This window comes from Hoplias malabaricus, chromosome 14 (assembly GCF_029633855.1).
Source record: "Hoplias malabaricus isolate fHopMal1 chromosome 14, fHopMal1.hap1, whole genome shotgun sequence".
Lineage (NCBI taxonomy): Eukaryota > Metazoa > Chordata > Actinopteri > Characiformes > Erythrinidae > Hoplias > Hoplias malabaricus.
The window spans coordinates 7,806,594-7,876,055 of record NC_089813.1 but is presented as its reverse complement, the minus strand read 5'-3'; the positions used below and the strand labels follow the sequence as shown (position 1 = coordinate 7,876,055).

The 69,462-nt window shown below is 40.3% G+C and overlaps 3 protein-coding genes and 1 long non-coding RNA gene across 4 annotated transcripts; 1 reads left to right on the top strand and 3 right to left on the bottom strand.

The window, feature by feature from the left end:
* Nucleotides 1–8,845: 8,845 nt before the first annotated feature.
* nkx3-1 (NK3 homeobox 1) lies at nt 8,846–11,299 on the bottom strand. Its single transcript, XM_066644416.1, has 2 exons — nt 10,901–11,299; nt 8,846–10,216 (listed from the first exon to the last, which is right to left on the bottom strand). Exons 1-2 carry the CDS (start codon nt 11,118–11,120, stop codon nt 9,801–9,803), a joined length of 636 nt encoding a protein of 211 aa, XP_066500513.1. The 5' UTR covers nt 11,121–11,299; the 3' UTR covers nt 8,846–9,800.
* A 12,403-nt stretch (nt 11,300–23,702) lies between these two features.
* nkx2.7 (NK2 transcription factor related 7) lies at nt 23,703–29,654 on the bottom strand. The gene is made up of 3 exons (XM_066644835.1): nt 29,174–29,654; nt 24,807–25,114; nt 23,703–24,325 (listed from the first exon to the last, which is right to left on the bottom strand). Exons 1-3 carry the CDS (start codon nt 29,535–29,537, stop codon nt 23,945–23,947), a joined length of 1,053 nt encoding a protein of 350 aa, XP_066500932.1. The 5' UTR covers nt 29,538–29,654; the 3' UTR covers nt 23,703–23,944.
* Nucleotides 29,655–33,739: 4,085 nt separating this feature from the next.
* LOC136666630 (uncharacterized) lies at nt 33,740–40,311 on the top strand. Its single transcript, XR_010795401.1, has 4 exons — nt 33,740–34,075; nt 36,009–36,124; nt 38,723–38,780; nt 39,003–40,311. It is a non-coding gene; the product is annotated as an uncharacterized lncRNA (long non-coding RNA).
* Nucleotides 40,312–48,757: 8,446 nt separating this feature from the next.
* Nucleotides 48,758–58,272, bottom strand: stc1 (stanniocalcin 1). Its single transcript, XM_066644938.1, has 4 exons — nt 57,929–58,272; nt 51,611–51,753; nt 50,960–51,171; nt 48,758–49,563 (listed from the first exon to the last, which is right to left on the bottom strand). Exons 1-4 carry the CDS (start codon nt 58,044–58,046, stop codon nt 49,281–49,283), a joined length of 756 nt encoding a protein of 251 aa, XP_066501035.1. The 5' UTR covers nt 58,047–58,272; the 3' UTR covers nt 48,758–49,280.
* Between the last annotated feature and the right edge of the window lie 11,190 nt (nt 58,273–69,462).

The window sequence follows — 69,462 nt, the reverse complement described above, 5'->3', positions numbered from 1 at the left end:
CTCCACTGAGAGGTTCAGTCAGGGTACACGCTCACACACACACACACACACACACACACACACACGTGCCCTGTGTTTAACATTGTACAAGTTTACAGCCTTCGTCGGCACGCTGCTGTAACAGAGCTAGAATTCCTCTGTCCCTCATCAAAGAGACGAGAAGGTGAAAAATGAAGCTTTAAAAATGCGCTTGCTCCCAGCCCATGTGGGCACTCTCAGACTCCATTGTGTTCAGCCACTCTAGCAAACAATGAGCACGTTGGTGGGGAGAGGAAAAATGCTCTGATAAAGTATGGCTTTCATAGTTCTCTAAAGAGCATGCCCTGGCTTATTCCGAGGAAGTCTACCGTGGAAATGTATCACCATCAAGAGTCTGTCCTAACAGCAACGACTGAATGATTAATCAGTCACTAGTAGGAGCTGCTTCTTTTATTTTTAAAGTGAGGTGCTTTATTATTAAGAAGGTATATTCATAGTAGGGCTCTTATGTGGCCCACAGTTCACACCCACACTCTCATTACTAGGTGGTATATTTGTTATATTTTGACCCCACGCTCATCTTCTGTGGTAAATTTCTTCCAAAATGAAGGATATTCATTTGTAGTTTGTTTACAGTGAAATATACTGCTTTCCTGGAAAGGGTTAACAACCATGCTGCAGCATTACTGTGAGGATCTGATGACATTCAGCCACAAGAACTTTGCTGAGGTCAGGGACTGATTTCGGAGGATGTGTCTGAATCACAAACACCACTCCAACTAATCCCATGGGTATTGGATTGTGGTGAGTACAGAGAACACGGTTCCACAGCTCCACAGACTAAACACACATATCACTCGCTCTGTGTAGCTCATAGTATTTAACTCCTAGTAGCTTACACAATACAATTTGCCCAATTCAAAGCATGTCCTAATACACTTTCCTTGTTGTGTCTGTGTCACGATTCTGGGGAACTGCTCTTCTCTCTGGTTTGTTTACGTTCAGAAGCTGTCTTTTAAAGGGCGGTGGGGCGACTGTTGCCTGTACGTTGCTGAAGTTTAATTGGTACGTTTTTATTCACTGTTTGAGTTACCATAGAAACTCATTTGTCTAGTTTTGTTTCGCTTTCTGTCTGCGTTTACTTTCACGCCGTTAGCTGTCTCCCAAAATTAGAGTCTGTTCCACCTTAAGTAATCTGGAATAGCAAAAGGTAGTCAATATTATCCACATATGGAGCAGGAATAAAGCCATATCCTCATCTCTTTTATGATTTTTAACACTTGGAGGTCTCTCTGCGGTCTAAAGACCTCCAAATGTCGTGAGCAGAGAGAGAGAGAGAAAAAGCCTTCTACACCGGATGTAGACATTTTGTTTTTTTATTGCTATTTTTTTTACCAGTTTTCTGACATTAAGGCTTTGTAAAAAAACATCTGAGATGGTAAGGAAACGTCTGAATACTATAAAAGGTGTTTTTACATTAGAATTGTGCATGTCAAAAGGTTTTTATTAGTAGCATTTGTGCTAACAGGCCACAGGACAAGTTTTATAGGATGAAGGCTTATTTGGAAGCACACATCAGAATCTTTTTGTCATTTTTAAATATTCTGACTAATGCCCTGTGAGTGAATTTCTCACTAATGGTTTAGTCTTTTTATATCAAAACGACAGACTGCACCTAAAAACAAGTTGAGGTTGTGGTGGTGATGAGGTTTTAAACCGGAAATGCTCACCTGTTAATAGCTGTAACGTAGAGGGTGAACTCAGTGCATTGTGAGTAGGAGTGTGTTGTTTGACTGAATGTCGCTGGCAGTGTGTCGACAGTCAGGGTGTGATATCTGATTAAAAACATCAGAAAGAATGAGGCCTCACCTCATCGAAGACTGGAACTCGACAGAAGAGTACTTTCTCCTAGACGAATTCAGAAGAGATATTTTATTATTCACTTGAGGAAACTCATTCGTTCATTTTCTATAACTTCATCCAGTTCAGGGTCACAGTGGGTCCAGAGCTTACCCAGAATCACTAGGGGCAAGGCAGGAACACTGTCTATGACAAGTCATCACACACTCACACTCACAAATGTGGACCATTCCACGCAGTCCATCCACCTCTCAACATGTGTTTTTTTGGACTGTGGCAAATGAGAGCACCAGGAGGAATCCCATACAGATACAGGGAAAACACCGCAAACTCTTCACAACCTCAGAACCCGGAAGCTGCGTGACAGTGACATTAACTGCTGTGCCAATGTGCTGCCCACACACACACACACACACACTTACGTTGTGTAATTTTTCAGAGGTACACTAACGTCAGTGACACACCCAGAGTGGCAGGTAGCCAGGCAATCAAAGTGCCCAGAAAACAGTTTAAGGTTGTCTTTTATTAATGAGGTTTTTCAGGTACTTTACGGTACGCTCATTGACGACCCAGATGTAGATTTTAGCATTTTTATCATTTAGCAAGTTTAGCCTTTTTTAAAATGTAAAAACCTGTGTGTGCTTCTACTTCTGTTCATCACTTTCATAACCACCACATAACTTACATACCATCACTGATGGAACAGAACCGCATATCAAAAAACAAACAAACAAAAAAAACGTCTCAACTTGGAATTTAATGTAATAAAATGTACTTCCTCTATGTTATTTAACACATTTTTTTGGTCTGTCAAAAAGTCATTGTGGCATTTTGACATGGTGTTAAAAATAAATAAATAAATAAAATATTGTTCCATTTTTTTTAAATTTTCAAATTATGCTAACAATAGAAGCATTACACTTTTGTTTCAGGAGCGATGACATTTTCTTGAGTAACCAGTTACATACCAGCAGTTGAAGGGGTTAAATATTCAAGTAACCTCAATAAATCTGTTCTCATACATGAACGAGGCCAGTGATGTTAAAGTAGAATCCCTTGTTCAGCTCAGGGACTGATATCTTTTAACTGATTTTCGCTCCTGGTGACACCCTTCATTTGTCCAATTCTAGGGCTTGACCAGCTCCACCGGCTCGTCCTGTTGACCTCTGTACAGTCTTATCAGTGTGTTTATAGGATTCTGTCTTCATCCTTTAGTCTGAACATGCATACTGTCTCTCATACCAGTGTTGCCACAATTTTCTCACACACAATCTTACACACATGCCTGGAATTTAGCACCAGATCCGTCTGAGAGCTTTTAAGCATGAGCAGGTACTGAATAGTACACTGTGAGAGCATGTAGTGATATAAAACACACTATCTACTCATTAAAACTGCAACTTAAGACAGAAATCATAATAGACCGAGATGTGTGCACCTTATAAGCATTGTGTGGGAGTAATATTTGGGCAACGGAAGAACCATTGTAAGATACTCACCTGGAAATTTAGAGCTAGGAGAGGAGCTCTTGTGCCAACTAAAGAGAAGCAGCCTCAATAAATGATGCTACCACCACCATACTTCACAGATATGGAGTTCCTTATTTGATAAACCATGTTTGTTGTGTTAAACAAAACATTTTGTCTCAGGAGAGGGTTTGAGGTGACTTTAAGGTAGGGTGACCAGGACGACTGGACGACTACTGACGTGCAGACTGACCAATTAAATGTTTACAGAGAAGGTTATCGACCAATAACGGTAGCTCTACAGTCAGACCGTCCAATCAGAAGATTTTAGGCTACTTCACCACGCCCCCTTCTCACTCAAGTGAACCAATCGGAGTAGGGGAGGGCGGGACTAGTTTGTGAACGAAACTTCTCGAAGTTCTATGTAAGGTCTAGAAAAACAAAATCCCAGACGTTTGTGAAATTCAGACCGGACATTTTTTTACGTCTAAAAAAGAGGACATGTCCGGATAAAAGAGGACGTCTTGTCACCCTATTTAAGATTTCCATTTTTCATTATGCTTTATGGAGTATTGTTGTTTTATGTAAGGAATGGCCTGTACATGCCAGAAGTTCCTCCATCTTTTTAATGCTGTTCTAGGGCTCTTTGATAAGTTCTTGTCTTGCCGTTAACTTTGAAGGATTCTCCTGACCTTGGAGAGGTGTCAAACATTTGCTCAAATACCAACTGAGCAGTTAATTTAGGTTTAAATAGTTAATAAAATACACACAATCCAAAATAAAAGATGTCATTGATTTTACTCTGTTTGCGGATTTTTACAACATAGACACAGAGATCCTCAGTCCAAAACATGAGTGCACTCCAAACAAGATAACTCACCAATTCATACTTGACGAGTTTTATCTTTGAAAGTAATTGTATCACAAATAGATGTCACTCAGAGCATGAACTCCTGGCTGTAACGGATGTTAGCACCCAAAACAAAAGAAGATCCTAATTCCCACTCAGGAGGGACTGCTCTCCCTTACAAGACTCCTGTCACTCTCTAGATAAGGAGTGTATGTAAACCTGCACTAGACAGAATGGGAGGTGAACCCTGTTTATCAGGGGTTTCTTCTCTTATAATCCTTTAATGATGGAGCCAAAGTGGCTGGGACGCCATGGTAGTGAAACCTGAAAGTCCTAATCCTGTTTACACCTAAACTCAGGGCTCTAGCAACTGGCTATATCACTGAGAAATAGAGAAATTTCAGTGAAACGAACAAAGCTAATTCAGGGCTAACACACACGGGCTAGTGTGTATTGCTAGTTCAGTGGTCTGACGCTAGCTGATCTTTAGCTGATGGTGGTTTGTTTTTACATTTTAAAATGTGGATCTCAGATTGTCTCAATTCAAAAGAGAAAAATATGTTTAAATGAAGTGAGTAGGCATACAATAGGGCTAAGTCCAGTGGGACAACACTGACTGCTAGTTATATTTATCTGATGTAGCTAACGTTCATCAATAATGGGGGAATTTGGCAGTTTGGGTTCCATTTGCCACTGGTCAATCCTGATTAAAAGCACTAACTAACTTTTCTAATCTTTAAACTTTGTTTTCTGAAGGGTTGCTCATTAGCCATTAACATTCAAAATAAAAGCCCTGTAAAATAATATTTTATAAGTATACTCTTCACTTTCCCAGGAGAAACGTGCAAGAAGTAACTTTTAAAAACATATAATTTAGAAAAAACATAATTAAAACCTTGTATGTGCATTTAGTGCAGCTTTTAAGTCAACGTCAACTAAACAACTTGTACAGTTATGTTCCTTAAAAAAGGTGTTGGTTTCACAGCAGCAATTATCATATCATCGCTGTCCAAGCAAAATAGCAACTTTACAGTAGAAGGAAAAACCCTTAAGTTTCAATGGAAGTAAATGTAAAAATATTTTATTTCAAATAATTTTGGAGCATTTCTATTGGTCCATTCTTCATAAAATGTTCACACAGTGTGAAGGGCAGCTGCTGTGTTCAAATAATGTAGCAAATTAAAAATTTATAGAAATGGAGATACATGTTTTTGATTGCCATGATAAAAAAAATATGATTTTTGCCTGTTGATATTGGAAGTGTCTTATTTGAACATAGTATTTTTTCTGTAATATATATATATATATATATATGGAATAGATTTTCATGAAAAGCTGTATTGGTGGTGCAGCAGGTAGTGTCACAGTCACACAGCTCCAGGGACCTGGAGGTTGTGGGTTCGAATCCCGCTCCGGGTGACTGTCTGAGTTTAGTGTGTTCTCCCTGTGTCTGCGCGGGTTTCCTCTGGGTACTCTGGTTTCCTCCCTCAGTCCAAAAACACACGTCCGTAAGTGTGAATGTGTGAGTGTGTGTTGCCCTGTGAAGGACTGGTGCCCCCTCCAGGGTGTATTCCCGCCTTGCTCCCAATGATTCCAGGTAGGCTCTCGACCCACCGTGACCCTGAAGTGGATAAGGGTTACAGATAATGAATGAATGAATGAATGAATGAAAAGCTGTATTATTTGCAGATTTAACTCATTGCTCACTAGCAGCTCAATACAGCCACCTTTCACACACAGAGCCAACAATGTCCTGGTTACTCTCTGACAACAGAGTCCTGAGGAAATTAATTTATTATCATCATTATTATTATTTTATTACATTACCTAAATATATCTATCTATCTTGATGTCCACATGGCTGGCAGAGTGACCAGTAGGGGGCCGACAGAATACACTAAATACACTGACAGATGGACAGGAAGCTGGAGTATAGAATGAGATCTATTTTGAAATCCACTCATTAAACTAATGAAACCCCTGTCTCATTATATCCTGGACATTATAGTTAAGTAATCATATGGATTTCAATGCAAACTCTAAAAGCTAGAACCCAACGTTTGTCATATGTTCAGCATTAATAGAAACGTCCAATAACACAGTAAATTATCAGAAAAGAAACTACCACGTAAACAAGATTATATCACCTCTGCACCCGTGTGATCTCATTAGAAACGGGTGTGGACTTAATTCATATCTCTGGCGTTCTTGTAGATCTTTTCATCTGCTTTATCTTCACATGTTTGCGTGAGAGAGGAATCTGGTCAGATGTAGACAGCTGGGTGTGAGGTCAGTTTTCTTAGTGCCCCCTCATTTCAACCAATCTGACATCTCACCTGCTTCACAGAGAGAGGATGTTTCATGCATATGCTCATATTTTCCTTCCTCCTTCATATACCACCACCATGAAGTGTTCATGTATTAAAAAAGCCCTTAATATACAAATGTAGGCCAACAGTTACTTTAAAATTACCTTCCCTCTTTTCTTGAAAAATGATAATGAATATTAGAAAATCTCTCTTCACTGAGATCATTCTTCAAATTTGGGGACAGGTGAAAATCCCACAGGGCTGAGTCTGGGCTGTAGGTTGGAGGACTAATGTCTTGGGTGTCCCACAAAACTAATGACTACAAAACCTATGAAGTCATTATCCTCTCTTAAAAACGAGCACTTCCTAGAACCAATATAAAATGACCTGCAGGGCATGTAATACATATATATTCTATAAACTGTTGTCAAATTGTACCATTGTAAATGAAAGCTTTACAAGTTAAAGAATTGCCAATATGCTGAGCTTCTCAGAAAAGGACAGACACACAGAAAAGCATTCCTGAGCTGTTCTGGAGCCGGGCCAAGTGAGTGGCATTCCAGCTTGGGCCCATCCCAAACACACACCACACATACACAAATATACACATACACACAGCCTCTACATCACTGCCCTCTGCTTATCTCCACAAACCAAAACAATGTCACGCCGCAGATTGCTGTTATTAAGTGGCATGACAGTGCTGAGATGGAAATTATGCGGCTGCCCTGGTCAGGCAGCTCTTCTCGGTCTTTGCAGCTCAGTCAAAACGGTTTCAAACCTTCAACCAGGTACAACTAAAGGCTAGACACGTTTGAATCTTGGTCAATGGCTCAAAGGGACAGAATACGCTGAAATTAGAAGTTACAGTTATGTCACAATAGCCGTTGCTATGGTGATATATTGGATATATTGAATGTTATAACGTTGTAATTCAAGTGATTCGCTGATTCAACGTCATACAAATAAACATGGCATTTGGCCGAAGCTCTACTCTGTAGCGATTTAAAGTTGTAATTGCTACTTTCCCGTTCGGAGTCTTGCCCAAGGACTCATTGACATTGGTGTAGCAATGCTACACTGGAGCAAATGCTTTTTTAAGCTTTTTAGCATCTATTCCCACATAGCACACTGTGTTTACAAATATTAGTGTAATATCAATTATGGTCAAATGAGCAAAAGCATATGAGCATAACAAAAGGCAAGCAATGATAGTTGGAACCAAGCTAAACCGCATTTCTAAGCTACATCTGCATACCACCCCCCCTCCACCCCCCCACACACACTTACTTTCCATTTAGTGTGTAAGCAGCACACATTGTTTACATACTCGGCTCCGGTTTACAGTCTAATCAATCAAACTCACACAGTCAAAACCAAATGGGACATGGTGGTGGTGTCATCTTGATTAATGGGAGCCAGCAAACGGTATATTTAGGAGACAATGCGGCCATTCAGACACAGGGTTGTGATGGGGCTTTTAGTGGGCACTTCCTTTGCCCATTCATATTAGTAGTTTGCTTACACTTAGACACATAGGAACACTTAAAGAGGTCCGGTTATGCTTGAACGGCCATTAAAGAAGCTGGACGAACGGGGAGCTGCTGCTGTGTTTTAAGAGAGATACAACGTAGTGAAAGGCCTGTTCTTGACTTCAGGTCACAGAACACAATCCAGAATAATGCTGATTATTCACAAATGTTATTCTTTTTGCTTTAGGCTTGATTTTTCACCAAGGCCTGAAATGGAAATAAGACTGCATCCACTTCCACGGACACTTTGACCTCACCGTGGCCGAGCCGGCTCAAAACCACGTCCTCAGAGCTGATAATGTCATCTTAGAGTCGCGTAAAGCAAGTTGTGTTTCCTGCAGCACCTTTATCTCTTAGACAATGTACCACCCTCAGTCCAGTCTGTTAAAGACATCATGATGTTGAATCCAACCGAAGTTGAACTGGATGATAGGGGCACTTGTGATTGCTATCTCTTGCAGAAATCTCAAACCTCAGTGTTTAGAAAGCCTGCATGCTTCACAAAAAAAGAGCCCATATCTGCTCTTATCAGCCTGTACAGATTGTGACTATTACAAGAGTTTAAGTACAGTACGAGCCTTTGTTGAACCAAGGATGAAGATGGGAAATGAAATGATTTACACTAATGTGAAAACATCCGCCTCAGTCAAGTATATTATGCCAGTTCTGAGAGGGGTATTTGGAGAGTGATGACATTTAAGACTGGTCAAGTGACGACAGAAACCAATAACAGAAATAAGGAAGCTGCAGCACAGCTGAAAAACCACAATTTAAACTAAATTCAGACAAGGCTAAAGGTTGAAGCACCACCACAAGCACCAAGGTTTAAGGCATTTATCTTACGCCAGCAGAGCTTTATTTATTGTTCATAACTTTTCGTTCAAGTCATAATTCAATAGAAAGTTAAATAAACCCTAGAATAATTGATACAAGTTGGATCACATGGGGTCTCCATACATGGGGAAAAAAAGATGCATCAAAATTAGTAAAACATAAATTTATTTAACAGTATACAAAGCTGTACAAGTTACAATAAATTCACAATAGACATCCAGACATCCAGTGTTCTTGCTAAAACAATGTTGGACCAAAATATTTTGGACCATCTGGGGATCTATGATAACTCAGGTTGGTCGGAGGCGACCAAACAAACAAAACTCAGCTACATTAACAGAATAAACATGAAAATAATAATAACCCTTGGACACACCTCAAGGCAAATGTACCTATTGCTGTTATAGTGCTAAGACGTTTAAAGGACATCAAAGAATCAAATCCCGACTGCCTACTCCAGGCCATCTTCAAGTACAAGTCTGGGGTTCCGAGGGCACTGCAATGATGCTATTAGCTGTAGCAATATGCATTGGGATTGTGCAAGGCCCCTGAGAGGTACATGTCTTGTGCAGTGCGGAAAATACCCTTTTCAATACAAGTAATGTTGTACTGTGCCTACCACAAAATTGTTCACATCACTGTTGATGATTTTAACATAAAACCCTGCCATCTCTCTCTTCCACACACACCGTCTAATACATTGTATTTGAATGGTGCTCGAGTTGAAAATAACACAAAAACATCAGGGACCTGATAATAACATTTCTTCATTCTTTTCAGCGGGTTAGTTGTTTATATATATTCAAATGCCATTTGTTCATCTGATGTTTACACTTGCAGTAGATTGTCTCAAGTATTTACGTTGCCTTGTATTCAGATTCTCCCTGAGGCTACTGGACACTGGCCCCACCGGCTCGCTCAGTAATCCGTCCCTGAAAGGCGCAACATTATCTCTTCCGTGTCTCTCCTGTCACCACACCGCTGGCCTCCACACTCCCAGTCCGTGTAAATCGTACACACACGGCTGGTACGAAGGGTAGGATTTGTAGACTGTGGCCAGAAGAGACGCTCTGAACAGGTCCTCCTCGGCCGTGCTGCTCATTTCCGGCTTGTGGAAGCAGTCTTTGCCGTATTCACTGGCCAGTTGTTTGCGTTTGGTCTTGTATCTGCGGTTCTGGAACCAGATCTTGACCTGTGTTTCCGTGAGGCGCAGAGCCGTGGCCAGATGAGCTCTTTCAGGTGCAGATAGGTACTTCTGACGACTGAACTTCTTCTCCAGCTCCAGTACCTGCAAGTGTGTGAAGGCGGCGCGGGAACGCTTCTGTTTGGTGATGATGTTACCCAAACTGCTATTGGGGCTGGTTTCTTGGGAACCGTCTGGTGAATCTTTTCATGAAAAAATAATAATAATTACATTAGGTTAAGGACTTTTAGAATGATCAAATCAAGTGCGAATTTGTTTTAAAATTAAAATCAATCCCATGCTTTTTGTTTAAATGTTTGTTTCTTGTCATTACATTTACAGTTATTTTCATACAATTTTAAATTCATTTCCAATTATAATTTATTAGAAAAATAAAATGTGCCATAATTATTCCCCCGTTTTCAAATTATCATTATATTCTTTATAAATATATTTTCTAAATAAACCGGCTGCTATTTTTTGGTAAGATTTAGTAAGATTCAATAAAAAGTATTTTATAATTTTTTTATAAAAATCCTGTAGAACAAAATAGAAAAATAAATTTTGAAAATAAATTGAAAATTAAATTGAAAGTAATGTTTTTCAATGCAGTTGTCGTTGTAGAATTTTAGATTTGCTTTGATTATTAACAATGTACTTGTTTTTCTTGCTATATAGACTTTATTATTCTCAAAATAACACCTTTGCCCTAAAACATTACGACTATTATTTCCTCCATGGCCTACTGAATTCATTCACGAAATACAAACATTATTCCTAATATTACGGCCTTATTTTGAAAATCTTTTTTAAAAGTCTTTTAAAAGCTGACGTAAATGTAACCGTTAATTTTTAAAAAACAACAGTAAAACGAGCGCGGTCTCTACCTGTCCGAGCTAATGTTGCCTCAGTGGCGGAGAGCAGGAGAGCGGGGTCCTCCTCCCCGCCGGTACTCCACTCTGTCTCGGCTTCGGGTGGATTACTTCCGCTGGAAGTGCCGCTCGTCTCTTCTCGCTTCTTCTCCTCTTTTTTCAAACACAGAATGTCTTCGATGAAGAAAGACGTTAACGGCTTGTTTGAGGTCTCCATCTCCGCGGCCGGACACATGCACTTCCTCCAGGTCAATACAATATACAGAGTAAAGTGACGCTGGTTTTAAGAGAATTATAACGTTTTAATCTCTGTTTATCGCCGTGATTATGGTTTAAAACCTATTCAAAGCATAGAAACATATAGAGTCTCAAAGCTACAGTCAGTTTGTCTGAGTCTCTCTCCGCGCGTGCTCTTCATTTAAATAACACTCGCACGCTGAAGCATAGCCACGCCCCCGCGCAACGTCAAATGATTACACAAACAGACGACCGTTAAAAAACTCGTTAAAAATTGTGTATGTATATATATTTATATATTATTTGATATATTTTATAATAAAATTATATAAAATATAAAATAAAATGACCTCACACTACTTTTTTCTTTCTAAATTTAAAATTAGATTTTTGTTTAGACTGTAATATCAAACCCATATCTTGAAATAATATTAAATGAGTTTCAAAGGGTCACATTTAAGAACATTTCTGTGTAAAAATAAGTCCATATAAGACATATTTGACAATGTAACTAGAGAGTCCACTCAAAATAGCAACTACTCAATATCGTAAACTCAGAAGGCATTCATTCATTTTATAGCTTTTATTTATAGATTTTAGAAACGCGGACGTGATTGTCACAACAGTTAAAATCAGTGGATGATTTCATGATTCTGTAGCACTGATGTTACATTTTGAAATTTCCTTCACAACACCCTATTCGCATGTTTCAGATAAATTTATCCATGAAAAATGGACGTACAACAATTGCATTGATCAAGTTTACCATGATATATAATGTTTCAATACTTTTTTCAATATGTGTGTGTGTGTGTATAAACTTTTGATGACGTCATTTTAAAAGTTGAATATTATTTTTTTAATAATAAAAGAAAAACTATTTTTGTATTTTTTTTTCTTCTACTTCTATTTTTTTAAGCCCTTAAAAGGAACCAATGATCCATTTTTCCTGAGATAAGTTAAAATTTGCATTGAATCACGAGATGGCAGTTTTTCAAAAGTTCCATTCTGTACACAGCTGGATTTGGATCAGCTAAATGGAATCACCAATTCATTCCTGTTCAGCACTATAGCATCATTTAAACAAACACCAACAGAACCCAGTGACACAATGTATCCAACTTATGCTAAACGTAAGTTATGTAATTCAACAAAACATGGCTTATATTGCAGGGTTTTCTCAAACCTTCCTCTGTATAGTGTGGATTCTAAAGTAGAATGTAACCTACAGGTGTTTCCCATTTGGCCTACTCCTGCTCTTCTTGCTCTCCGGGTGAGGAGCTGTGGAGATTTATTATGAAACTGGATCTGACTGTTACTCTCCTGTAGCAGGCTGGGGGCAAACTCCAGAGTCCAAGTGGTCATCATGTCCAGAGGGGAGTCTCGGTGGTCCGGCAGGGTCAAGGTGGGTGGCCCCCTCCCTATGGAGCTAATGCGTTCAGCATATTGGGATGCGGCTCCTGCTCCTGACACACACATCGTAGCTGGTTGTTTGTTTGTGGTGCCCTCTCAGCTCCCCCACCGCAGTGCTTCTGTTTGACCCCATGGTGTTAGGGAGAGAGGAGCCGAGAGAGAGAGACATTTGCAGAGTAAGAGAGAGAGGGGGGCGGGCATGTATTGGCCCCAGGAGAGTGAGGAGTCTGTTTGGAATAATCCAAAACCTGATGGTGACAAACGGGGCCATTGTCCCACAACATGACCTCCCACCACAATCCCCTAAAATACTGTCTCTACTCGGATCAGTTAACACTTCCTGTCATTGCTGCTGAGGAGAAGAATGACCCTCGCGTGTCTTTAGGTTTTCTAACTCTCTTGAAGAGGATGCTAGAATCATTTTTGTTTCTTGAAAAGTACCTGCTAATGGACCTAGAAATGTACGTCCCACACGGACACAGGGAGAACACACCACACTCCTCACAGACAGTCACCCGGAGCAAACCCACGCAGACACAGGGAGAACACACCACACTCCTCACAGACAGTCACCCAGAGGAAACCCACGCAGACACAGGGAGAACACACCACACTCCTCACAGACAGTCACCCAGAGGAAACCCACGCAGACACAGGGAGAACACACCACACTCCTCACAGACAGTCACCCGGAGGAAACCCACGCAGACACAGGGAGAACACACCACACTCCTCACAGACAGTCACCCGGAGGAAACCCACGCAGACACAGGGAGAACACACCACACTCCTCACAGACAGTCACCCGGAGGAAACCCACGCAGACACAGGGAGAACACACCACACTCCTCACAGACAGTCACCCGGAGGAAACCCACACAGACACAGGGAGAACACACCACACTCCTCACAGACAGTCACCCAGAGCAGGACTCGAACCTACAACCTCCAGGCCCCTGGAGCTGTGTGACTGCGACGCTACCTGCTGCACCATCAATTTATTATTATCAACTACATTTCTCTTGTAAACTATTTAATGCACTGTAAAATCGGTTGAAGTTACTGTTGTAAAATAGGCCAGCGATTTATAATAGGCTTTCTGTACTGTGATATTTACCTCACTGGGCACAGATCGTGAGCTTAATTGAGCACTGATTTGGACTGTATTCTAATATGGGCGGACAAGACATAGTGTGTATATCCATTTCGTTATTCCTCAGAAATCCCCTTTATGTGATAGATATAATGTAAACATGCTGGTCACAGTGGGGGGCTTTTGTGTCCCTTAATCTAGTGTTTTGTGTATATCGATGGATCTCATGATCCAGGAGACGTACAAAAGCTTAAGCATTTTTGGAGGGTTTACCTCATTTCGGTTGTTGTCATGTAAACTTTGCGATAGAGTTCACCTTGAATAATCTGTCTGTGCTCCTGCTCACATCCACACGGAGCAGAATAGTCTACCTGCATTTGCCAATCTTTATCCGCCAGCTCTTTGATGGAGTCTTTTTCCTGTTTTCTTGTATCTCTTGATTCCTATCTTAATTGCACAAGCGTACACCGAGTCTGCCCTCTCCCCGGCTGTGTCATCTGAGGATGGCTATGTCATCCCGTGGCTGTGCTAAACAAGCAGCAGTAATTAGATGAGCATTTCTCACTGCTTGTGTAATGCTACTCCTCATTTCTCCTCTGACCCCTTCTGCCACACTAACACTGAGGGTGGTGGTGGTGGTGGTGGTGGGGGTTGGACGGTACTGTGGCAACGTTTGCTCGTCCGGGGCCAGATGTGGGCTAGTTAGAAGCTGACCCTGTCGACAGGAAGCTCTATGTCATACTCACTACGTGACACCAGCAACTTTCTCCACTCTGAGATGGGTCACGATCAGGTTTTGCAGATCAGTATCATATATGTATTTTGTTGAGGAAAAGCCTTTGAGGTTTTTTTTGGAGGTTAATTAACATTACATGCTTAAAGAGGACTGATAAATGTATCCGTTTATATATCGCAATTGTATTGTTTGTGATACATAATGTTAATGTATTTTAATTGCAGTTTAAAATATATTCTACATTCATTATAATATTTTTCTAAAATCTTAAAGGGTCATATATTGAATCTAGTCGGACATGTGAACTGGAATTATGGCACAGGCGACCCTTTAGTGTCCCCAACCCCAGAAACAGATGTGCTGATCTTATTGGAAAAAGGAAAAAAAAAAAAGACTGTTCGTGAAAAGAATTGCCACGGAACTAACAACAATTGCAAATATGAAACAATTATGCCAATTACAACAATGGTTTAAATAAAATACAACAAGTATACACAGTCATATGCAAATGTTTGGGCAGCCAAGAGCAAATGACATGTGTTTTTGATTTCCTACACCATCTACAGAGGTCACACTCCTGCAGATTTTAATGGAAATATACCGTTTTATTGGTGAATTTTCTACATAAAAAAACCTATATATATTTTCCCAGTAAACAAGGAACGTCCCTGGACGTTCAAAATAGGTCTAAAAGTAGTCTGTCCGTCAAGGACATATTTTAAACGTCAATGGACGTCCAAATTCCATTTTAGTTAGTTAAGTGGTGACCAATCGATAACGTCAGTGGACGTCCAAAATGAGTTTTATACAAGTAATTTATTTCGGGACCAATTAATAACGTCAATGGACGTCCAAAATACGTCTAATAATCGTCTTTTCAGTGTCTGTGTTTGGACGTCTTTTCAACTTTCATTTTCAACCTTAAGAGAACGTTGATTAGACGGCAGTCATTACGTTATTTCAACGTTGAATCAACTACTAAATGTTTACTGGGTATATATGGTAATTATTTGATAAATGTTACATTATATCCATTACACACACACACACAATTAAAAAACACTGTTGTTAAATACCAGGCCCCAGTCTTTTGTGTTCATATTTTCATTCATAAAACTGTAATCATATAACATTGTATATTATACAAATTACCTTTTAAGTCTCTCCTCTTTCATGTTTCCCCTCAATTAAAACCATATCTCCAATCAGACATTTTTTTTCTAGGATTCTATAATCATTCGATTTATCTGTAATCTGGCTCATGACACATTTGACATGTTTCCGGACCAAATCAAAATGGCGCCTTTAATTCTTATTCAATGAGGCAGTACCTGGACTGGCCTCGGTGACTGAGTGGCTTGTGAATGAAAAGAAAGGTGGCGCCCTCTCGTGGTCAACAATCCGTTTACTCCGCAGTGACCCACGTGCTGGAGCATGGCTGTGAGGATTTGATGGTATTCAGACATGATAGTTAAGGTATTGGAAGACGCTTCATCACTCCAAAGAAAATAGTTTCATTGCACTGTCCACAGCTTTTGGGGCTGAGAGATCTTGTGTGGCTTGGTGTATAGAAGGCTGTATGTTTACAGCACTTTAACATTTAAAAATGGGTATTTTAAAGCCTCGTTTCTGTATTTGAATGGAGAGGTAAATAGTGCATGCTAAAGTTAACAAAGCAAAGAAAAAGCAAAGTACATTTCTTGGTGCGGACCCTTTAAAGGCAGAACTGATCTAGATACCTACATAAAAAAGTTCACCTTTGTTTACGCTGAGCGTTACTGTTGTCATGGTAGTGAAGTAGTACAAATATTATTTCACACATAGTTTATCTTGAATGTGAAACTGAGATTACCCACCATCTGTCAGAGAGTGCCAAAGGCCAGAAAACAGCAGTGACATGGCTATAGTTTTTGTCTTTTATTTTTGGTTTGTTTTGGCTGCCTCTGAAATGCATGGGTGACAGCTGATGGCCTCACAGAGAAGCTACTTGCACTTGCAGGCCCCATAATAAGAGCAGGCACTGTCTATAGCTGTGATGTAATGTCAGCTGCTTTGCCTGCAGCACTTGCACTACAACGCTTTAAAGAAACACATCAACATCAGTTTTAACACCCAAAAGTAGCAAAAGTAATTATTCTACTATAACTACAATTATGTTCTTTAGCTACAATTATTTTTTTAATTACACCTCGGGTTAGATTCAGATTGCTTTATACCAGGACAGCGAGCATATATCAGTCCTGGCTGTCACACTACTGACTGTAGACCACTGCTGGTCCACCATCGGACCACTCAGATTACTGTCCTGTACAGGATATAACTCATTTATAATCTCCTCAAACAGATTTAACATTCACAGAGACTTTTATTTTGGAAAACAAACTAATACCAACCCCAGTAAACATTTAGCCGTTGATTCAACGTTGAAATAACGTAATGACTGCCGTCTAATCAACGTTCTCTTAAGGTTGAAAATGAAAGTTGAAAAGACGTCCAAACACAGACATTGAAAAGACGACTATTAGACGTATTTTGGACGTCCATTGACGTTATTAATTGGTCCCGAAATAAATTACTTGTATAAAACGCATTTTGGACGTCCACTGACGTTTAAAATATGTCTTTGACGGACAGACTACTTTTAGACCTATTTTGAACGTCCAGGGACGTTCCTTGTTTACTGGGATATTACCAAAAACTATGAGAGATATAGTAATGAGTATAAGCCTGATATAAAATGATTATGATAAAAATGTTGACACTCTGTTGGATTAAAATTATTTACTAATCTTATTTATAAAGAATAACAAAAAGAACCTAATGAAGGAATAAAAATGTAAACTGTACTGTGAATGGAAACGTGCCAATATAGGCTCGCTGTCTGGGATAGGTCCTAATGGCGGTATTTACACACTATAAACAACAGAGGGCGCCATGTGGCAACATTTAATGGTAGCAAACTCGCCGTATGTAAAACAAACAAACAAAAAACAGTAGCCTTTTCGTGTACTAAAAAAATGATTATTAATCACTCATTACTCATTTTCGTCGTGTACCATGTAGTAAATTTGTTACATCACCACCAGCCTCCGCTGTAATTGTCTTTTCCCTCAGAAAGCCTGGAGGACTGTGGGTAGCATACCACCTCCTAGCATACCAGCATGACGCGCTGATTTGAGGCCTGTACGGCATTGTGATTTTTTTAAAGTAAGCCTGAGACTAGCTGGTGCTTTTAAGGTGGAGTTGGACTGGTTGAGGCAGAAATGTTGGTGCCTGAAACAGATAATGTACACAGACAGACAGCAGAGTCAAATCCTGACTGACAGAACGTCTTCATTCCCTGAATAAACAGCCCTTGGATATCTTCTCTTTTACACACACACACACACACACACACACACACCAGAGAGAGAGAGGCCTTGAGAGACCTTGTTTTAAATTTGAAAGGTATGGGCCAGATTTTAAACACATTATGATGTAATTATACATTTGTATGTCCTTTGCAAGTCCAGTACCCAACCAGAATACACATCAGACAGAAATGTTATATAATATTGTTGTGTATTATATTCTACTTAGTGTCCATCTATATCTATCTATATATTTTTTTTCTTACTCTCAAAATTGAAAGCTTTTTGTTGGTAGTTACATAGTGGGACCATTTTGGTGGTCTACCAGTTCTTGCATTGTTGTTTGGAGGCCAGCTGTAAATTGTATGAATACTGTCAAGATTCTCAAAGCTACTGTTTTGGAAACTCTTGTTTTTTCATTGATTATTGAAAAGCCTGCAGCTTTTCACCATCAAAATACACATAACCTGACGCCGAACAAGTCGAGTTCTGCTCTAACCACAATATTCACTATCCTCAATCCGTCTCTGAGCCTTGTTTGTTTGCCTTAACAACCTTTCTTTGTTGGACTGTGGACAGTTTAAATTTGCGTAATTGTGGTCAATCCAGACCTCTTTTCGTTATTTAAAGTTCTGCTTGGTTTTTTTCCAAGCTATAACTCTCTCCTTCTGTAAACATGCTAAGAAAACTTCAACATTGGTTTATTTTCCCCCCAAAGATTGCCGAATTGTTCGGCTATGTGATGATAGCACACATTTGCTAATTCCTTATTTTGCACATGTTTAATCTGCTGCTTCAAGTGTAGGCAGCTTTGGAGCCTAAGGTCACCATGCCCAATGCTAAGTGTAGGCTTGAGGGGTATATAGGCCCCAGGTGTTGGGCTGTGGAGCGGTGAAACTGCATTCTCTGGAGTGATGGAGTTCTATTCGTCTGGATCGGTGTTGGTGGTGTGCTTTTCGAGGACTAAATAATCCAGCACGTGTACCTGACCTCATGTTGTTCTCGTGGCTGAATGCCATCCAGTCCTCACAGATATGTTCCCACTTCTAGTGTAAAAGAGAGCAGCAGTAAAAGGGTATAAGGGCAGGAGTATATCTGTATCAGGAGAAACTGAAGATATCCTTCATCCAGCCCACTCCTGATTAGGCAAGAAAGGGTCAGGCCAAAGGAAATGGATTTTCATCATCGAGGTCGTTAGCAATGTGGCCTTGCCAGTATTCTGCTGGGTTTGAGCATGTTTGGCCAGAGGACAAGAGTGTGTTTATAGATGGGGGACAGTTGAGTGATGTGTTGTAAGTGTGGACAGATGTGTGATGTTAGGCCTGTCCGGATCCAAGTGTCTTTTTCTTTTTTCTTTCTCTCTGTATTTTTGGATGTCCAGTCTTTATTTGGACAAAGGGATCAGAGCGTGTTTCGTTTTCCTTGTTTCTCAGCCCTCTCTTTGAATTGTGAAATGTTGGTGATGTCATAAAGGGTTCAATGTTGTTACAAATATTACATCTCCTCATTCTTTCTAGTTTGGAATCGTCTTTAATCCAATTAAGACTTGCGCTCACATTTGGGTGCTCAGCAAAATGAGAGAGTCGAGATACCGACTTTTTACATATTCCATGGCTTTAAACCCTTGGCGCATTCGGCCCAGGATTTTCAGACGTGGAAATGGGGTGATTTACAGACGGAAACAAGCTTATTTTGACTGGTTGGCAGTGCTTAGTTTAAACTGATGTTACCAAAGACCAGTTCCTGATGAAGACAAAATACTGCATGCAGTTAAAGTAGACAAATTTGGCAGCTCTTAGAACAAGGCTCCGTGAGTAATGTGTATTTGGAGTAGAGAGTCTGTATAAGTCAAGTGCTGTGGATTAGTGTAAGTTACACAGAAGTAGAGTGAGTCGAGAATGAACCGTAATGAAAGCCCCAGTGTTCCCGGAGGACCACTCTTCTCTGCTCTTGGTTTTGTGGTGAGCGCTTGGCTAAATCATCGCACGTTTGCTTCAAACTGTGGCAAGTCGTTAACTGATCTGAAATACACGTGTGTATGCGGTTCAATGTACTAAAAAATGGACAGAAGTGTGGATGAAATAACATACGGATGCTATGTTTAGCAGTGAAGAATTCTGAGACAGAAGCTGACACAAAAATAGGACCTTCAGAGTCATTTGAAATGTTGAAATAATTGATTATTTTAAAGAATGTTTTTTAATTCACAAAAGCTGAAGACATTTAGGGAACGTCACAGTTGATTCCAACAAGCTTTATGTTTTACAGCTCAGTGCTCAGTGAAATAGCCAGATAATACTGTTCTTAAGAATGTGTTTATCCGATTATTTTTAAATTTCACACTTCAGTATTTGGCTTAATTTTGTTCTGGGGTCAGTTTAGGCCTTTGGAATGTCATATAGTCTCAGATGCCACATAATTATGTCTATTTAAGCGTGCATAACTTCATGTGGATGGAGGTAAGAGTGTGATGCTAAACAGCTGGATATACTCTTATTGTTTGTCAGTTAAATTAGTTCCAACACAAAACTATAGAAGCAAACGTCAGACACCAAGCACTAAGTTTAGACTGAAATGAGGAAAACGTGTACGTTTCGTTTGAGGCCAGAATGTCGCTTCACGTCTTCAGGATCCTGGAGTTTCAGTGTCTCTCGGCAGAGTGGAGGAGTGTTCACTGATGATCCAGGCTCTATTGTCTTCCTCTGTCTGTCACTGACAGCCTGACTTTGTCTCAGATCTCATCTCTTCCTGTAGACTGCTGCTTCCGACACACACACAGACACACACACACACACACTTAAGCACCATCACTCATTCATTTGTGTGTGTGTGTGTCTCTCTCTCTCTCACACACACACACAAACATACACAAATGCAACATGCACAAGACACACACACACATTCCGAGCCACTGACACCAACACACACACACACACAGCTTATCTGATCTCCTCAAGTGGCCACAGTCTCCACTCTGTCTGTCTGCTGCCAAATACTGCTCTTAGCTGCATGCACATCCCTTATCTCTCTGCTAAATTTTGCTCCAAGCCGTAAAGGCAACTTTTCCCTTATCTGTTCAGCGTTAATGAGTCTATTGAGTGCATTCCCCCCCCCCCCCCTCTCTCTCTCTCTTAGTCAATCTCTCTCTCTCTCAGTCAATCTCTCTCTCTCTCTCTCTCTCTCTCTTAGTCAATCTCTCTCTCTCTCTCTCAGTCAATCTCTCTCTTGCTCTCTCTCTCTCTCTCTCTCTCTCTCTCTCTCTCTCTCTCTCTCTCTCTCTCTATGAATCTTAACCAGGACATGAATTACCCGTTAAGAAACCACTTCAGTTTCACTTTTCATCACTGTCAATAAAATCAAGGCCTATTTATTTGGGTGCCATGTGAGACCTTGGCTTGATCAATGGTGAGGAAATCACGTTCAGATTTCCCAAGTGACCAATGTCACGGTGCAGAGTGATAACATGCTGTTACTTACATCCTCTCCTCCTTTCACCGTCATCACCATCCTCTCAGAGTTATCTGTTTAGCTGCAGTTTTGATGAATACCTCTTCATTTGTGGAAAACACATTCAGATTTACGCCTTTAGAGTTGCTCGGTTACAGTCAACACAGCCCACACCTGTTTCCCATTTTCAACAAAAGCAGACTTAATACCTCGGGAACATTTGGTTAAAAATGATCCCTAATAATCTTTGATGATGTAACATGGTGCCTAGTAACAGCTATGATTATTCCATAAGTTATACATGAATTATATTTCATTAAAAATATTCTCTATCTCTGTGAATGAATACGTTTCTAGTGCAATATATTCAATTAATTAATTAATTAATTAATCAGTCCTAATAAATAGGCATTGTGTCTCTGAGGACGTGTAGGTGTAGTCAGTGTGTCTGAGGATGTGTTTGTTCTGTTGTTATCAGCTGTGTGTGTGTGTGTGGGTGTGTGTGTGTGTGTGGGTGTGTGTGTGTGTGTGTGTGTGGGTGGGTGTGTTATCTCCGAGCTCTAATGCGTCTCTAATGAGCTCGTCATTCCTGGGTATTAAGATCCGCTGATTAGAGCTTTTTCTTTAACTGATATCACTTACTGAGTTTACATTCTTTTAACTCACTTAAGTGACTTTAACGAGCTCAGCAGCAGGAGAGGCGTTATTACACATTCACCCCGAGTTCAGGTGATTATAACCTATTACAACCAACTGGTGTTTTTTTTCTCTGTAATATTGGATCATTTCTATTGGTTCGTTCCACATAAAACTGTGTGTATGCCTTTAAATTTGTCTCACCATTTCACGGCCAACGAACCAATCAAAATGGACAGAAATTTCATTTGAAGAGATTGGTTGACTTTAAAATGTAAAATTATATCGTTAGTTTTTTTTGCGTTCCTGAGAATAAGGTGATACGGTTTACCCCCTGAAAAACACTAAAACTCTGTTATTATTTTATTATAATTGATAAGAACGTGTTCAATACATATTAATAACCTGCCTAAAGAAAACCGAGCGAAAACGTAACAACGCCGCTGAAACGTTCCTTCGTTTGAACATGAAACAACAGGGATTTTAGTGTAAAATTGTATGCAAAATTACGGCACGCTAAAAATTAAAAAAAGACGCGGTAAAAGTTATTGGTCACTAAAGGTACACACAATGTAAATGTATCTTTAAAGATACAACAGTGGTTTGTTCCTAAAGATATGACATTATATTCTCTTCTCCAGAAGGAGAGGTGAATGTTTGTAACATTTTATTGCAGAACTGTATAAAATAAAAGAACGTAAGTTCGTGAGATGAAATGAGGCGTATACAATCAACACAATTTTACAATCTACAATTATAACAGAATAAAATAAAGGTGTTGCGTAATTAAATGTACAGAATATGTAAACGTGAAGGTACCACCTCAGAGACAGTTTTTCTGAATGTGTGCTCGTTAAGAAGCGTGTAAAATTACGTTGAATTAGAAAATCAACTTAACGCGTGAAGTGCCCAAATATTTGCACATAAATGTATATAAAAACCGAGCCTTGAGATTCTGTGACATATTTAACGAAAATATATTTCAGTTATAGTTCAGTAATTAAATAATGCGTTTGCAAATCACACACCTGTTCAATGCATAAATTGAAGATTATTGTTTTCTCTTTTCAAATGGGAATTTATGGGAATAGATATATGCTTATTTCAGCGTAAATATTTTTAGCGCTGTCTAGATTGTTGTATTGCAGATCATTAACATTTTTTATTTCGATTTTATTTATATTTTTTGTAGATCACCGATGTCCAATATTTTACAATTATTTGTTTACATCATTTGAGCAAAGCATTTTTTAAATTCTATTTTATACAATTTTCAGTACAGAGTAAATGGTTGTCTTTTATATATTGCATTTACTAAATTTTGCGCTATTTCCGGTCACTAATATATTTTAAGTATTGTATATTTAATATGAATACTGTACTTTCATATTTAATGTGTGTTTTCATTGTTTGTGAAAGTTTATACCGGTTTGTCTTTTAAATTATTTACGTATTATCTACATTGAGGCTTATAATGAATAATGCCACTATAAAATTTACTAAACTAAACTATTTTGATTGTAAATTAAGAACTCTCGTTGTGAATAAATTTGAATTTCTGTCCTGGTTTTTTCTGAGCTGGTTAGTCGACGTATTATTTTAAAAGTGAAATGCTTTATGTAACACTTAGGACTATGTTTCTTTCCCACAGTTTAATTATTTTACTGCATTCTCACCGCTGAATAAAATGTGAACCGCAAAAATAATGACACTTTTCATGAAGTAAACAAATGTGATTTTTATTTGTTCCTAGACTTTCATATACAAAATTAAAATACACAAAACATTTACATATAAAAGCAGCGCGCACCTCAGAAGCACACCACGTGATCATGTTTGGGTGGCAGGGTCGCGAGTGGATTCACGTACCACGTCCCTTCTGGACTAAAATAGTTTTTGGTTTGTTTTTAACGCTCGCAAAAACGAGTTCAAATAACCTAAACAAAGTACCGTTCTGCGCTTAGTCTTCTGGGTTTTCAGAGCAGTCAAGGCCAGGAACCTTTATTTATTCTGAATCAAGCAAATTCAAAGTACGCCATTGTGTTTTGAGAGTGCACAGCCCACAACCCTCGCCCATGACAGTCTTATCACATTTCAGAATACGCCGTGTCCCTTTGTTTTTGTTATTGTTGTGGTTCCTGAGGGAATCACCAAGCCCTGATCCCGGGTAAGGTGGTCTGAAATGGTCCTTGCTGTCCATCAGCGGTTGGCATGGAGAAGCTCATGTCCATCATTGGGTTTGGGATGTGGGAGGTCATCCCGTTAAGGCTGTAATGCCCGTTCCCATAACCGCTGTAACCGTTATAACTGTTGTAGCTGTTGTAACAGTTGCTGTATGTGTTGCTGTAGGTGTATGAGTTCACGGTGACGTTGTACGGTGGAGCTGGGGCTCCTCCCATGCACGGCTTTCCGTCCCTGACCAGCACTGGCACGACCACCCTCCGCGGTGGCGCGACCACCCGCTCCAGACTCCGCTCCTGCCGCTGTCGCCGGCATTTGTACCTGCGGTTCTGGAACCAGATCTTCACCTGAGGTCATAAAATGTTGTTTATTTTACGTGAGCCCATAAATATATGACACCGTTTATACACATCGATTTAGAAATAAGCAGGACGTGTATGTGGTGATAGTTTAAGCTTAAAATTGTTTGATGAATATCACTTAGAATTGCAACAACACAAAATGGCCGACACACTATTGAGTAGGCTACAATATTTCTAGGAAGCTTTCCTAACGCAGCCTGTGATAAACGTTTCCATGGAGATGTGTAGAAACTTTTTGTTGATATTTTAGCGTACGAGTATAAGTCACGTGCTCACGTGAAACTACCATCTACTGAACATACACGTGGAGGCTTATTTATATGTTTTAAGATAAAAGTACTGTTTCTTTGCTGAATTGAACATATTGGGAAATAAGAATAAATACCTTTAAAGTTTGTTCTCACATTTTTAAAACGTAATATGCCCAAAGAAACCACTAGTTTATTAAACGTTGAACAGTCCTCACCTGAGTGGAGGTGAGCTTGAGGAGGCTCGCGAGCTGCTCGCGCTCTGGCGCGGACACGTAGCGCTGCTGTTCAAAGCGCCGCTCCAGCTCGAGCACCTGCGCCTGGCTGAAGAGTACGCGCGGCCTCCTGCGCACGCGCCGCCTCGCGAGACCCTCAGGACCCTCTGCACACTCAGGACCCTCCGGGCACAGCGGTGAGTACTTGCATTTGAGCTCGGGACCCTCAGGACCCACGCCACCATCTTCATCATCGTCGTCCTCCTCCGTCCTGCGCGTGGGACAGCAGGACGGGTCCAGCTCGCACACGACTGAAAGGGAGGAGACACCCGGTTTAGATACACTTCAGTGCTTCACTTCAGATTAATGTGTGCTTACAATGTGGGTGTTTTATAGTTGCTATGCTGTCCAGTGTGGTTGCTACGGTGTTGCTAGGTAGTTAATACTGGGGTGTTTTCTGTACTCTCTCGTTGATTGGCATTTGGAAGTTTGTGGTATTTTTTTTAAAAAACATGTTCTTTACTGAATTGAACACGTTGGAAAGAAATAGAACGCCCAAACATTTGCCACAGTACACATTGTAATTTTTTAATATGTAAACTTTAATACTTCAATTCCGCAAAGAAATGTAACGCTGCATTTAAATTTAACATGTACTCTGTAGTGTGCTTTTGTTCATAAAGAAAAACAACAAACCATGTAATGGCGTGTAAAATTACACACAACGGTATTGCGTCAACTTGAAAACAACCAAAACTACATCCAGTAAAAAACAATAAATAATAAATGAATAATGATACTCATAATATATACATGGTTCCCAGTAAACAAGGAACGTCCCTGGACGTTCAAAATAGGTCTAAAAGTAGTCTGTCCGTCAAGGACATATTTTAAACGTCAATGGACGTCCAAATTCCATCTTAATAGGTTAGTTAAGTGGTGACAAATCGATAACGTCAGTGGACGTCCAAAACACGTCTTATACAAGTAATTTATTTCGGGACCAATTAATAACGTCAATGGACGTCCAAAATACGTCTAACAGTCGTCTTTTCAATGTCTGTGTTTGGACGTCTTTTCAACTTTCATTTTCAACCTTAAGAGAACGTTGATTAGACGGCAGTCATTACGTTATTTCAACGTCGAATCAACGGCTAATTGTTTACTGGGTTGTTATAGATGTAATATATTTATTTAAAGTGGAAATCCTTCGATCATATCTAATCTTGGACTTGTATATTTAGGCTTAAACTGAATGTGAGTCTGGAAAAATGTCCTTAATTTTACATTTACTGTTAGTAATTATTACAACTTAACTCAGTCTCTGGTTAAATACCTATGTGTAACACAAGCATGTTCACATTAGAAGTGTCCAGGGATATGTTTCTTAGTTTAAACCTGAGTCATGCTACATCGATAAGCATCCTTGGGCAAGACTCCTAACACCACAAGTTCCTACCCCACATACTTGAGTTGAAGCAAAATGACTGCCATGTACAATACGATTTTGAAAGCGTTTAACATTGCTGCTGTATAGTTTTAATAATAATCTGAATGCAGTGGCGTGCTCACTTCCTTTAAGAACAAACGTAAGTGTGTGTTTTTTTTTAAACCTTAGTCCACAATCGTATTTTATTTATTACATTTCATTACGTTCAACATATTGAAAGAAATCAAAACGGTGCTTTTGCATATACCACGATATTTTTATTGATTAGAAAAAAATAAATATATTTATTATATTATAAATAGCTACGATATCCAGTAATTTTGGTTCGGCAAATGATACGTAATATTAAATATTTAATTTTAGTTTTCATGTATCTAATTAAAAATTGCCAGCCTTTAAAATAATATCGTTAGTTTTTTTATTTCAGTTAGTTAGGTTTTTTGCACTGGGCGAAACACTTATCCAACAAATCAAATGATATTACAAGCATTTAATAAAATATTTAAATTGGCGACTGCATTAACGCACGCCCTTTTCACTCTTAAAATGTCCCTCTAAATTCTTTAGGGTTTCTTCAGATTGTTGGATACTGGAAGATAAAAAGCACCCGCAGCAACCATTATTTGATTTGTTAAACCTTTTTATAGGAACTGTCTTTCATTATTTTTTCTTATTTTTAAAAAAAGGTTCTTGATTTATTAAAGCTTCCTAGAAAAACGTGAAGAGTCCAAAAATGTTCCTAGGGAGCCCCCAGTTTTAGAGCGTACCACAGAATCTGAAATAGTCAGTGGAGGCGTGTGCTTTCATTTAAAGTCTCACCTGCTTGAATGGGTAGAAACTCAATAGTGTAATTAGTAAATGTAATTGACCGGATTACTAAAGTGTGATCAATAAATTATAGTTCCTCAATGAGTGACTACACCACTATTTCTTTACCCAGTTTAATAAGATGGTAAACTACTCTAATGGTCTTTTAAAGGTCTATAAAATGCTTTTTAATACTAAAATTTTCAGTATTAAAGACCCGTTTGAAACTCTCTTTCTTTCGAAAGATGCACTAACTCACTTTTAATTAAATGGTTTCCATTTTTTCCTATGTCCCTTTTATTAGAAATGAATCCACCAAGAACACGGTCTGAAAATGAGGAGGGTTCATATTAGCGTCACCGGAGATACGCTTATGTTCTGTGACCTGTGTTCCACATTTCCCTTATTACGCCTTAAGAGATTAGCATTAAGTAATCCCGGTTTATGTTGTAAAGATTAAATCCGTACCTTTTGACAATTCAGAAATAATGCACTAATGAGGATCTTATGATGATGTTAAATCAGAATAAAAATCCTCGCAGTAGCCATAGAGATGGATTCTCAGGGGTGTTATTTTTTACTTCATATGCCAGAGCGCCATGTGAACACAACGGAAATGTTACATTAACATTAAGTATTAAAGGGAAATAGGGGTTTACGAATAATCTATGACGTAAACAACGTCATCCAGAATGTTTTTTATGTGAAATGTGTTCTAGGAAAATGGATATAAAATTTGTTCCATATTCAGACCTGTGTTAATGGGAACCAAACGGTTTATTGTCTCTAAAATATCTAGCGGAAAATATTATACTAAACAAATGTTATGAATGCAATGTCACATGCTTTTTTTACATTTTCATTTATTTTTAAAAACATTTTACAATCATTAATATACACACGAACACATTTAGAAAGTTTCTGTAGGTTGTTGTGGACAGTGACGCTATTGGGGCTATATTTCATTGATCAATTAGATTTTATTATAATATTTTTCTTCCTTCCCAGTAAACAAGGAACGTCCCTGGACGTTCAAAATAGGTCTAAAAGTAGTCTGTCCGTCAAGGACATATTTTAAACGTCAATGGACGTCCAATATCCATCTTAATAAGTTAGTTAAGAGGTGACCAATCGATAACGTCAGTGGACGTCCAAAATGCGTTTTATACAAGTAATTTATTTCGGAACCAATTAATAACGTCAATGGACGTCCAAAATACGTCTAATAGTCGTCTTTTCAATGTCTGTGTTTGGACGTCTATTCAACCTTCATTTTCAACCTTAAGAGAACGTTGATTAGACGGCTGTCATTACGTTATTTCAACTTTGAATCAACGGCTAAATGTTTACTGGGTTCTCTTGTCGCGTTGATAAAAATTAATTTCGTATAAAATTTCGGAGATAGGAGTTCTTCATACGACAGGCCCACAATGCTGTCAGTAGACCGCAGGTGCATTTTTGTTCGTCTGGGTACAAAACCAAGTAAATGTTCCTTCAAAAGGTGCAACAGTGGTTTTACGGTCGTAAAATGTATTTTTGGAACATATTACGTTTACACCACTTCCTCTGTGGCTTGTCACAACTTTATAAATAGATAATAAAAGCCTGGGGTCAAGACGGTCATGTGACGTCAACGTATCCTGTAAAACTTATGTTCTATATTAGGAATAGGCATCTGAAATGTAACGCATAGAAATATATTTTGGTCGAATGTACATTGATTAAATATAATATTGCAAAAATATGTATTTATTTATTAGTTTAATGCATTCATTCATTCATTCATATTATTTTAAACTGATAAGTAAATATTAACGATGCAGTACACACCTCAGAAAAAAGTCTTTCTGTTTTCAAAATATTTTCCCACAACTCTAAAGTCCTAAAGGAATTGCTAATGGAGCAGCAAGGGTTTACTGGTTTAATTCGACTTAAATAAATAAACAAATAAATAAAAAATTAAGCAGTGCATTAATTCCCTGAGGTTGACAAAATCAAAAATGTGGCATAAAATCAATTTTTAAAAATTGCCCTTTCAAAGTAAACATCATGAGGATGAATCAAGTTTGCCAACCCAGAGGGCTGCATTATTTGTGGGTGAGTCGTGTTCTACCTCTGTAGGGATTGTCCTCCCTCTCCTCCTCCGCGGCGGCGGTGTTCGTGGTATCACGACCCGCGCGGTGGACGTCTGGTTCCGCGCGCTGTGAGCTGTGTTCGGCGGCAGCGGTGAAGCCCGTACAGTCGTTACTGTAGAGGAGCTCCAGGCTTCGGCTCAGCGCGCAGTGCATGCCGGGAAGCTGTTGCTCCTGCTGTTGCTCCAGCTTCAGAATGTCTTTCACCGAGAACGGCGTGGAGCTCACGGCGCTCGAGAGCATCTCTCCTCCGCCCGGATCAGCCAACAAACAACCGCGGTAGACGGAAACGGAACGGGAAACGGCTATATGGGGACAATCCACTCGGTCGGATGAGAAGAGCATGCGCGTGGAGCTCGCGACTGGAGCTCTTCTGAGAGTTTTAAACCAGAGCAGGGAGGTCTGTCATCTCTCACTGACCCCTCCCCTCACTCCCTCCGTCTGTCCACAGTCTTAGAAGTTTCTTCACACTCAGCGCACCTTAGTGGGGCCCACATGGGTTGGCTGGGTCCAAGATGGACACGGGTTCTGTTTGTACATGGGCTCTTAAGGACCCAGGTGGGCTGCTTAGAGGATATGTGTGCAGACCTGTGACTTTCTATACACGAGGTACACACTGATCTGTAGGTTCTGGGCCAGTGAACCTTATCTTGGTTTTGTCTCTGACCAGGAGGGTATCCATATTTAGGGCCAATATTTAACCTGGACAAAGCTTGCTAGTGCCCTGCTGGTTTGCTCCTATGGGCCCTACATGTTTGTGTTGGCTGCTCTTCTTATGTCCAATCCAAGGTCAATCTCAGCCTCATAAAATTTGAGTAATATTTCATACTAATTATAACTGCACGTATGTTAGATCACCGTATGTAATAAATAAATAATTTAATTATTTAGGCGTCAAGCATTTGCCTTAAGTCCAGCTTCACTTGTTGAGATGTTTTTTTCCACAGCTCCACAGATCAGGCCTAAGTTGGTTGCTTTTTCTGAGTCACATTAAATTGTGTGTTTCTTTTGCGTCTATTTCCTTTTCTTGGTAAGGGCCTATTGGATGCTACACAACCTTTCAGACCCACAGAGTTGGACTGGCTTTACTCAGTGGAGGAACGGACACAAACACATGGAATTTAATACTACAAACTCTTTTACTGCACTTTATAAATTCAATTTTATTATTTTTTTCTTTGTATCATATCGTGTTTTATCCAATGAAACGTTTTGTTTATAAAACAAGAAATGCTCTCTCTCTCTCTCTCTCGGTCTGTCTGATGTGTTAGTGTTTGTGAAGTGTGCGTGTGTGCGCGCGCGCGCAAGAGGTTGAGACCCCCAGTAGCTCTATTAGTGATTAGTGCACGAGGACACAACAAACAGTAACCCAACACTCACTAACTCACACACAGAGCGGAGGCGCCAGTAGCTTGTCTCGCGCCATTCAGGCACAGTGACATCTCCTTTAATCACCTCCTCTCTGCGTCACAAACACGGGAGGCTGTTTGTTGTTTATTTATACTCATTCCGTTTCAGAATTGTTCAACGCTGAATTGTACGCTTTTTTTTATTCATTTATGAATTTTACGTAACATTTCACGTTGGGTCCGGAGGTTACCTGAAATCACTGGGCGCAAGGCAAGAACACATCCGGGTCGCCAATCCATGACCACAGTCACTCATACAGTTTTTGAGTAAACTAATATACGCGTTTGAATAGTCCGTCCACGAATCCAACCGGTGTGGTTTTGAACTGTGGGAGGAAACCGGAGCACCGACTCCTCACAGACAGTGACCCGAGGTGGGTATTGAACCCTGCACCCCGGGGCCATGGAGCTGTATAATAGCGACGTTACCAATTATTTAACTGTAGGAAATCAATAACACATGTCACGTGACAAAAGGCGTCCAAAACTGTATGTTGTGTTGAGGTATTTTGTTTATTCCGATTTGATATATCTGAACTACACAGTATTATTCACACAATAATTTTATCAACACCGTGTTAAATTAAGAGTGTAAAAATGTAACACTCGTCATCACTCGCAGTGTTACTTTAACGGTAAAGTGTTGATTTAACCCTGGTGAATCTGCTGTTTAATATGTTGTTCTTCAGTGTAATCACAAAATATCCCAGTAAACATTTAACCGTTGATTCAACGTTGAAATAACGTAATGACTGCCGTCTAATCAACGTTCTCTCAAGGTTGAAAATGAAAGTTGAAAAGACGTCCAAACACAGACATTGAAAAGACGACTATTAGACGTATTTTGGACGTCCATTGACGTTATTAATTGGTCCCGAAATAAATTACTTGCATAAAAGGCATTTTGGACGTCCACTGACGTTATCGATTGGTCACCACTTAACTAACTTATTAAGATGGATTTTGGTCGTCCATTGACGTTTAAAATATGTCCTTGACGGACAGACTACTTTTAGACCTATTTTGAACGTCCAGGGACGTTCCTTGTTTACTGGGGTGAGCATTAGTGGTTGTATGTTTTTGTTTGGCTTATTTTTTTCATATTTTTTATATTGTTTTTCTTATAGTTTTGAGTACTCTGGACAATTCAGGCCGTTACTTGACAAAATGACACATTTTCTTATTACATTTTGTATTACAAAATTACATTTTAATACATTAAGACAATACCTAGGTTTACAGATGCACTTTTACGTCTGTTTCAAATGTCAGACATTATTTTATATGTTCATACGCATGTTTATAATGTTTATACTTAACTTGCTGCATATATTAAATATGCTGTAATTTTATAAAACCTTTAACTTTATTATGTTTTATGTACCTATACCTATGAGTTCTTTCTTTATTTACTGTTTTTGTTGTTTGCAGTTACTTGTAAATTGGCTTTAGCTGTGTCCATGTTTGGTGAATTCTCTATTCTTGATGTATGTGCACGTGTGTGTGTGTGTGTGTGTGTGTGAGATATGACCTTTTAAAGTCATGCTCTGCAGGTCCTTTTCTCTTTCTCCTTGTAAGGTTTTCTCCTCCACACACACAATTATCACTGTTTACAACAACACTTACTAAAGCTCTCCGTATGAAACAAAGGCTGGCAATTTCTCATTAGATACATGAAAACTAAAAGCTGTTTTAAGTGGAACACTAAACTGTTGCCTGGGTTTTAAAGAGTTAATGAAGCACTTAAGTACACAGTGATGATCTGTTGATCTGAGTGGAGTTCATTTGAAATATATCTGTATGAGGCTTTTTTTTACAGGAATTAAAGAAAAAACAAGTGATTTAAAATAAATAAAGAACTTAAATTATTGTACATTTGTAAATATAGATGAACAGGTGAGTGATAACCCAATGGTTTATGTTTTTCTGTTCTCATGTAATGTATAATGCATTATTATTGATATTATTTATTGGTTACATTCAAGCATTTATTATTCTATAATTAGAGTAGTATTGTATTTATTGTGTTCTCCCTGTGTCTGCGTGGGTTTCCTCCGGGTGACTGTCTGTGAGGAGTGTGGTGTGTTCTCCCTGTGTCTGCGTGGGTTTCCTCCGGGTGACTGTCTGTGAGGAGTGTGGTGTGTTCTCCCTGTGTCTGTGTGGGTTTCCTTTGGGTGACTGTCTGTGAGGAGTGTGGTGTGTTCTCCCTGTGTCTGCGTGGGTTTCCTCCAGGTGACTGTCTGTGAGGAGTGTGGTGTGTTCTCCCTGTGTCTGCGTGGGTTTCCTCCAGGTGACTGTCTGTGAGGAGTGTGGTGTGTTCTCCCTGTGTCTGCGTGGGTTTCCTCCGGGTGCTCCGGTTTCCTCCCACGGTCCAAAAACACAGGTTGGTAGGTGGATTGGCTCAAAAGTGTACGTAGGTGTGAGTGTGTGTCGCCCTGTGAAGGACTGGCACCCCCTCCAGGGTGTGTTCCTGCCTTGCACCCAATAATTCCAGGTACGCTCCTGAATGAATGAATTGTATTTATTTAGAAAATATCTATCCATTCCTATGATGTAATACTGCATATTGCATTTTATTTCTTCATGTTAATAATAATTTTGCCTTGAACATTCATGTCATGAAAATAAAACTAGTAGTTGAGTTAAAAGTAACCATCAATTTTTGAAAACATTATTAATGTTTATTATTATTAACATAATTATTAATAATCTATTAGTTTAGTCTTGTTTAATGTAATGGAGAATTGCTCAGTTAAGCTCGGTTTCAGGTGGTAAATGTTAAAACTGGACTTTGTCAGTGAGAGTTTGGTAGTGGCTAAACTCATCCACCAAATCCCATAAATATGTAATGTCTTTGTAATTACATATCACCAGGAATCGAATGATCTAATAATTATATTCTGCGTTATGTGATGATGTAAAAGATCATGTTCCACATTTTCCTCTGTAAACGAACACACTGTGTTTCTACTTCATATCCTGAAGGTGCTAACAGCCTGAGACTCCTTCAAAGCAACTTTGTCAGCTCTTGTGAAAGTGCTCAGGGCCTAACGTATCTGTACAGTGTTGAACGCCTTCTGACGACTTAATGACGGTAATTGCCCCCTTGTGCTCCTTTTTTTTAGGGCAGACCTGGAAAGTGAAGCTCGCCAGTTTCCTCCAGCCCCAACCTCCAGTGGACCTGATCTCCTGTAACAGAAGAAGGGCAGTGGAGTAAAGCTAGCCACTAAATAGCCCCCTCTAATTAATCATGGTGCTGAAGAGGGAGCTGATGGCTGGTGAAAGGAGAGAGCGTACTGTTAGTGTGAGGAGTGTCGTCTCTGTGCCTCGTCTTCATCAAAACGCCACCTGAGATTCTGCCACTGTCCACCGTCTCAGCTCCAGTCTGACACCTTGAAACTTCATCCAGCTCCACACACTGCAGGAAAAGGCCTTGATATTGATTGACAGCTCTCAGGATAAAGGTGGAGGCGGGTGGGTTTGTGATTGTGGCTGCAAAAAAAGCATGAATTGCTGGTAACACTTTACTGCATGACACCTACATAAAGGTGACGCCTTATAAAACAAGTGATATAGGCCCACATCTACAAAAGCTAATACACACAGACCATTTTTTACAGGGTAAAACCTGCTATGGCATGGTATTGCATTATAATATCTCTACTACTCTATTACCTCACATACACACTCAGAGTGAGTCAGTGCTATTTCACAACAGATTTGTTACAGTATGGAATTACATTCATTTTTTTAAATTTTGTAAAATTACACGCTAACACTTCACCTGAAAATAAATACTGTAAACTGCTTACACTGGTAAACCACTTTAAAGCTGACTGCCTTGGAACCGGGACCTGGGACGAGACCCCAGTATAAGATCAGTGTACAGTCCACACTCCAGTAAAGCCTGGCTGTAAATGTGAGAGCGTGTGAAATTCAGTAAGACAGATGGAGCACATGTGTAACTGCAGTAGACTCTGAATAGTGCTTCTGACAATGGGCTTTGTCCCGGAGCAGCTTCACAGGCCCCAGACCTGAAAACCACACTGAGTAACAGTGTCAAAGGACAAATCCTCGTGATAAAACAAGAAAGAATATATCTGAGGAAGCAGGACACACTACTGATGGGTAGGGAAAAAATTATACGTATATATCATATCATATCATATCATAGACACCTCTAAGACATGTTTCATTCTGAGTGTTAGGAATGCTTTCAAACCTTTATGGAAACAACTCACACATAGTTAAGGCATAAACAGGCTGCTCGATATCACTTCCTGTGAAACTTACAGGTTCTATGTCGTCACAGATTGATTTTGCGCTCGAATGTTTGCCACTCGATGTCCACTAGATGTCCCTGTTAGTCCTTGTACAGAGCTCCTCTCCGAGGGACAGGACAGAGAAAGCTTATACAAGTGAGATATTAAGTATAGTTTCATTTAAAAACCCGTATATTTTATTATTATATCTAAAAAAAAATACAGATACATAATACAGAAAAATTTAGATTTCTGTTTGGAAAACCAGATCCACACAGGAAAGAAAAAGCCTTTAATAAATTTAATTTATATTTTTAAATCAATATTTAATGTCATTATCATTATCTGTAAGCGCTTATCCAGTTCAGGGTCGCGGTGGGTCCAGAGCCTACCTGGAATCATTGGGCGCAAGGCGGGAACACACCCTGGAGGGGGCGCCAGTCCTTCACAGGGCCACTCATACATTCACACCTACGGACACTTTTGAGTCGCCAATCCACCTACGTGTGTTTTTGGACTGTGGGAGGAAACCGGAGCACCCGGAGAAAACCCACGCAGACACAGGGAGAACACACCACACTCCTCACAGACAGTCACCTGGAGGAAACCCACGCAGACACAGGGAGAACACACCACACTCCTCACAGACAGTCACCCGGAGCGGGACTTGAACCCACAACCTCCAGGCCCCTGGATCTGTGTGACTGCGACACTACCTGCTGCTGGGGTACGTGTTCAGGACCTTTAATACAGGATATTACTGTATTTTATAGGTCAACTTACTGTGAAATTATCCACAAGTGTGAGTGTGTGTGTTACTGGGTGAGTATGTGACACTGTCCACTGCTGTGAGGTGGAACTGTGGACTTGAGTAAAAAGCCAACTGTAGCTTGTTTGTGGCTGACGTTGAACTTGCCTGTAATCTTTTATTCATTGTTTGAATTACCACAGAATCTCAATAGTAACTCAAGCCTTTTCACTTTTTTAGCACTCTTGCTGTGTGTATACATTTATGCAACGCCAGCCTGAATTTCGAGTCTGTTCCACCTTAAGTGATGTAACCACCTATGGAGCAGGAATTGAGTAATATCCTCATACCTTTTCATGCCTTTAAATGTTCTGTTTTTTTTTTTTTGCACATACAGATCAGAGAGCTGCAAACGACGTGGAAACATTTGTGGAATTTTACAAGAAGTGTCTTGGATTGACATTGTGGACAGCACCAATTCTGTGTGAGCAGGTCCGCGGTGTATTTGCAGTAGTAAGTGTAACCACTTCCACAAATGATTACAGACTGTGATACATTCAGGTCTTCTCCCATGAATCTGTTACTGATTAAAGATGAAAATCCACTGTGAAAGAAGCTTCTTGTTATTTAGCTCTCAGAGCAGCCTGGCTTGACCCTTTCCATGGACTAAACCTTATAAAACATCTCCCCCTGCTGGTGAGAAAGAGTTTGGCACCGTGAGGCCACAGGGCAAGTTGCATAAGGGAGTTGTGTGGTGCCCAAAAACTCAATACGTACTTCCCACCACAGAATCAGCAGTGTATCTTGTAGTTATGTCTCTTGCAGTAACAGTTATCACATAAGACTTTCAGCCTCCCATAACACAACACTTACAGCATATGTCCAAATGTTTGAAGACAACACTTATCATACTGAGTGCTCTGAAGCAGCTGCACAGGAGTTAGAGATTTTACTGATATTACGTGCCATCTGTAGAAGAATTCGGTACTCTTATATACCATTGTTGACCATGCAATACTCAGGAATCCGAATCACAGCTAAACAAAAACACATGCTTGCACAAATAATGTTACAAATATGTGCTAATAAACAATGAATAACAAATGGTCTGTTATTGCAACCTAGCTTTAATGGATGAACTGTTCACCAGTGGTTAAAAACATCCATCCATTGGATGGAGAGTATGGAAACTAAATGTACTGGGAATTTAGAACAGTGTAAATCAGACTGGATATGAGCGCACACTTAAAAAATCAGGTCCATGAAAGTGTACTCTATATGACAATAGGATCTGATTGTTTAATGCAATAGTAGCCATTTAGGTTCTGGCAGAAAGTGGCAGCAAATACTTACCACCCCTTATTGCGTTTATTGCCCAAGTTAACTTCCCAGATTAAGTGCTGCATTGTCATGGACTTAAAGGGGAGCTGAGATGCTTGACAGTGTTAGACAGAGTATAATGTTTAAAAAAAGCAATTGGGAAGATAAGAGGCCGGCTTGAGAAACCCTCTCTCCAGTTTCAGTGAGATGCCAGAGATTTAACAGATAACAGGACATTATCTGTTCCTCTGTCTCCCCCTGCGGCTCACTTCACACTACTGCTGAGCTGGCGACTCATTTACTGTGTGTGTGTGTGTGTGTGTGTGTGTGTGTGTGGGTGGGTGGGGGGGCTGGGGGGGTGTAGCCCATTGATGACACTCTGGCACCCATAAATTTGTCAATTTTATGAGCTCTGCTGACCATATAGGTGCACTTTGTAGTTCCACAACTACGGATTGTAGTCCATTGATTGCTCTGCATGCTTTGTTAACCCCCTTCTCAACCTGTTATTTAATGATCAGGACCATCACAGAACCACTGAGCATTCTGGGTGGTGGATCATTCTCAGTGCTCACATCCATTTCTCTTTTCCAGTTACCATGGAACCCCTATGAGATGACACTGTCACACTAACAATACTTAATGCATGTGTAGAGAAAGAACTCATAAGTGGGAATTCTGTTAATAGATTATAGCTCAGTATAAAACCCAATCATCCCTGTCAATCCTAACATCTAGCTCACAAACCTAGGACTGGGGTGGGTGGAGGGAATACACCAAACTCCACACAGAGAGTCACCCCAGATTGGGGCTCGAACCCACAACCCCAGGATCCTGGAGCTGTGTGACAGCGACACTACCTGTTGCACCACCGTGCCACTCTGTAGAAAACACACATCCAAAATTGTCTTTGGGTTTCCATATGACACAAATATTCAAGCTGAAGTAGAGAGATTAAGTTTTATTATGATTTTCATGGAAAATGGCTGTCACCATATCTTTTCTTTCTGCATAGGCTTAGCAAACTCCAGCAGTGTTGAAAACTCCAGCAGCACTGCTGTGTCAGATCCACTCTTACCAGTGCAACACAGCACTGAGAATAATCCACCATCCAAATCCTATCTGCTCTGTTGTGGTCCTGAACACTTAATCCCCATGGGAAATGGAAGTAACAAAGTATGCAGAGCAACAGATAGACACCAGTCTGTAATTGTAAAACTACAAAATGCATCTAAATGGTAAGTGAAGCTGATAAAATGGACCATTACTATAGAAACAGAGGTCTTTTTAATGATATATATGAAGGCTTCCTGTTTAAAAAAATATTCCTGTTTAAATTTACACAATTTATTTTTATTTGCTTTAAAAATGAACCTATTTGGATATAATGGATTACACAAGGTGTCTGTGTACAGCTGAACATACACAGTGGCTGTAAGTAGGAGATATCCCTCGTTGCAAGGGACGTCTACAAACTTTTGGACACAATGCAACACATTGTCTTGCTTGTGTATGCTGCAGTGCGCGCTCCCGCGGGTCACATTTTAAATTCAAAATGTAACGGAAGTTTAACGGTCTAACGGCGATTTAACCGCAACAAGTCAGGACACTGGTTATGTATTTATGGTTTTCTTCGTAACCTTATGAGAAATCTTATTCTTATTAAGAATATATCCCAAATGAGGCCATTTCTGCTGTGGAATTTAACATTTTGTTCATTGTTGATATATTTATGTCAGACGGCAATATCGAGAAGGTAAAAGTAATGTTTTGTCTGTTGGTTTTCTTTAGGACTTTCAGGCAGAATGATGTCACAGTGAGAAAATTTCAGCTTTTGAGGAAAGTTAACGTAAGTAAATTATCTAAATTTAGCAATAGCTTATGAATTTTGCCAAAAAGTGTCAGGCAAAATAACATGTCTGAAAAATAGTTATACACACTGCACTAGATTTATCAACAAAAACATTAAAATAACCTCCTACAATCATTGGCTATTTTATGACATTCACGTATATTAAGTGCACTTTGTCCATCCATCCATCCATTATCTGTAACCGCTTATCCAATTTAGGGTCGCGGGGGGTCCAGAGCCTACCTGGAATCATCGGGCGCAAGGCGGGAATACACCCTGGAGGGGACGCCAGTCCTTCACAGGGCAACACAGACACACACACATTCACTCACACCTACGGACACTTTCGAGTCGCCAATCCACCTGCAACGTGTGTTTTTGGACTGTGGGAGGAAACCGGAGCACCCGGAGGAAACCCACGTGGACACAGAGAGAACACACCAACTCCTCACAGACAGTCACCCGGAGCTGGAATCGAACCCACAACCTCCAGGCCCCTGGAGCTGTGTGACTGCGACACCTACCTGCTGCACCACCGTGCCGCCCCAGTGCACTTTGTACTTTTTCCATTTAAATGTAGTTCATTATTTTCTTTCCAGCTTGCTTTTATACTGTTTCTTGGAGGTCAGGTCCGCAAGACCACCTTACCGCAGGTATTTTTTTGACTGGTGTAGTAGTAATGTGGTGGTGTGTTAATGTTTGTTGGGTTGATGTGAATGGATCAGACACAGAAGTGCTGTTGGAATTACCCATCCGACAGTGCCCCGTTAGAGTGTAATGTGAATGGGCACATTGTTTAAAAGGTCTAGGTGCACCGTTGTGTCTGATACACTCATTCTGGTCTAACACATACTAATATGCTGATTCGATTTACTGTCAATTTGAAGCAATAGTGAAGTCAACCTAAATGATTTTTGATTAACACAATAGTAGACGAACTCAGTGGTTCTTTTCTGCCATGCCCCCCTTTTGTAGATGAGAATATTTTCGGTCCTCCCCTATAACCTTATTTGACACATGTACACATCTTTTACTTCCTAGCTCCACTATAAATTATTACATTAATACAAATTGCAACTACTTAAATAGTGATTGTGCTTAACATATTTGCTCCTAGCTGCTTTCTTGCACAAAAAATAAATTATAAAACAGCTTTCTGAGAGAAAAAGCCAAAAACATTTGCTCTGCAAAAATGACACATTTAATTCCCACATCTCCTCACTGACTGATATGAGCTTGCTTTGAGGTATGCCTGATCATCTTTTCTTGTTTTTCCTTTGGAAGTTATGCCTTGAGAAAACTCATCATCTGCTGCAGATGAAAAAAACGTATCCATTTTTTGCTAGCAGTGATCAAATGTGTGTAGCTCCTTTGCCTTGCCGTGCACTGAACTAAATAATGAGACGTAACTTTCTAAGTGTAAAGTTCTATGCAGCATTTGACAACGCTGACCGTTCTACGGGTGAAAAGCTGATCCTTTGGGAATCTCATATCCATTTTGTACAGTATCAGTTATTATGTCAGCACTGAGAAGCTTGGTGGCACGGTGGCTTGGTGGTTAGCACGTTCGCCTCCCAGCGCTGGGATCTTGGGTTCAAGTCCCATCTGGGTGGAGTTTCCATGTTCTCCCCGTATCTGCGTGGGTTTCCTCCGGGGGCTCCGGTTTCCTCCCACAGTCCAAAAACATGGAGGGTAGGTGAATTGGCTTCTCTAATAACTGTCCTGGTGTGTGAATGAATGTCTGTATGTGTGAGCCCAGATATGGATTGGCGCTCTGTCCTGGGTTAAACCCTAGTGCCCGATGCAGTCCTCCAGGTGGACGGTCGTTTCTGGTTGAGAGTACGCTGTGCGCGTTTGGCTGCCGCTTCTCGCCAGTGTGTGTGAATTGAGCGTTCTGAGCAGTGTAGATTGTAAAGCGTCCTTGGGTGTCTAGAAAGGCGCTATATAAGTGTAACGATAATAATAATAATAATAATAACTGAGAAGGCAAGTAATATGATATATCAGGGTTAACCTGCTGTCTTTCAGGACTGGGTTTTTACAGATTTTAATTGATGATAAGTTACACAATGATTTCTAGCTTTAATAAGCTGCTTGCACTTGAGTTAACTTCACCTGAATGTTTGATATGCACTGAAATAAAACGGCACATGAAAAATCTGGCTATAATATAGTTTATTTGGGCTCATATTGAGAATTTTGGGTAGATGATCTACTATAAATCTGAATTATGAACCCAAACCAAAAATCTGCCCTGGGCTGAGGCCTATTCACTGAATCACACTAAATTCCATTTGTTAGGTAGAGGTTATCAGTCTTATCCATTTACCTCAGTTTATTTATGATTGAACATTTCAGTTGTGTAAAATGATCCCGTTTTAAGGATATTTCTCATCATAGGCACATCCACACCTGTGAAAAGCAACATTTGTCTTGGACAAGAAGGTCTGTGAAAGTTTTTCAGCATTTTTATTGGCCTTTGTTTTGTACATCTGGGCTGAGTCAGTTACATAACTACACCGGTCTAAAAAAAAAAAAGGGCAAAAAATAATGTACTTGCTGTTTTTCCGGTGTTAAGCAGATTCATTTGTGGAGGCATGCCAGAGTGGACCGGGATCCAGTTTGTTTGTGTGTGTGTGTACGTGTGTGTTATTTTTGGGGTTGACTTCAGTAACTAGAGAAGACTGCAGATGGGCTCTCTGCTATGTGATGGTAAGGAAGCTGTCATATTAGATTTGGGTGAGCTTAGGGCTGAAACCTTTTTGTTTAGACACTTTAGCCACAAATAGCAGCACAGTAATGAAAGGTCTGTAAGAGACCATGACCAGGTCTTGGACTGAATCATCGTCTCAAATTTTCCTGTTGCCTATACTGAAACACTTTCCTTGTTCGCTTTTTTGAAGAACATTTATTCTGGTCACTTTCAACCAGTTTTTGTTTTCAAAAGAGATCTGTGCTTTGCTTGAAATTTGATTTCATTTCAGTTTTGAGATTATATTGCTGTAACCTGTGAGCAACTGTTAAGGACCACCAAATGATCAAAAATAATGTGATTTTTGCAACTGCAAAAATCTGTTTTTATGGATTTTATGTTATGAATATACTGTAGAAAATGCACTATATAATTCATTGATGAAGTCCCTCTCCTGACATTAATTAAACCCCTAAAACCCATAGGTGTTTATCAGTATTACAGTACCCCATAACCTCAGAAGTTATTTACAGATAACCCCCAACCCAATGTCTTAAAATGGACTTAGATATAAATCTACACCTTCATTTTCATTAAATGAATACTATTGTATAAAGTGACCTTTTTAGATTGAATTCCAATGAAAGTTGAGAAGGATTGTTCCTTCTACTATAAAGTTATTATTTTGGGAATTTTTCTTTGGACAGTGATGAGATAATGAACATCAAAATGTTAAAATATGTTGTATTCCTAAAAGTAAAAAGTAAATATTATGTAAAAGGTTTTAAATGATATATAATGCATATAATATATGATATCAGTAATAAGTCATTTTTTAATAAAATAATAGCAATTACTGTGGCTAGGGACTTCAATGTTTGGAAAAGTAGAACATCTAGCTTTGCAGTAGCCCACTGTGATCAGTTCATTTAATACAGTCAACATTTAGTTGTTTCTAATATGAAGAATTCTACAAATCTTTTTCAACATGCCACGGAACTGAGATGCCAATTCAGTGGAAAATATCAGAAAAATGCTGATAAGCTTCTGGTGAAGTATTACACTGAAAAAGTGCTAGGTTGGCAAGCTGACTGAATTTTTAATGTAATTGAAGAGTGCTGCTTGTTTACATTTTTATGATTCATATTTTCACAAATGAATACTTAGCGGTCTTGGCTTAGACCTTGACATTGTTTAAATATTTTGCCTTTGTTTTAGATAGAGAGCATGTCTTGGCATTTGGTTTGTGGATCTGGTATTATAGCCCTCTTTTGGTGTATGCAAATACTGCAGACATAAGCTTATTACTTACAGAGATATTAACTTATGTGCACAGCTCTTATACAGTATGGTGCATCTTGAGCCTAATCTCTGATTTATCATTGCTCCATGAATAATAATGTAGAGAGAATTATAAGATGGGCTAGTGTAGTGTATTAAATTAGACTGGGGAGATGGTGTTTGTCGTAAGACAGTAAGGAGAAATATTGGTAGAGTCAATGTCGGGTTTAGGGCTCTTGAGGTTTCCAGAACTTCTTATATTGCCATGTATTTACCTATGAACTTTATAATTAATAATTTAGCATGGGCGAGAACAGCCAAGATTCAGTGCTTTTAATGAAACCAGAGATAGAACAAACTGAATACTGTCATTATCTTTCTCATTTTAATGTAATTGAGCCAGTAAGCATCCTTACTTAAGCACCCAAAGAAACATTGTATGATATTTCATACATTTGGCAACCTACTCATCCAACGGTTTTATTGTTGTATGTCAGATTATCATTTCTGCAACAGAAACAACTCCAACTCATCCCAGTGGAACAGGGGAAGCACAATCACACCTTCCACAACCTAATAGCAAAGGCTATTAGACCTCTCTTGTACAGGTTTTGTGTTGTGTACAGTGACCATAGGCTCACGCATGGCAACTGCATACATTTGTGTGGTTACATTTGACACAGAGGCTGTTGCTCAATCCACTAGTCCATGCACACGACAGAATGATAAAAGTGACAGAGAAAAACAAACAAAACACTAATTTTAGTGCAGTCTTCGGAGAGAAATAATATGGTATGTGCGGAATTATTAATTTACTATTCAATTAAAAAATAAAAAACTGGACGGGGACCCTAATATTTGCCCATTTACTTCAACGTGCACATGTCTCAGAGATTCATGTGTTTGGTATAAACATGAAAAATTAAGCAGAAACCTGTAGGAGTTTAGAAGCCGTCACTGGCACTTGTGTTCATATTTTTGAGTGAGCTATGATGGAATAAATGGAACATAACGGAATCAATGTTGAGCTGATGCTGCTGCATCACCTACTCCTGTGAGTATGTGCGGAAAATGAGAAAAGGCCTTCAGGACTCTTCCAAATTGGCATGAAATTATCTCCCTCCCCACTGCTAGAGATAGCAGCTGCTTCGCTTCGCTTTTTTTGCACGACTCACTTCCTTTCCCCAGGCTTCTTTATGGAATAGTTGCTTTGCAGTTTCAGCGCATTTTCAAAGTGAGTTTAAGAAAGTTCATTTTGAAAGGCATGAGTGCCCCTTGTCCCTACTTATCACTTCACAGTTCCATTTCCATTTGGTTACACAGAGTTTTGATAAAACGACAAGGATCAATTCTCAAAAAGAGGATTAGTGTCTGTAACAAATTTGTTACTTCATTAAATGTGGTAAATAATAGGGGTGTATTATGCCTTTTGCAGTTTTACATTGCTGTGCGAAACTGTGATTATATGTGAAGTGTATTATGTAGTTAAATGTTATATTTCTTGCATATCCCTAATTGTACTTTCAACTTATCAACCATTGCAATATTTGAATATACTTTTAAATCAGCTTGTTCTAAGCGACTGAAATAAGGACAAAATTAATACCATATGCATGATATGATCATAGTTTATTTCTACACAGTAAAAGACACATAGTTGATGCGTTTGTATCTTTCTTTACCTGTAAGCACAGAGAAACCCTACACATATACAGATGTATATATGCATATGGGTATATAATAAAGTGCAAATCAATCACAAAATTCATGCGTAACACTAGGAACGTCAGAACAAAGATTCCATTGAATGCCTTACAAAATCAAATTTACCTGCCTAGTTTGGTTTTATCGTATGAGCTACCGGGCAAAATAAATGGCAATAACAAACATAAGGGAACGGGCAAAAATAGTATGACAGGTTTATCCAAGAAAATAAAAATAAAGAAATCAATGAATATAACAAGAACATAAGAGATATAAGTGATTTCAAGTTTTGAGAAAGTACCATTCAGTTTAATGGCTGATTAAGCCTAGTCTTTCTGTCCTTAGTGCCCTGTAATATAGAGGAAATGACACCAGATCCTGGTGAATCACTGACACAAAGAAGACTAATTTCTACTGTAGTGCATCTTTTCTTTAGTTATAGTTGGTTGTAAGCATAAACATATTGGTTGGTTTTATCTTGAAAGAATCACTGAGCTGCATACATCATACTTTAGCTCTCCAGTACCACAAAAAATTGATGATTTTATTAAATGGAGTGGAGAATTTGTAGAATTGCTATTTGAAAATAGCTGCATATTGGGATGCTTTTTTTTTTTTTTTTTACAACATACAGTAGTAATATGGAGGTTGAATTTTGACAGCAAAGAAGGTCAGTCTTGGCTTTTCCACCATAGTTTCAGATAAGGACACAATGCTTTTCAACCAGATGGCTGTGATACACTTTCAGGGCCTCAGGCAGCCTTTCACACCGATACAGACTTTTTGATAAAATGTACATTCTCTAAAGTTTACAAAATCCATTACAATTTCATTTTTAATCTGAAGTAACATACAGCTAAGTAGTAGGCTACACTGAAATAAGATTTGAACAGAAAAGAACAATTACATCCACAAGAATAAACAAATGCAATGCAGTAACCCAACAAAAGATCATACATGTAAGTGCACAATACCCCTTGATACAGTAAGGGTTGGGTGAGTGTCCTCTAATGAAATTAAACACACCAATGATTGGAATAGGGATGGCTAAAACATGCTCCAAAGAGCTGTAACTCTTCAGAGTTTTGCATAACTCTGCTCTAGTTTGCCATATTTCATTCTAGAAAGCTGAGGCAAAATGTAGCATTTCACTGCAGTTGTCTTGGAGATGGGTTGGCCATCCCTGTTGCAGAGATAGTTTCATGAATGTGGCTGAAAGATGGCACCATTGGTATTAAAAAGATCAGATTCGATATATTAAATTTGGTAATTCTTATCTCGAGAGTACTTTGTTTCATCCAATACAGCACCCTGAAGGTGAGCATGACTGAAAAACTAATGGTACCATCTTTTGTAAAAGATTGTTAAATCATAACACAGTGGGGTTAGAAATAGGTTTAGCAGCAACTGTTTGGTACAGCAAGATCCTTGGTGTTTGAAAGACAGAGATCACCCTCAATCCTAAAACAACAAAGCACGTAGTAGAGACCTTGCTCTCAGAAACACTTAACTTACACTATATCCCTGCCTACTCAAGTATACAACAGCTGTAATGGTCTCTCTATTCCATTTGCTCAATGTTGTGTTGAAACTTTGAGCTGAACCTGCTTAAGGTAAAAGAGTTCTAATTGTTTCAATGCCCTTTTAAGTGGTCTAAGAGATGGAAAGTGCATATAAAGACAGAAAACATATTGTGTCTCCAACCACATTGATTTGAATTAATGACTTGGAACTTACCTATCTCTAAGGTAAGAAACGGGGAAAGACACTCCATAAAATACTGTAGATGGGGAAATAAACTTTTCTTTTCATATTTTGGCAGGTAGGGGAATGGGGTTTGGAGTTCTACTTTTCTCTGAAAGTCTCAGCTGGCCTTTGTGTTCATTAAGGGCATTATACCAAGGATTTTAAGTCTGAAACCTTTAATAGGAATTATTGCATAGTTTGGTGAGTTTAAATTTGAGCATCATTTGGTTTAAGAAAAACAGTCATTCTGCCAGTGTTAATTTTGTCGACGAAAACAACAACAAATATTTTCGCAGACGAGATGATACTCAAAAATGGAGATAAAAGCATAATTAAAAGGGACGAAAACAGTGACTAATTCATTCAGTACTGATGTTTGAAACGTGACAAAAATAACATGCCACAGCTGTTTTAAGTGGATGTAAGGCAGATGTAGTTATTTTTATGTACTGGTCTCACAGGCGGGGGGGGGGGGGGCTAGCTGTGTTTTATTTATTTTTTATTATGGAAAATCGGCCTAGGAAGTGTTCATCTATCTCCGTGTATATGTTGTAGTTTTATATGTAGAATCCTATCACAAAATAAAGTTGACCTATGCATGTCCTTAAAGCATTACAGTACTGCATTAACAACCCATTGGACATAATGTTAGGAGGCATTCTGTCTATAATGAGACTAGTAGGATGCATTGCAAATTAAGCTAACTGGAGAAAACGTGTGCACATAAATAGATGTACGCACAAACGCAAAAGATTAAATTGGTTATTTTATGCATTTTATGTTGTAAGCACAACAATTGAATATGATTTAAATTTGACTGCAAATATGTTTTCAGTCTAGAATGTAATAAAATCAGAAACAAGTGGAAACATTTACACTGCATTCTGCCTCTTATATCCTTAATTCATTTAGCTATGGGTCTAATTCCAAACTGCTGTCAGTACATAACCACAGTGGCATTAATCAAGTTACTTTTAAAGGCTAGGCTCAATTGTACATTAAAAAATAAGTATCAGACATATCAAAGAATGAATCTACATTGATTTACTATAGTTTAGTCAGTGGTGGAATGGTCTCTTTGTGCAATGAAATTTTATTGAATAAAAATAGCCATAGTGGTTTTTGTGGCAGTTTTATTGGATTTGGCCCTTGGTCTTAAGTCATCTCCAGCCAACCACAAGCTTTACATCACACTGTCGTCCCGTCTTAGTTTATCTGCACTTACTCATGAAGCACTTAAAAAGAGATATCTATTCTTCCACCACGGGTAAACACTCTGAGAGGAATAGGCCTTTCATAAACATTGTATATTGCATAGTGTCAAGAATGGCTCCAGAAAACACTTTGCAGTGACTGTTCCAGTTTAACTGTTTATATTAAGCGTTGGTGTGCTATAGAATCTCTGAATTGCATCACCCACTTATTACTTATGAAGTAGCTGGTTTTAATTTAAATACTGGATGTCAATTTCCCTTAATGCAGGCAGATTTCTTAAAGCTGATATTATTCTCTAAACAACAGTCTATTGTTGACCCTGCACAAATACACAGTAAGTGGCAAATGCTCTCAACAGCTCTTTTTATCTTTCAGTATTTTTAGTGGTCCCTTACAACACTTGCAGACAAGGTGACCTGACTCAAATGACCAACGTGTTCCCCCATGACCAGCACAGAGTCATTACATGGGCCTTATACAGCTAAATTAACAAAGATTAGAGAGTGAAAAGTCCCAGAAATCCAAGACGGCCCCTTAAAATGGGCATTTACCAACATCACTGTACTTATAAACAGAAAGCAAAAAAAGAATGTATACCTGTAAACTGCTTTTATCTGAATTAATGTAGAATATCAACAGAAATATAATAAAATAAACACTTAAATAATATAGTAGGAAAATAAATATGCATAAATCAAAAGTTTTTTTTTCTTAAATAGACATCTTGTTTTGCTTCGCAGCACTGTGTAAACAGTGCATCCTAACCCACCTCTGTATGTCATATTTACCAGGGAGCAGGTTGTTCATCTGTCTAATAAGTTTTTTCCGGAATGTGGTGTGACGCTAAGTTTGTACTCGGTTGTTAGTGATATACGTCTTGTATACGACAGGTTTTCCGTGAAATTGTAGCAGGAGTTGCAGAGGAAGAGAATATTTTGCACGAGTTAAGAAAGTTCCAATAAAGTCCTTTTTAACCACTTCGGTTACTTAGTATTTTTCTTATAAAAATAAGAGTTTTAAAGTTAAATGGTCCCTTCCTTCACATCTCTAATCAGCTGTGTAAATATTGATAATTAGTTATGTATGGCTCACTGACACCTAATGTTACTGCACTCTGGGTCTATGAGATATGGCATCTGGAGTGAATTTCAGTTTTTGGTCTTTTTATGAATTCCTGCACAAAGTTTTTTTTTTTTGAGATATATCTCACCCAGTGGGTGAGCTTTCACAAAAAGGCTAGTGGCAATTTAAGATTAACAGCTAAAAATAGTAAAATATCTGTTAATAAATAAATAGTACACTCTCATATTTAAAGCACATGCCAACTGTTTCACATTAACAATAGTTCCAGTATATATACACACATTTTCTTTGTTTTAATCTCTTTAAGATATATTGATTATAAATGCTCATTTATAATTATTGTATTTCATTTGTTTTTTTTTCCCTTTCATGAAAATAATATATTTCATAATCTATCTAAGAAGTCTCTACACTATGGTGTGGATGTTAGGATAATCCTCATGGTTGACAGTTTCTACACTGACTTTGTAAACAAGACTTTACCTCTGCATGGATTCATCTCTAAACACGAAAAAGCTTGGTTGATAAACTAGCCGAAATTTTCCTTGAATTTAGATCGTTTGTGACAACACAAATCTAATATTGTAACCGATAAACATAAACGTTTGACATTCAAGCCATTTTTATATAGGTGCATGCCTTTTTTTCCAGTTTCAGAAAATGTATTCCTGCACTTTAACTGGGTATGAATCACTATTATGTTTTGTGTGTTATTTCATTTTGCTGTAGGGTATGTGTGCACAATAGCTAAGTTTAGACCAGGAAATGGGCTGGTGTTAAGAGCTGTCACCAGTGCTGCGTTTCTTGCTGAAGAGATTGGCTGCATCCCTGTTGCGTAGATTGGGTGGGTTTTTGTGTGCATGGGGACTGACAGACCACCGCCAGCCTCCGCGAGGCTCTGTCCCAGTGGGTACTGCAGCAGATGGGCAAGGCTTGTTCTGCAGTAGCTGGAAGAGCAGGGCGATCTCAGGCCCTAACCGGGTCAACAGATTTGCCCTCACCAAGTCTACTGTTTCTTCATCACACTCCATCAAACTCTGCAGCAGCTTCCCGTAAAACCTGCAGAGAGAGAGAGAACACTCCTACTGAGCTAGTGCCACAACAAATTAGCATGTTTAGCAACATTAGGCAGACGCATGCTATGCCAGGAGAGACATGGAAAAACACATAAAAGCAAAACAACTCATGTTATTTTGAAAATGTGTGTTGGTGACACACTTTTTGCTTGACTGGCATCTACTGTCCTCGAAAATATCACTGTAAAGCTCTAAATAAGGAAATTAGCACCAGATGTTAGCACTAACAAGTGTTAAAAAACAAATACGTTTTAACTACCTCCTTATTGTAAGCAGTCCTCTAATCTTTATTTCTACTGTGAATTTACTTTGTCAGTATTTTCATTAGGCCACTTACATTTACAGGACATGAAGCAAGAGTAATTTCATTGGATTTTATGTGAATGAAGTTATGTGAAACCTGGCCCAACCTTAGCAAATCATCACTTTTTATTTCAGCTGGCCACTGTAATTTCTTTTGATGACTTTGCAACCATGATATTATATTGGAATAATTTTACAACAAAATCGCAGATGATTTAATGTAGTAACTAATGTTGTGTTTAATCTTATTTGCCGAGGTGGCCCTCATAATGCTGTATTTTTTTGTTATTGTTGACCTATGGGTTTTTGGAGGATGGAAACCCGTGCAAACACAGGAACAACACACGTAACGCCTCAGTGACTAGAGAAAAAAGACTGAACCCAGGACCGCAAGCTGTGTGGCTATCATTAATCATTAATATTTATGTTACCAATATATTCATAATTAACAACAACAGTAATAATAATATCAATTATTATGTTATTGTTCACTGAGAGATTAAAGCAATATTTATATGATCTTTTTTAAAGCATTGCCTGCTGACACGACAAATTCGTCACTGCACTGTGATGCCAGCACACCTCAGATTTTAAAGTGAACGTGAGAAGTTTATCAGACCGGAAACTGCCTAACCACAGGTTATTGAGGGTAAGCTACCTCTCTGTGTAATTAACTGCTCCGTGCTGGTTCAGTGAAAATATCACACATTTCTACCACAGCAACATGTGATTGCAACATGGTGTTCCGCTTTATTGACACTTGTGCTTTGTTCATGAAAATAGATCCCATGGTCTGTTGTGAAAGTAACTAGAAAACTCTCAAGCAATATTACTGAGAAGGAGACACGTACATGAATTATTGATTACTAATTATTCATAATAGAGAGGTTAAACAATGCTAACTTTTGGACCTGTTTTGTTACTAAGATAATGACTGTCTCTTGCCTCACGAGACTCCTCAGTGGAGAACCTATATTATTTCTATTCCCAGACCATCTTTAAGCTGTCCCTGAAACACCAGTTAAAGCTTCTTCCTTATGCAAGAATGGGTATTAAATGGTGACAAGCAGTCTTACCTGTTTGGGAAGTGGCTGGGGAGTTGAGCCACCTCTGCAATGGCCTCTGGGTTTGACTTGGCCACAGTGCAGATGTCCAGCTTGCTGTAGCATTCTTCCTGAACCTCAGAGATCATTCTCTGGAATGTGGAACAACGGCGGACAGTAAGAAAGACCTTGGAGGTGATGCCATTGGCAATGCACTTCAGGCTCTCCTTCACAAAGGCCTTGCCCTGAAAAATGCAGAGTTTTGACAAAGGATATTAAACCTGTGTTGGCTTTAGAAGATGGCATTCACCTGTTTAGCCAAAAGTACGGTTACACAACCTCTCATTATTGGCTTTGGCAATTTCAGGCACAGCTACTGCTTACAGGTTTAGAATTCAAGCACAACAACTTGCACTCTCCTAACACAAAAAACGACAGTGTAAAGAGGCATGCTGAACATTTTAAATCGGGTACTGTCCTCAGGATACCTGTCTGATAAATCCAGTTTTGTCAAAATTTGAACTGAATTCTCAAAATATCTGAAGGGTCTTTATCTGGTTTAATGCCTCAAGGCATTGTATGAACCCGCCCCCATGCCTAATCAGAAGTTAATATTTTAATATTGTAAGCTTAACTTTTATTTCTTAATACTGTGAACATGTCTTTATTAATTCCTCTACATACCTGAGTGTCAAATTTAGCAGCACTGTAGAGAAAGGACTTGCAGATGTCATGCATTCCATCTGTGTCACATGTAGAGTTCTCGAGACAAGCGAAGGCACCACAGCCCACTTGGAGGGCACTATTCAAGCAACGTGCCACGTCAGCTGCAAAGAAGATACCGCTGTTAGAAGAGGCTTTCTTTTTAAGCTGTTTATCGATATAGCACAATACCTGTGTTAATATTCTGACTAGCCTAATTGTATAGACTTTGTTTAGTGCCCATACTGTATTTCAACAATTAACATTCTAAGCAGTGGTTCTCAGCTCCAGGGTTCAGGGATTGTGGGTTCCATCCCTGCCTCGGGTCACTGTCTGGGGGATTTGTTGTGTTCTCCCTGTGTCAGTGTGGGTTTTCTCTGGCTGATCCAGTCTCCCACAGTCCAAAAACACGTGTTGGAAGGTGGATTGTTTATTCTAAAGTGTCAATTGTTGTGAGTGTGTGATGCCCTGTGTTGGACTGGCACCCTGTCCAGAGTGTGTTCACGCATTGCTATATTGGGTCGGCTCCGGCCTACCATGTCGCTTAACAGTAGGAAGCGATTACAGAAAATTAATGGTATGGGGATTTATTTCAGAAGACTGAAAAATGAACTTCAGAACACATTTCAGGTTAGTAATGGGGTTAGTAGCTGAACATGCACCCAAAATAAAGCCAAAGGCGAATGCACTCATAAATGGATCAGTAACTGAGGAACTTATTCTCATTATCACTTTGCATTCCCAAAGGATGTTAAAATACCATTCAGTTTGGGGGAAAAACTGTGGGTCATAGCTTATAAATGATCTAATGTGAATTTTCATTTAGTTCTGAAACCAAGCCAAATTCCTTCTTGACTAAACACGAGACACATAATATATAAAACTGGTGCATAATTTTAAATTACTACGCTATATTTCCACAGTTGGCAGTGCATTTTATGAGTATAATTGGCCCACTGTATCCACATGTTCCACTTTCGCAGATTAAACCAACCACAGATGAAAAATATAATAAAAATATGAATTAATGAAAAAAAAAAATAAAAAACTACAACGTGGAATATAGGCTAAACCTTCTGTAGTCTCATGCCTTTGCATAGGTTCTCTGTCTCTCTCCAGCACTGTTTGATTGTTGTTCAACTCACATCTCATTCGTCCACTACTTGTCATTCTTTCCTACACATTTAAGTATAACATATATCAATGTGTTATAAGTAGAGAGATTTAAAGATGTTTTAAAAAGAGAATGTCTGTAGGTTTAATGCTAATACTATGGCATTTTATATAAGAACTTCCGTGTCTGGATTCTGGTGTTGATAGGGTTCCTGGAACCCCCTGTTTCTGACCCATCGAGCTAAAAATACTCACATGGGGGCTTTGAGGCATTCTGAGTGTTGGGTGCCCTCTATTTGCCCCTGTAGGGAGTAAAGGGTGGGGTACTGTGTAAAGAGGCAGTGAGGGGATGTGTGCCATACAGTATTGGGTTCTGCTGACTGTCACTTTTGGCATGAGACTTAGTGTTTTCCATTACCCTCACATGTGACAAGACAATAACGCTCAGCTCGGCGGCAAAAGAGCCAAAACCACTTCCAATGCTCTAACGGCAGGGACTATAAACACTTCATCGTACAGACTTGCACCCTGCGCTGGGTCAGTGTCTCAGCCTGTATTAATAAAAATGAGTTTTTTTAAGAAAGGAGTTAGTGTGCGTGTGTGTTTGCATGTGTTTGTGAAAGAAAAACTAGTGTTGCTTCAGTCCCATTGTTCTGGCTCTGAAGGATAAAATAGGCTGTGTGTTGCTGTGTCAATGCTGCTGGCAGAAAGTAGACTTCTGAAATAACCAGAAAGCCCCTAAATGTCATAGTATGAATACATCTATTGTCCATAGGAGTAGACTGGGGCAAAATCTCAGATGTACGTGGTATAAAGGACATTTGCTTCATCTGATCCACACAGTAGAACAAGACTGACATGGCACTTCTTGCAAAGCAACAAATGGGATTTGACATCCAGAAATTTGGATTTCTCAGAAATCTGGCTGTAGACACCACTTCTCAACTCAAAGCCCAAAAACTCACAAACTAATATTGTGCTGCTTTTTACACAGGGTGCAGAGACCATAGAAGTATTCTCTTCTTCTGGGTCTCTTCAATCACAGCACTAGACCCGTGTTTACGTGAGAGCAGAAAGAGGAGGTTAAACATAACATGCCCAGAGAACATCAGAACAGCGAAAAAAGAGAACAAAGTTAAAGCGGCTAAAATCCAGAGTTTCTGCTCCTCACTGATGGACTCTCGCACTGAACTAACCTGTGGGTCATTCTCATTTAAAGGAGCAGATGCTGAAACCGGCCGTTCTGAACAGCAGGACACACGCGTTCCCTTAGGACCCCAGAACTGGGTTAATTTGAGGAAAAGGTGGAGAATATGTCCTCTTTAAGCACTGATAATCCCTTGAAAAAAGTTATTTTGGTTCTTTTAGATAGATTCTTTAAGTACCTTATAGATCTTGATGGAAATGTAGCAGCCGGTAGCAACAAATTGAATTCTGAGGTTGTATAGTGAAGCAAAGACGCTGCATTTTGTATCTTGAGTATGTTTTTGCTATTCTGAGTCCCACATGATGCTACGTCGAACAATGATAAATGGACCATGTCCTGGCATTAGAACGAGACATTTTAGGAATCTCAAATAAGAAAATGAAGCTAGTAAGCATTAGCATATATGTTACACTAAGTGTAAACCCTTCATATCATTTGCTAGCATTCTGATAGGTGAGCTATTGCAGAAGCTAACTCCGCTAGTATGGTATAATACATGCTAAATTTGCAGCAGTATTTTAAGATTTCATTTTTGTGTCCAGCTGACTATACACTAAGATACGCACAGGCTACACTCTGAGATTCCAACAATGGTCTTGATTTGAAACTGTGTAACTGATTTTACCTGCGGCTACTGCACTACTGTTGTAAGATTAGCTTCATTGAAGTACTCTGACTAACCCTACTGATGTATAAATACCTGCAGTGTATGACGTTAGCAGTGGAGAAGTGTGTATGCCGGCCCACTGTTAGAACCACCAGACACCGTTCTCCTGTACGTCATAAGTAACCTTACAGGGGTAAGTTTGAGAAATGAGTTGGGCCACACAGATAAAGCTCTGCACAGACAAGAGCAGCTGAAATATGGGCCCGATACCTTTACAGAGCTTTTATTGTATGATAATGGAAAACAAGTGAGGAGGTTGGCCGTATTATGACTAATGAAATGTGAATAAAACTGGGTTCGTTCACAGATAATGTGTGTGGGTGCCCTGATGAGTTCTGACAGGTCAAGACTAATTTGAGCTCTTAGAAAAAAAAAAAAAATCAATAGACAATGAACCTTCTTGTCTTCTTTGGTCTCTCTCTCTCTCACACAAAACCCCCTCCCCCCTTTTCTCTCATCTACTTGCCAAGTATATTACAACCACTACAGCGTAAGCTATCCATTCACTGCAGACACTCGTCGACTCGACAGGTGATATTACTGTTTCCCACCACACAAACAAATAAGATGAATTGTTGGAGTGAATAATTTATATTCTGCTGTTGCAGTTACCTGTTCGGATTTCAGCAACCCGTATTCATGACCCCGAATTGAACTCCGTGCTCCAAAAGGTATGCTCAGCTGTGGCCAGTGACTTCATTCTTTATTTCCTCACGCTGCATATCGATACTGTCTTAGAACACACCCTAAAATGACTGAATCATCTGTGGCAAGATGATGCAGATACACATCCTAAACCAACAGGACACTGATCCCCGCAGGCTTTTCCAAATACGCTTAATTTCTCTAAACTCTACCAAGTCCCCAGCTCTACTCTCAGTTCACAGTGTGGCCTGCGTATGTTTATATTGCAGAGTGTGTTTTCTCTATTTTATGTAATACTGTAGCACCACTGTGTCTGCCTGTAAAGCACAGAGTCAGTACATGTCTCCCTGGCAACCAAGTACAACAAAAAGTTATGCAAATTCCAAGTGGAGCCTGACAAAGGTTTTGAACGTCCCCTGTCCAGAGACGGAGCAGAACTGAATGTCCCGCACCACACACAGATCCACTTCATTGAACGCTCCTCACTGCATATTAATGGCTTTCCCCAACTTAATATGGTTATGGAGATTAACCCATTAAAGTGCAGGCTAGTCCAATAGTTCAGTAACTTATTTTTCAGTAAATTCTATGAAACAAATTAGATGTTCTTTGCCATTTTTTCAGCCGTTGACTTATTGTTGCTATTTTTAAACTGTGGGTGATGACCCAACATCCTGGAACAGTGTCATGGGTTTCTAAACAGACACTAAATTCTTGAGAAATTACTTAGTACTTAAGCTTTAATGCACAATTAATATAAAAGTCTTGCAATTTCATAATTTCCTAGCATTCTTAGGTTACTGAATATGCGAATTAAGGTATTATAGCATCATACGTTTTACACCATGTCACTTATTCATTTTCTGGTTTCAAAATAAATGTCCTAAAATGAACTCTAAGATCAACTCTTAAGCTGCACTGGGTGGTCTCCCAAACAGGGAGTAAGCTTAGTCCTGTATTACACAGCATTTTGAATTGCGTTTTAGGCTTAATCTGTGGACTAGGCTTAATCCTTCTCTGGGAAACCAGCCTTATAATTATTTATCTGATTAACATTAATCTAAAGACTGTAATATGTATAATTTGGTAAAGTCTATGAGAGAAACCGAGATGTGGATTGAACCCAGAACCCCAGGGCCCTGAAACAATGTGGCTGCGATAACTTGCAATGAGTTCGGTGTGTTCTCCACTGTCCTGGGTCAGTTTTTCCCCCACAGCCCAGAAACACATGTTGGTAAGCCACTTAGCTATGCAAAATGCCCAGAGGTGCGAGTGTGTGAGTGTTGGATGCCCTGTGATGAACCGACACCCTGATCATTGTGTGTGCTCCCTTGTGCCCAGTGTTTCTATGTAGACAACAACCTTTAACAGAATGAAGTGGTTATGGAAGACGAATGAATGAACTTTTGTGAGGCAAAGTGGGTAAATTATGTGCAGGACACTGCTGTACTCTAAAGGCTTCTGTTCAGATAAGTTTTTAAGGTGTCGTTCAGGCGTGAAGCAACAATAAGCATCTACCCTACAGGCAGATGCGCAAAATCTGTGGACGAGCTGCTGTGGTTCAACTCATTTTCTAAGACCATCTCATATCTGTACACGAGCTTGCAGCTGTTTCAGTGACCTACACTCTCTGTTCTCACTGTAAGGTCCTTTAACCCGTGAAGTGCTGAGATGGTGCTGTGCACCATTTTCTCTTCTTTGCATGACCCCACGCTGGTGACACATCAGCTCCACTGCAGACAGAAGTGTTTCACACGGGTTCATCTCTTTAAGGTGCTCATTTTTACTGACAGTGTGCATAAGCTCATGCAATCATACCTTCATACAAAGCCTCGATGGGAATGAATGAATGGATAGATGCATGGATGGACGAATGAATGAATGGAAGCTCATTTCCACAGTAGAAGGCCAACAGCTCCAGCTCCTCTTCCACGCACTGTAAGCGCAAATTAACTGCCCCAGTGCCCTAATAATTACCCTGCTGTGCACCAACTCTAACGACACGTCCTCTACCCCCCCCCCCCCCTCTCGTTAGGCTAACGGTACTAACCTGCTGTGCATCCATTTTGCACGGTGTGAAATGCTACTTCTGGAGTCAAGTGCACGAGCGATTAACGCAAGTGTTCATGCAAACGTTCACGCTTAAACCCTCCGCTCGTGGGCTAAATGCACGGGGAGGCTAGCATGCCGTAAATCTGCCTTAAATTGCACGAGTGCATTTAGGTTTAGAGCCCGTGCTGTCTCATGCGCAGGCTCATTCAGGGGGCTTCAAATGCTCACTGACCAACCGGCGCCGTCCAATAGGAAAGTCCTTCAGAAGTGCCTGAAAAGCGGTGACCACTAAATAAATAAATATTAATAATAAAGAAACGCAGCTTCGCTTCGAAGCTGACCCTCTGCTCTGTGCCCACGCACGAGCCTGTAGGCTATCCCGGTCGCGTGCACTAGCTAACCACAAGCTCCTTCCCACTGAAAAGCTGCGCAGCGTAAGGCTGCGTCTTTGCTGAAGCCTTGCAGAAGTCTTGAAGGCGATACAATGCAACGCGTGAATGAAAATACCGAACCGAACATGCTTTTTAAAAACTGCTTTAAAATTGAGAGCATGCACGAGCGCTTGCAGCGAATGCAAAGCGGCTGATGGAAGGACGCTTTTTTTTTTTCTACTCACAGGGGCTGTTGGCGGCGGAGAAGCGCGCTCTCCTCGGCGAAAACGACTCGTTCAGGTCCAGCTCGTGCGCTGACACCACGAGCACGACGAGCAGCACGAGCCCCGTCCTCGGCGGCATCTCCTTCTCCTTTTTCTTTCTTTCCTTCTTTCTGATCTTCTGTCGCTCAGAGCGGCAGCAACAACGCCACGGGTTCTCTCCTCTCGCGCTCCGAGCTCCGTTGCAGATTGAGATGGACGCCCCTCGCTCGCTGCTGCCGTTTCTCGAGCTCGTGCCCCTCTCAGACTCGTTCTCTTCACCTCCTCTTTTTCTCCCTCTAATTTCTTTTTCTTCCTCTCCCTTCTCCTCTTCTCCGCTCCTCTTTGCCAGTTTCTCCTCGCGTGCATGACAGGAGCGCGCGGCTCGCCGCTTTATATACATGAGACGTCGCGAGCTTTCACCCAATCACAAAGCGCGTCGGCGCTCTCGCGCGCCTACATTTAAAAAAATGCACAAACTTTCTCTCTCTCTCTCTCTCTCTCTCTCTCTCTCTCCTCAAAAAGCGCGTAGCCTGCTGCCATCGATCCGTGCAAATCTTGCCTCTGCACTCACAGCAGTGTAAAGACAGCAAATATTGTTGCAACCTTAAAGTGTTGTTTTATACAAATGCAGTGGGGCGCTTGCTTTTCCGCCTCACTTTCCTTTTCCTCACTTCTGCATTGCGTTGTGTCTCTGTGTGCGTGTGTGGGCTACGAATTTGTCCCACTGTGGGGACCCAAACCTGTACACACTCACAACCTCAAACCGCATTTGTGTTGTAGCTGGAAACGAACCACGTGCTAAGTACCAAAGAGCAAGTAGAGCCAGCTTAGCAACAGACTGGTTTTGCAGTGACCGGTGGTCCTGCAGGGCACTGTTTACACGAGCCAAGACTAAACTAATAATAATATTAACCATGGTTTATGTGACTGGGACATCAAACTGTAAATCACTGGTCATCATACAGCTTACAACAAAATGTGTCTGTGACACACACACACACACTAGTGTACTATAAACAGTGAACACATGCCCAGAGCAGCAAGCAGCCACCCCTGACACCTTGGGAGCAGTTTGGGGGTTCAGTGCCTTGCTCAAGAGCACATCAGAGTGAGGTTTCCCGTGCTCTGCCTGCCCCCAGGTCTCCTGCCGGTTGTCGAGTTCGAACTTTTGGTTCCAAACCTCCTCCGTTAACCATTAGGCCATAAGGGCTTGCAAAGGGGCTAGGGGATCACAATGAGAAAAACGTACTTACGACAGGTGTCCTGACTTACGTTATCCTCTCTTACTCCAAATGACTTGAGATGACTCTCGATAAATTTCTAGTCTCTAGTCTTTTTATCCTGACACTAGAAACCTGTCTGTGACAATAATTGGTATTAAAGGCTAGGCACCACTTAATGGTCCTCCATGAATATTTCACATTATTGTAGTTACTGACAGATATAAGTATGAATTAAAATGAAAATAGCTGCTTAATTTTCTTTAAAACTGACAATTTTATTAAATTGACGGAAAAACCCGAGCTCGCTACGGAAATTCTTGAACGCGACCGTGATGGTCTTTTAAACCTTATTCCTTCAATTAGTAAGAAATAACATGTTTTCTGACTATCAATAAACACAAGTTAGGAACTCAGATTCCACTGTGTTTATTTGTTTGACACTTTCATAGAGCTGCTGCTTAGCCTTTAAAGTCATCCCGTGTGCTCGGGAGGGTGTGGGTATTGTAACAAACCTGGCTCAGATGTGCTTCCCAGTGGGCGTTTACGTGATCACAGTCATGGTCTTTCATTATTGGTCTTAGCAAATGAGTGACTGTTGTTTCTTTTCTGCATGCCCTTGTTTCATTTAGTAATCCTTGAATCATGTTGCGGCAGTGTGCACACACAACGTTTCGCTTGGTTCTTTTATCACATTGGCATTTCGATGCTCACCCACCACAGCCATCGCCACCAAAGAGCCATTGTTGAAAATGCAGCTATGGGGAAGTTTTGCTAGGGAATCCTTCATGTAAAGCAGCCTGATGTTCTAACCCCTTACCCCCTTCTGTGTCGATTCGTTGCCACTAATTAGTCTTTATACGGAACTGACCAGCTTTTCCATTTCAACAAGTGGTTACAGTAGATTCAGTGAGATCTATAGTGGAGTGTGTCAGATTGGAGGTGGCTGATATAATGAAATGTGTAATACCACTGCCCTCTACGTAGCAAATGAATGCAATTCCTAGCTTATCAAGCTACGCCTTGTGTGTGATAAAAGGCCTTGGGCAAGACTCACTTCAAGTTTAGGAGCGCAGACATCTCTGCACTTTTATATTAAGAAATCCAAAGCTCTTCTGTCTTCAATGATTGTACCAAGTTAATTACAGAGTTGACGTGATGAAATAAGATGTAATTGGTCCAGTTCCCTGACCACACTGGGCTATGAATATTTGAGAGGCAGTTAGCTTGAGATGTTGGGTGCCAACAGTAAGGGGCATGGTCTACTGTAACGAGAGCTGACTGAAATAACGGTGAGGGAAGGAATAAGACAGGACAAATACACAGCTAACAACATTAGCTATTTCAGGCTAGAACCGAATCCTCCCACTGAAATGCCATTTCTAACACCTTTCTTTGTTTTCTTTGCTCTCACTGGCTCAGGGAAGTAGCTATGACTATGATAACCATTTGTATATGCATGTAAAAAAAATCTTGTAGTGACTTTGGCTGAGATGGACCAGTCAAAAATGGCAACACAGTAGAACAACACGCAGAGATTTGTACATAAAACAAATGTATCTTAGTAACTAATACATCCAAGCCATTAAAAAGATAAATCTCGGGATTTAGACGGTCATCAAATGGAGATCCAGGTACGTGATGTTCTGGATTGTACCTACTGTTTAGCCAACTATACTTTATGCACTTATTTGAAATGTGGATTTCATGTGTAACACACACACACACACACCCAAGGCAATTTTACTGCTGGTCATGGGGATTGAACGGGTGACATCAACCCAAGCCTGCTTCTCTATCCATTGCTGAGTTGCCTGTATTGCCAAATATGACCAATTTAATATACAATTATTGTGGTTCTATCTTATTTTGGGCACATATAACGTGTACAAAACAACACGAAAGTAAACACCCAGGTTTGGACTGTGGAGCACTGCAGCCGGAGTGACTTGCAGTGTTTTTGTTTGGTGTTTGTGATAAGGCGAACATGACAGACTGATAGACTGTACATACCAGCCATAAGTGTGATATGACCAGGGATGGCGATGGCTAGGTTTTACTTGGGCAACCCCCTTTCCCACTTTTGGCAAATCAAAGATACAGTGGAACCTCTACTAACGAACACATCTACTAACGAACTTTCCAAAATACGAACCAAACATTTGAATATTTTTTGCCTCCACCAACGAACCATGACTCTAGAAACGAACCCGAGCCTCCGCCGAGCCGACGGCTGGAAATGTCCACTGACCCCAATAGGTGAGTCTCCCAGCGTCCAGACTTGAGTGAGCTTTTAAGATTAGCAAATTGTAGCTTTAGCAATTTAGCATTAGTGTAAATAGCAGACATGGAAATTCGTGCTAAGTTAAGCCGTATCTACGCTTCGTCTCCCCACATTCACCACCTACTCTCCGTTATTCCACCCACCCCCCACCTCCCGTCATACAGCCAGTGCCTGTGTTACTGCTCCAGCCAGTCGTCACGTCTTCAAGGTAGCGATGTGTAACCACTTAAAACTTTATTATTTCTTTATTATCACTGTTACCACTGTATTTCTCTTTTATTTTTAGTAACGCTACATGTACTTTTTTACTAATTTGAGAGTGTTGTAAACATATATCAGTGCAAAAAGGGTGACTTTTGGGGTGGGGGCTGGAACACATTAATTGCTTTTCCATTGTTTTAAATGGGGAAAATTGACTCGAGGAACGAACTTTTTTACTTACGAACCGGGTCACGGACGGATCAAGTTCGTAGGTAGAGGTTCACTGTATATCCATAAATGTCTGTTTTCGACAGAATGTCCATTAATACATGTGCTAAAATATTATTATATTTTTATATAATACTTTAATCAAGTGCATAGACTTTACTCAAAATAACAGTACATTTCAAGTGCTGAAGCCTTGACTGAGGTTAACCAGCTTTTTTTTATAGAAATGATTCACTGACTGCTGTAAATTGAAAATGAAAGGATTCAACACCAATAATTCACCCATTCATATCAGTTTTATATTATTGCTATGGGAGAGCACTAAAATTTTATTGCTGCAGCAGCTGGGCACCGGAACATAACTGCAGTAACATTTAAGGTGGAATGGAAGATTCCACTAAGGGACTCCCTGTTCTTGTATGGAGATTTGAAACACATAAACACACAGACTGTCAAAATACCGTTTTATTACAGAATGGATATGAAAACTGAACGTCTGCTTTTATCATCATTAACATTAAACACTGAGAGTTCTACTGCTCTCACTATGAATCGCTACAACGGAGACTGAGCTGACCCCGCTGTAAACAGACTTCCTTGGATGAACTGAGGTGGATTTAACAGACACTTGGTTTCACGCTGAATTTAGAAGTTCCCAATTAAAATCCCATCATTGGAGCAGATCCATCTTGACTTTTACTCTCAAAACAGGGAGCGATGTAAACAAAATTATGTATCAGTTTCTTTTATGACAGGTTTGAAATGTACAGTCATATGAAGCAGTACTGTATAGTATTAGTTTAAACATATAGTGCTTGCAGTAAAGTTCAGATGTTACATTTTCTGCAATGCTTCAGAGATTTGGAACACAGTGGGCGAGGTCGCTCGGGCTATAATCCAAGTTAGCACTCTTTTCCAAGCACGTGAGTAATGCCCTGGGATATTGTGTAGGCAGCAGTTTGATAAGATGCAGTGACTGGTTTCGTGTCATGGAGAAGGCACCTGTTGTCCTTCACCCTGTGAGGCTGATAGGCCTTGTTTGGACAAGCAGCTCCTTTTTTATTCATATCTGATCTGAGCAGGACAGATTTTAAACAGTCGCAACGGCAAAAGAAGCCACATGAAATCAGAATTTTTACAATTGCATTCAAGCCAAATTGGCTGGTTGGTTTATAGTTGATTCAGATTGGTGTGAATTTGTTGAGGGTTCACGCTACGCTGCCTAAAATATATTAATAACGAGATTTCTGTGACATGCTTTTGGTCAAAATACAGCAAGGATCAAACAACGCCCTGTTCAGAACAACCACTTTCAGCTCATTCATTCATTCATTATCTGTAACCCTTATTCAGGGTCGCGGTGGGTCCAGAGCCTACCTGGAATCATTAGGCGCAAGGCAGGAATACACCCTGGAGGGAGCGCCAGTCCTTCACAGGGCAACACACACAGTCACACATTCACTCACACACTCACACCTACAGAGACTTCCACCTTCGCCAATCCACCTACCAACGTGTGTTTTTGGACCGTGGGAGGAAACCGGAGCACCCGGAGGAAACCCACGCAGACACAAGGAGAACACACCACACTCCTCACAGACAGTCACCCGGAGGAAACCCACGCAGACACAAGGAGAACACACCACACTCCTCACAGACAGTCACCCGGAGGAAACCCACGCAGACACAGGGAGAACACACCACACTCCTCACAGACAGTCACCCGGAGGAAACCCACGCAGACACAAGGAGAACACACCACACTCCTCACAGACAGTCACCCGGAGGAAACCCACGCAGACACAGGGAGTACACACCACACTCCTGGAGCGGGACTTGAACCCACAAGCTGTGTGACTTCCACACTACCTGCTGCACCACCGTGCCGCCCCCTTCAGCACATGTCATTTTAAATTAAAAAATGAATAGGAGGCCAAGCAGGCAGCAGAGGCACACAGAAGGTTCTTGTTTTCATCCTTTTTGCTCTGTTGTCTCTACTCATTGATTTCTTCACCCATTTCTGTGGTATGTGGCATATCCCTGCCTTACACATTCACACAAGACAGGTGCTGTGATTGAAGTTGCTCAGATACAGTTCTAATAATTCCCCTTATTGTATAAACATGGCTTGTTTCATCCCATGTTTTCTGACGTAGACACCCCTAAAAAAACAGACTGGCTTGTCTTTTTAAAGTGCTTGTGGCTTGTTAGGCTCTCCAGATCCCCAAATGAATGCACAAGCGCATTGAAAAAAGCACATCATGTATTTCGTTTAAAAAAAATTTAAATACCAATGATATAAAAAATCCCACATTTAAAAAAATTCAAAATGGAAATTCCACGTTTAACAATAGGCCAATTTGACAGACCACAGACGCTGACCAGCTGTGTGTTTTATTACAGAAGAAGAATAGCCTAAATATTCCTGTTAAATTGGATTCAGTGCAGCGTGTGATGAATGAAAGTCATTGTATTCCTGTATTTTGATTGTGTTTTTAAAATTACGGCTCTACTTCTTCTATTTCACCTCTTTTGACAACAGGTATAAAACTGTACCGGTGCGTATTTACTCCATTGTACTGAAGTGCTGTATAAAATACATGTTGGTAGGTAGTTTGGCGGTTCAAAAATATCCATAGTTGGGAGTGTGTGAGTGACTGAGTGAGTGTGCGGTGCCCTGTCACGGACCGGTCCCATGACCAGGGTGTTCCTGCCTTGCACCTAGTGGTTCCGGATAGGCTCTGTAACCACCAGCGCCCTGAAGAGGACATAGCAGTCAGAAAGTGAATGAATGAGCAAATTTTATGAATTCTAACAACATTTCTATCAAAATAAATGGTCTTTTAATTAAATATATTTAAGGTTTATTGAGAGTCTTCGCAGAATTTTTCAGTATGAAACTCAAAAACACCAAATGCGTTTGTGCTAAATGTGGGTAAAAATGTTTGGCCAATAGGAGAAATGCTGTAGGATGATGACATAAATATTAGCTTATGACTGGTTACCTTGGGATGCATTTGCTGTAAGTGGAGGAAACATCTGGCTTTTGGGAAGAAGATGAGGGATTGTAGCCCCTTTTCTCAAGAAGCCTGTAATTAGGACCAATTTACTGGATACTCTATAAGCAACAGATGTGTCTGTGTGTATGTAAGAGAGTGTGAGGCTTTGTGTTTTGGTTTACAATACCTCCTTGTGTGTGTGTGTGTGTGTGTGTGTGTGCCGATGCAGAAGGTGGGTTCAAAAGCAGGGCATGATAGCTACCGAAAGTGTGAGGCAGATTTGCATGACTTTGCATATCAATACTCAGATTACTCTTCATTTTGCATTCATCTCAAGCGTCAGTCCCAATCCCAACGGTGACTGGCTGATTGCTGGCTCATTGCTTGGGCTGAAAGATTTGGGGGAAATGTTTAATAGTCATTTCTAATATGTTGTGTCTGTGATTCAGACTGTGATTATTTCTATAAATGAAAGCCTAGGTCTGATGTTTTGGTCAAGCAGACCAGAACCAGGACCAGGACCAGGACATCCATATACTCAGGCTCTAGAGTTCGTCATGGTTCTGCTGCGGCAGCATGTGACATTACGGTGGCTTTGGATTGGTCAAACTGATTTATAGGCAAATTAGGTGTTCAGCATTACTGAGGTTCACAACTAAAACAAGCCCAGAATTAAAAGAGCAGCTTTTGGGCTTGGGACGTTTTGCTTTTTTTTTTTTTAACTGTGATTTTGGTTTTGATCATTAATGTTTCAGGTGTGACACAATTGTGCTTTAAGATCCCACTTTGAGTTTGCTGTGTTAGCCCCTTGTCTGCCTGGGTTTCCTCCCACAATCCAATTAGGTGGGCTAGCTGTTTCAAACAATGAATGTGTGAGTGACTAAGTGAGTGTTTGAAATTGTCCTGGGTTTCCTCCGGGTGACTGTCTGTGAGGAGTGTGGTGTGTTCTCCCTGTGTCTGTGCGGGTTTCCTCCAGGTGACTGTCTGTGAGGAGTGTGGTGTGTTCTCCCTGTGTCTGCGTGGGTTTCCTCCGGGTGTCTGTCTGTGAGGAGTGTGGTGTGTTCTCCCTGTGTCTGCGTGGGTTTCCTCCGGGTGTCTGTCTGTGAGGAGTGTGGTGTGTTCTCCCTGTGTCTGTGTGGGTTTCCTCCGGGTGACTGTCTGTGAGGAGTGTGGTGTGTTCTCCCTGTGTCTGCGTGGGTTTCCTCCGGGTGACTGTCTGTGAAGAGTGTGGTGTGTTCTCCCTGTGTCTGCGTGGGTTTCCTCCGGGTGACTGTCTGTGAGGAGTGTGGTGTGTTCTCCCTGTGTCTGCGTGGGTTTCCTCCGGGTGACTGTCTGTGAGGAGTGTGGTGTGTTCTCCCTGTGTCTGCGTGGGTTTCCTCCGGGTGACTGTCTGTGAGGAGTGTGGTGTGTTCTCCCTGTGTCTGCGTGGGTTTCCTCCGGGTGCTCCGGTTTCCTCCCCAGGTCCAAAAACACACGTTGGTAGGTGGATTGGTGACTCAAAAGTGTCTGTAGGTGAGTGAATGTGTGTGTGTGTTGCCCTGTGAAAGACTGGCGCACCCTCCAGGGTGTATTCCCGCCTTGCGCAATGATTCCAGGTAGGCTCTGGACCCACCACGACTTACAGATATTGAATGAATGAATGAATGTTAGTGTGTGAGTGACTGAGTGTGTGTGTTAAATCGACCACAGGTGTGAATGTGTAAACAAGTGTGATGCCCTGTGATGCATCAGCGCTTTGTGCCCAGAGATTTTCAGTACTGAGACCTTTATCCGGACGAAGGCGTTACAGAAAATGAATGAATGAATACCAACTGAACTCTATTCATGTAAAGGATCTTTGGATTACAGCACCTTGGTCATTCAACCTGAAACTGTATTAAAAAAGCATTCTCAACTGGGTCCATTTCCATTTTCTTGTCTGGTAACGAGGTGACCTTTGAGAAATATAAATCTACATTGATCTACAATGTGCAACATTACAGACAGTGATAAAAAACATATAGAATAAGCTTTCATTGACACAGATATAGATGGTAATTGTGTGTTTGATTGGCATGATTACTGATAAATACTCTTCTTTAAACCAAACTGGAGGGGGATGTGTACTGTAATTACACTGGCGTCCACTAGAGGGTCTGTAAGAAGTGTGTATCAATACTTCACAGGTAAGAGAAGTGCATTCAGTGTGCTATTGGCTGAAAGAGCTCTCTTAATGTTCCTTGTCTGTACACGAGGTACACTGGCTGTGACAGGGTAATGTGCTCTGTCAGAGTCTGCTCCTCTTTTTAGATGTTTACCAGCACGGGAACCACATATTGGTTGTTGTTTTTTTTTAAAGCTTGCTGAGTTGTGTAGAAAAACTGCAATTTATGTCCAAGCCTAGGTTCAACACCTTTTCTTTTTCCAGCAGATGTCAGTAGGAATGTTGGCCAGGAGAAAGTCACAGTTCACAGAGGACGCCAGCAACACTAATTCTCTCATGTTGACTTTCAACAATAAAAGTTAGGTCATGAACGTGCAAGAGACTTTACCTTTCCATAAAATAGACCCAGATTTAATCAACTGTGGATTTCTGGTTCATTTGTCAGATTTACACTGACATTTATCTACCTCTATTTTTGGATATCCACCCACTGACATTATATTTGAATGAATAATTACTTTTCTTTAAAGTACGTGTATTTTGTATTGGAACTTGAGGCTCAGTTATTGAACTGGCAAAGTGATGGGTGGGTCTTCCTCAACTCACCTGACGTCTGGCCTGTATAAGGTGGCCCAACATTCAAGGCCAAATACTGGTCATAAGAGAACTGGAGATGTGCCGTATTTGGGCCAAACTTTCTTTGGTACGTGGGAAAGTTGCTCGTCTGAAACTCTGTTGAACTAGAATTCAGAAACACGATTATATAAACGCCCGCTCCGGGTGACTGTCTGTGAGGAGTTGGTGTGTTCTCCCCGTGTCCTCGTGGGTTTCCTCCGGGTGCTCCGGTTTCCTCCCACAGTCCAAAAACACACGTTGCAGGTGGATTGGCGACTCGAAAGTGTCCGTAGGTGTGAGTGAGTGGGTGAATGTGTGTGTGTCTGTGTTGCCCTTTGAAGGACTGGCGCCCCCTCCAGGGTGTGTTCCCGCCTTGCGCCCGATGATTCCAGGTAGGCTCTGGACCCCCCGCGACCCTAAAATTGGATAAGCGGTTACAGATAATGGATGGATGGATGGATTATATAAACGTGAGTTGGTCGTAATTTACGCTTGAGTGGTAATAAAGATCGTAATAGTGTTAATAGCATAATACAGTATTATATTTGAGCACTTTTGTTACTGAATTTGAAGGGTTCAGGGGGTTCAACACTGAAGAGAGTGCATGTGGAGTCATAACCCTAGTAAAAATATACCAGTTAAAATATTTTTTCAGATGTTTTCCACATGTTTAGAAGCCTATTTTTAGAACCGAATGCCACAACCAAAACCATATCATCTCCACCGATTTAGCCTCGTCATTTACACTCTGTGTCATAACACGGTCTGGCACCAATATCCACCTATAACACACACACACACACACACACACACACTTTGAGCTGATAGGATAGAAAGAGCGAGCTCAGTGGCAATGGCCCATGAAGCCCAACCCGAAGCCATCAGTTACAACAGTAGACAGTCTGGTCTCAATCAGTGTGAGGGAAGATTTGAACATGATACAAGGTCTGCATATGTGGCCAGATGCTGCTGATGTAGCACTTTTGCAGACAGTCTGTATGAGAGTGAATGTTATTGTACTGATTACTGAAGTATTGGGTTTCTATTGCTATTTGTTTCAAATAGTGGGGGACCAGCTTGGAAAGAGTGAGCAATCAGTTTTACATTTCTCACATCAGCTTAACATGGACATTCCAAACACTTTTGCCATTGACATGTTAACATTTTTAACAGATAGTGTTCAAATATTTCAATATTGTATACGGTTATGAAGTAAATAAAAGATAGGATGTTCTATGACTGACGGGCTGAGTATAATGATTGATCTAGTGTTGGATGATACGGCAAAACAAAACCATCACAATTCCTAAAGAGCTTTTTACAGTACACGCTTCCTCTGAGACACAATGCCATTTCAGATCAACACCCTTAGAGCAGGACACTATTTCATTCATTTATTCATTCATTATCTGTAACCCTTATCCAGGAATCATTGGGCACAAGGCGAGAATACACCCTGGGGGGGGGGGGGGGGGGGGGTGGGGGGGGGGGTGCGCCAGACCTTCACAGGGCAACACAGACACATTCACTCACACACTCACACCTACGGACACTTTTGAGTCGCCAATCCACCTACCATCGTGTGTTTTGGACTGTGGGAGGAAACCGGAGCACCCGGAGGAAACCCACGCAGACACAGGGAGAACACACCACACTCCTCACAGACAGTCACCCGGAGGAAACCCACGCAGACACAGAGAGAACATACCACACTCCTCACAGACAGTCACCTGGAGGAAACCCACGCAGACACAGGGAGAACACACCACACTCCTCACAGACAGTCACCTGGAGGAAACCCACACAGACACAGAGAGAACATACCA

What these genes read in the sequence shown, in the direction of transcription:
- nkx2.7 (XM_066644835.1), bottom strand. Translation starts at nt 29,537, where the DNA reads ATGCTCTTCTCATCCGACCGAGTGGATTGTCCCCATATAGCCGTTTCC. An exon ending in GGAGGACAATCCCTACAGAG is followed by an intron (nt 25,115 to 29,173) that starts GTAGAACACGAC and finishes CCTCCCTTTCAG; the next exon opens with TCGTGTGCGAGCTGGACCCG. An exon ending in TCAAGCTCACCTCCACTCAG is followed by an intron (nt 24,326 to 24,806) that starts GTGAGGACTGTT and finishes TTATGACCTCAG; the next exon opens with GTGAAGATCTGGTTCCAGAA.
- stc1 (XM_066644938.1), bottom strand. Translation starts at nt 58,046, where the DNA reads ATGCCGCCGAGGACGGGGCTCGTGCTGCTCGTCGTGCTCGTGGTGTCA. An exon ending in CTCCGCCGCCAACAGCCCCT is followed by an intron (nt 51,754 to 57,928) that starts GTGAGTAGAAAA and finishes TCTTCTTTGCAG; the next exon opens with CTGACGTGGCACGTTGCTTG. An exon ending in CTGCTAAATTTGACACTCAG is followed by an intron (nt 51,172 to 51,610) that starts GTATGTAGAGGA and finishes TGCATTTTTCAG; the next exon opens with GGCAAGGCCTTTGTGAAGGA.
- nkx3-1 (XM_066644416.1), bottom strand. Translation starts at nt 11,120, where the DNA reads ATGTGTCCGGCCGCGGAGATGGAGACCTCAAACAAGCCGTTAACGTCT. An exon ending in GGCAACATTAGCTCGGACAG is followed by an intron (nt 10,217 to 10,900) that starts GTAGAGACCGCG and finishes TTTCATGAAAAG; the next exon opens with ATTCACCAGACGGTTCCCAA.